At 33.5% G+C, this 72,089-nt stretch overlaps 3 protein-coding genes across 3 annotated transcripts; all 3 read left to right on the top strand.

Annotated features, from left to right (window-relative positions):
- Positions 1-15,189: 15,189 nt before the first annotated feature.
- LOC102809242 (protein SpAN-like) lies at positions 15,190-20,049 on the top strand. Its single transcript, XM_085490482.1, has 9 exons — positions 15,190-15,284; positions 16,479-16,575; positions 16,674-16,872; positions 16,952-17,078; positions 17,211-17,280; positions 18,096-18,299; positions 18,639-18,765; positions 19,171-19,426; positions 19,679-20,049. Exons 2-9 carry the CDS (start codon positions 16,510-16,512, stop codon positions 19,908-19,910), a joined length of 1,281 nt encoding a protein of 426 aa, XP_085346608.1. The 5' UTR covers positions 15,190-15,284; positions 16,479-16,509; the 3' UTR covers positions 19,911-20,049.
- Positions 20,050-36,518: 16,469 nt separating this feature from the next.
- Positions 36,519-42,738, top strand: LOC146733981 (uncharacterized). The gene is made up of 11 exons (XM_085508452.1): positions 36,519-36,562; positions 37,674-37,770; positions 37,851-38,049; positions 38,129-38,255; positions 38,400-38,469; positions 39,424-39,640; positions 40,310-40,565; positions 40,794-40,861; positions 41,058-41,319; positions 41,800-41,875; positions 42,545-42,738. The coding sequence occupies exons 2-10, from the start codon at positions 37,705-37,707 to the stop codon at positions 41,870-41,872; spliced, it is 1,338 nt and encodes a 445-aa protein (XP_085364578.1). The 5' UTR covers positions 36,519-36,562; positions 37,674-37,704; the 3' UTR covers positions 41,873-41,875; positions 42,545-42,738.
- Positions 42,739-60,700: 17,962 nt separating this feature from the next.
- On the top strand, positions 60,701-61,221 carry LOC146733980 (protein SpAN-like). Its single transcript, XM_085508451.1, has 3 exons — positions 60,701-60,731; positions 60,813-61,011; positions 61,091-61,221. The coding sequence occupies exons 1-3, from the start codon at positions 60,702-60,704 to the stop codon at positions 61,219-61,221; spliced, it is 360 nt and encodes a 119-aa protein (XP_085364577.1). The 5' UTR covers position 60,701.
- The last annotated feature ends 10,868 nt before the right edge of the window (positions 61,222-72,089 follow it).

Below are 72,089 nucleotides of genomic sequence, written 5' to 3'. Positions count from 1 at the left end.
TGAAGACTGCGTAATTTGTAAATTTACTTACTATTTCAGAAAATTTGTAGCGGAAACAAAGGATCTCTAAATTTAGTATACTTGGTGGACGATATTTCCTGAGCGACAAGTAGAACCCGTACACTGTCAAGTAGAACCCGTACACCCGTGCATGTGTGCAAACTTTCACTTCATGCAAGTGTGCGCAACAACTCGTTGTCACTGATCGTTGTTCACAGACGACAAATGAAAACACTCAAGACAAAAAAAAAAACGTCAGAGCTGCATCTTTATTAACTACTTAATATAATTGTGGCCGATCCTGGCTTTTATCTTGCGTAAATCAAAACGGTACTCTCAAAAACTTCATGTATACACTGGCGACTTATGGTTACTTGAAATCAGACACGTGCACTTTTCATTCCTTTGTTGGCCCCACGCCTACTCTTACATGTAAAAGTGTACGTATTCTCTAATTACCAGATGCGTCCATCTTACAAGGTCATAGGGTTAATTTATCGGCTATTTACGAAATGTATATTCACATTTTCGAACTTTTAACTATGGGACTTGTTAATATGATATCACAGGTAACAATCCCGAATGAATCTACTAACTTTGCAATCGCTTTTCACAACTTTGTAAGCAGTTTATCGTCAATTCTGTGGTTCGCTGTTGTGGTAATATGCTTTTATATGAGGCATTTGCGAGACATTAACTTAATATTTTCGAAATCTAACTAAATATACAAGCAATTGAGCCAACATTTCAATCATTTCCCAACTTTGCACGCTATTTTCAAACATTTCACAGTCAGCTTATGTGAACATCTATAGGCTGATTTCAACTGGCTTTTATTAAAGTTGTCGACTTTACAACTGCGCGTTTTCATATGCCAACAACTTAGGTCCTATATATAAATATATCTACCAATTTTGCAATCACTTTGCACAATTTTACAATCGCTTTGAACAACTTTGTACGGTGTGTTAACAGCTTGAGTCTCCCATGCAAGTACTAACCACGCCCAATTGTGCTTTACTTTAGACATTGATCGGTCACCTAACCATACAGCTGCATGGATTATTTGAAATTGAGGCGAATTGGCGGCTATTTCATGTTTTGGAATGTTTTAAATCGACATCGCTTGCACAAGTATCTTCTAGAATTGTCCTATGACCTCCACATATTTCGAGTAACACTACGCTAATTTAACGGCATTTTACGAAATATATATTCACATTTTCGAACTTTTAACTATGGGACTTGTTAATATGATATCACAGGTAACAATCCCGAATGAATCTACAAACTTTGCAATCGCTTTTCACAACTTTGTAAGCAGTCGATTTTTCCGTTTGCTGTTGTGATAATCTGCTCATATAGAAGGCATTTTCGAGACATTTACTTAATTTTTTTCAAAATTTAAATGTGGGGTTGTCATCATTTTTTCCAACTTTGCACGCTGTTTTCTAACATTTTACTCTCAGCTCATGTGAACATCTATAGGCTGCTTTCAGCTGGCTTTTATTAAATTTGTCGACTTTACTACTGGGCGTTTCTATATGTCAACCACTTTGATCATATATACAAGTACATCTACCAACTTTACAATCACTTTGCACAACTTTATCCGGTGTGTTAACAGCTTAAATCCTACTACGTGCCGACAGCATCAACAACTTGTTCTTGAAAATTATTAAGACTTCCGAAAGCTCAATACGATCGAAATATTTGATGCTGAGCCAATGTCTAACCCAGTTGAATTATTTGAACAATTCGCCGATGGTAATTACCTGACCAAACCTTTGGCTCATGAGGCAAAAGCCAAAACTGCCATTTGGGTACTGAAGGAGAGGTTGTTAGTTCGTCCAGAAGGCGGGCTCAACGGGTAAACCATCAAAATGCTATATTGATTTCACTCAGCTTGAATTTCTTGGCCATGTGGTGGGAGAGGCCAATTAGGTCTAGTCCCAGGAAAAGTTCGTGCATTGCAGAATGCCCTGCGACCCCCGACAGTAACTAATGTTAGATCGTTTGTAGGACTGGCAGGTTATTATTGCAAATTTGTTGCAAACTTTGCTGCCATTGCTGCGCCTCTACACGAACTTACAAAGAAAGGTACACCCAAGAAAGTCGATTGGGAGCCTTGCCATCAGCTGGCATTTGAAGAGCTAAACAATATTTTGAGTAATGCCCCTGTATTGCGACTTCCTAATTTTGAGCGAACTTTCGTTCTACGGACAGACGCCTCGGAAACGGGCCTAGAGCGGTATTTTTGCAATATTATGATGATGTTGCATTTCCAGTGGCGTATGCTAGCCGGAAGGTAATCCACACAGAGTCGCATTATGCAGTGATAGTTTGGGGAATAAAAAAGTTTCAACCATATTTATACCTCTGTGAATTTTGGATTGAGACCGACCACAAGCCTCTAGTCTATATGAAAACTGCCAACCTTTCTAATAGTCGAATTATGCGATGGACCATATATTTTCAATCATTTCTATCGAATAATTAGTATAATGGGTAATCATAATAAGGCAGATTATTTAATTAGAAATCCTGAGGTTTTAGTACACTAGCCAATATGGTGTTGAATGTAATATAGTAAATGGTGGTTGTTTTATGTTGTAGTCTCCCTGATCCGTGACATCAATGATTGTATTGTTGACGTAACCATAATACCATCTTTAATGCCACGGTTACATCTTAGCATGGGGGTAAGTCACGAAGTGTTTGAATCATATCAGAAACTGTATTATTAAAAGGACACAGTTGTTATTATGCGTTATACACGCAAGATGTAATTTTGTATCTATTAATTCATTGTTATAGTATAAATTGATAACAGCCCAAAGGTAGGTTTTATAGCCCAGTAGTCACACTTGGACAATACTTGACTGTGTGATGAATGAATAGGTGTCGCGGACCAATTAGCGATTGACACAATTAGCTGTGTGATGGCATGGTATTTAAAGACTGAGATGGATGGTTGCTGCTAGAGATCTACGCTTTGTACGACTCTGGAAGTGGCGAGCAGTACCATCACATACCACCACAGTCTGAAGTTGCACTGGGAAGGAAGCCATGGCGCTGTGGATGAGAAGGTAGAGTTCGACGCTTCAAGTCACTAACTACTGTCGCTGGCTTACAATTCACCGGGCGAAACGTCGGGTACCGAACATTCCTACACACATACAGTCCTGGGCTTTGAGTTATTACATTATATGTCACTAATATACGTGACGAGTAGGGTATGCCGTTTCTCCCCGGGTCATAGGATCGTTAGGGACCTTGCTGTGGTGACCACAGCGCAAATTTAAGATTGGCCGGTGTGGATTATTGCTTCTTATTATATGTGCATATGGTTATATTGAACTATACTGGAGCCCATCAGTCTGAATTATCCTTGTGTTACACGAATTGTGTAATTTTATATTGGTTAAGAACCCGCACACGAGGTGGTAAAAGTATTACATACTATTTGGTATTTGTGGTTAATATTTGACCCCATGACCTCGTGTTGATGGGTGGTTGCTGCTGGAGATCTACGCTTTGTACGACTCTGGAAGCGGCGAGCAGTACCACCACAAACTACCATAGTCGTACCCGGCGTTGAACATCAGTCTGAAGTCCCACTGGGAAGGAAGCCATGGCGCTGTGGATGAGAAGGTAGAGTTCGACGCTTCAAGTCACTAACTACTGTCGCTGGCTTCTTACAATTCACCGGGCGACGCCCCCGACTGACACTGTTCGACGCACGTCGGGAAACGTCAGGTACCGAACATTCCTACACACACACACTCCTGGGCTTTGAGTTATTATATTATCTTGTTAATTTCGTGTTATTTTTTCTGGCCAGTTTATTTATGTAACATTTTATGAATGCATGTCACTGATATACGTGACGAGTAGGGTATGCCGTTTCTCCCCAGGTCATAGGATCGTTACCGACCTTGCTGTGGTGTCCACATCCCAAAATTTAAGATTGGCCGGTGTGGATTATTGCTTCTTATTATATGTGCATATGGTTATATTGAACTATACTGGAGTCCATCAGTCTGAATTATCCTTGTGTTACACGAATTGTGTAATTTTATATTGGTTAAGAACCCGCACACGTCTTGCATACTATTTGATATTTTTGGTTAATATTTGACCCCATGACCTCGTGACTTAGTTATTTATGTTTGAGTGTAGTCTCATATCGGCCTACTGCCATTTTACTACCGTGTTAAAATATTATAAATAATTTGAGCAAAATGACTTTTAAGCAAATTAGTTGATTACGGCGTGTTTTGAATGTTTGAAACCTCATGTCATCACACTGGAAAAAAATCAAAACTAACTAAAATTAATGTAAATACATGTATTTCGCAGCTATAGTGTTTTGTTTTACTATGGATATAGTGGTTATAACCTTAACATAAAAATAATAATTAACATGTTATTTTTAGTATAGTTTATAGAAATTGTGGCATCATTTTTATAGCAAAATTTCACATTCATTATTTAGCCTTTCAAATTATGTAACGTTTCTTGCACTTTGATGGTAAATGGCGTGTTTATTATTTGCCATTTGTGTCAACTCTCTGTAATGGTAACAATGTGAAATAAAGACCACCTGAATACTCACACACAAAAAACACTTTTTAATAGCTGCGAGTGTCCACGAACCTGCACCTTTAAACACAGTGTTTGTAATCGAGCGGAAACAACTTTTGCGGCTGGTTAATTTATTTTATTTATACAGAGCAGAATTAGAGGAGAATCTAATGATAACGAATTTAGAGTATACGTTATCAGAATCCTTAAATCCACACTCAGATGCAATATTACAACTGTACCCATCATCAATCATATATTTACTGACTATTATTCCAATTTATATGTGTCAAAAAAATATGTTTAAATTATGTTTTTGGTTTATACAGTTATGGGTAGAGAACATGTTCTAGTCAGCAATTTTTGAATAGCAGCAATGTCAATATTATATATAGTAAGCAGTGCAGGCATCTTGAACTTTACGATGTTGTGAATACTCTAAGCACCATCTGATTCTTGCTTTCTGGGAGCAGAGGTATTCCTGTGAAATCATTGTTATGATTCATATATACTGTACATTTAGTGTACATAATTCACACGCCAGCAATTTGGAAATGAAACAAGCAAAACTCAAAGACGTAAAATGACGCTCATGCAATTTTACACACATGTTACAATTGTATGAATAATTTGCGCAAAATAACAGATTTTTAGGAGATTAGTAAAATAGAAAAAAATACATAAATAATTGTGCCATGCAATGGTGATAAATAAACAATATTTTATAATGTAGACCTTTCAGGCACTGTAGATCTGAAATTTGTAAATGAAACAAGCAAAACCCAAAGAAGTAAAATTACGCTCATGCAATTTTAAACACGTGTTAAAATTTTATGAATAATTTGCGCAAAATAACAGATATTAATATGATTCGAAAAAAAGGAAACATTTACATAAATAATTGTGCCCAGCAATGATGATAAATAAACAATATTTTATAATGTAGACCTTTCAGGCACTGTAGATCTGAAATTATATTTCATGTGTCTCAGATTGAACATTATGTTTCAATTATGTTATTCTATTATTCAAATGTTGGTAACAGCGACAATAACAAAAATCTAATAATTTTAATCACGATGCCGGAAAACGTTTTGTGCAAACCATGGAAACGATTGCCGGTTTCAAACCAAAACACATTTCCTTTTTTCTAGTTATTTATATTTAAGTGTGGTACTATATTCAACTAGAATTAGATTCTTAAGAAACAATTTGTGAAACGAAATTGACATAAGCGAGAAAGTTAAAACTACTGTCATATCGGCCTAATGCCATTTTACTGCCGTGTTAGGTACATGTATTATAAATAATTTGTGCAAAATGACCGATTTTTAAGCAGATTAGAACATTAACACTGAAACGTAAACCCGCACAAAATATGGAAGAAATAAAAATGAATACATCTCAGCAAAATAATGTTGCCCTACTAGATTCATAGAAAAACAATATTTTCTAATATACAAATTAAGACAATCATATTTTCTTACACGGTTTAATGTTATGTTTGTATCGTATTAAGGCATATTTGATGATCAATTTTACAAAATGTAAATATTCTCTGTTGATTATGACATGTTTTCAATGTTAAAAACCACATATCATCACACTGGGAAAAAATCAAAACTAACGTAAATTAATGTAAATAAATGTATTTCGCAGCTATAGTGTTTTGTTTTACTATGGGCACGGTAGTGGTTATAACCTTAACATAAAAATAATAATTATTGTTTGTAAAATGTTATTATTAGTATAGTTTATAGAAATTGGGGCATCATTTTTAAAGCAAAATTTTACATTCATTATTCGGCCTTTCAAATTATGTAACGTTTCTTGCACTTTGATGGTAAATGGCGTGTTTAGTATTTCCCATTTGTGTTAACGCATGAAATGGTAAAAATGTGAAATAAAGACCACCTGAACACACACACACACACACACAAACTTTTTAATAGCTGCAAGAGTCCACAAACCTGCACCTTTGAACACAATGTTCGTAATCGAGCGGAAACAACTTTTGCGGCTTGTTAATTTGTTTTATTCACACAGAGCAGAATTCGAGGATAATCTAATGATAACGAATTTAGAGTCTACGTTTCAAGAATCCTTCAATCCACACTCAGATGCAATATTACAACTGTACCCATCACCAATCATATATTTACTGACTATTATTCCAATTTATATGTGTCAAAAAATGATTTTTAAATTATGTTTTTGGTTTATACAGTTATGGGTAGAGAACATGTTCTAGTCATCAATTTTCGAATACCAGCAATATCAATATTATATATAGTAAGCATTGCAGCCATCTTGAACTTTAAGATGTTGTGGATACTCTAAACACCATCTGATTCTTGCTTTCTGGGAGCAGAGGTATTCCTGTGCAATAATTGTTATGATTCATATATACTGTACATGTAGTGTACATAATTCACACACCACCAATTTGGAAATGAAACAAGCAAAACCCAAAGAAGTAAAATTACGCTCATGCAATTTTAAACACGTGTTAAAATTTTATGAATAATTTGCGCAAAATAACAGATATTAATATGATTCGAAAAACGGAAACATTTACATAATTAATTTTGCCATGTAATGGTGATAAATACATAATATTTTATAATGTAGACCTTTCAGGCACTGCAGATATGAAATTATATTACATGTGTCTCAGATTGAACATTATGTTTCAATTATGTTATTCTGTTATTCAATTGTTGGTAACAGCGACAAAAACAAAAATCTAATAATTTAAATCACGATGTTGGCATACGTTTTGTGCAAACTATGGAAACGATCGGAGGTTTCAAACCAGAACGGATTTTCTTTTTTTCTAGTTATTTATATTTAAGTGTAGTACTATATTCAACTAGAATTAGATTCTCAAAGAAACAATTAGTGAAACGAAATCGACATAAGCGAGAAAGTTAAAACTACTGTCACATCGGCCTAATGCCATTTTACTGCCGTGTTAGATATTATAAATAATTTGTGCAAAATGACCGATTTTTAAGCAGATTAGTACTTTAACACTGAAACGTAAATCCGCGCAAAACATCGAAGAAGTAAAAATGAGTACATCTCAGCAAAACAACTTTTACACACGTGTTAAAATATTATGAATAATTTGCGCAAAATAACAAACTACTGTCATATCGGCCTAATGCCATTTTACTGCCGTGTTAGATATTATAAATAATTTGTGCAAAATGACCGATTTTTAAGCAGATTAGAACTTTAACACTGAAACGTAAACCCGCAAAAAATATGGAAGAAATAAAAATGAATACATCTCAGCAAAATAATGTTGCCCTACTAGATTCATAGAAAAGCAATATTTTCTAATGTACAAATTAAGACAATCATATTTTCTGACACGGTTTAATGTTATGTTTCTATAGTATTAAGGCATATTTGATGCTCAATTCTAACAAAATGTAAATATTCTCTGTTGATTATGACGTGTTTTCAGTGTTTGAAACCACATATCATCACACTCAAAAAAGGCAAAACTAACATAAAGTAACGTAAATTAATGTAAATAAATGTATTTCGCAGTTATAGTGTTTTGTTTTACTATGGATACGATAGTGGTTATATAAGCTTGACATAGAAATAATAATTATTGTTTGTAATAGGTTATTATTAGTATAGTTTACAGAAATTGGCGCATCATTTTCATTGCAAAATTTCACATTCGTTATTCAGCCTTTCAAATTATGTAACATTTCTTGCACTTTGATGGTAAATGGCGTGTTTAGTATTTCCCATTTGTGTTAACTCTCCGAAATGGTAATAATGTGAAATAAATACCACCTGAATACTCACACAAAAAAAAACACTTTTTAATAGCTGCGAGTGTCCACGAACCTGCACCTATGAACACAGTGTTTGTAATCGAGCGAAAACAACTTTTGCGGCTTGTTAATTTACATTATTCACATAGAGCAGAATTCGAGGAGAATCTAATGATAACGAATTTAGAGTCTACGTTTTCAGAATCCTTAAATCCACATTCAGATGCAATATTACAAATGTACCCATCACCAATCATATATTTACTGACTATTATTCCAATTTATATGTGTCAAAAAATGATGTTTAAATTATGTTTTTGGTTTATACAGTTATGGGTAGAGAACATGTTCTAGTCATCATTTTTCGAATACCAGCAATATCAATATTATATATAGTAAGCATTGCAGCCATCTTGAACTTTAAGATGTTGTGGATACTCTAAACACCATCTGATTATTGCTTTCTGGGAGCAGAGGTATTCCTGTGCAATCATTGTTATGATTCATATATAATGTACATGTAGTGTACATAATTCACACACCACCAATTTGTAAATGAAACAAGCAAAACCCAAAGAAGTAAAATTACGCTCATGCAATTTTAAACACGTGTTAAAATTTTATGAATAATTTGCGCAAAATAACAGATATTAATATGATTCGAAAAAAAGGAAACATTTACATAAATAATTGTGCCCAGCAATGGTGATCAATAAACAATATTTTATAATGTAGACCTTTCAGGCACTGTAGATCTGAAATTATATTTCATGTGTCTCAGATTGAACATTATGTTTCAATTATGTTATTCTATTATTCAAATGTTGGTAACAGCGACAATAACAAAAATCTAATAATTTTAATCACGATGCCGGAAAACGTTTTGTGCAAACCATGGACACGATTGCCGGTTTCAAACCAAAACACATTTCCTTTTTTCTAGTTATTTATATTTAAGTGTAGTACTATATTCAACTAGAATTAGATTCTTAAGAAACAATTTGTAAAACAAAATCGACATAAGCGAGAAAGTTAAAACTACTGTCATATCGGCCTAATGCCATTTTACTGCCGTGTTAGATATTATAAATAATTTGTGCAAAATGACCGATTTTTAAGCAGATTAGAACTTTAACACTGAAACGTAAACCCGCACAAAATATGGAAGAAATAAAAATGAATACATCTCAGCAAAATAATGTTGCCCTACTAGATTCATAGAAAAACAATATTTTCTAATATACAAATTAAGACAATCATATTTTCTTACACGGTTTAATGTTATGTTTGTATCGTATTAAGGCATATTTGATGATCAATTTTACAAAATGTAAATATTCTCTGTTGATTATGACATGTTTTCAATGTTAAAAACCACATATCATCACACTGGGAAAAAATCAAAACTAACGTAAATTAATGTAAATAAATGTATTTCGCAGCTATAGTGTTTTGTTTTACTATGGGCACGGTAGTGGTTATAACCTTAACATAAAAATAATAATTATTGTTTGTAAAATGTTATTATTAGTATAGTTTATAGAAATTGGGGCATCATTTTTAAAGCAAAATTTTACATTCATTATTCGGCCTTTCAAATTATGTAACGTTTCTTGCACTTTGATGGTAAATGGCGTGTTTAGTATTTCCCATTTGTGTTAACGCATGAAATGGTAAAAATGTGAAATAAAGACCACCTGAACACACACACAAACACACACAAACTTTTTAATAGCTGCGAGAGTCCACAAACCTGCACCTATGAACACAATGTTCGTAATCGAGCGGAAACAACTTTTGCGGCTTGTTAATTTGTTTTATTCACACAGAGCAGAATTCGAGGATAATCTAATGATAACGAATTTAGAGTCTACGTTTCAAGAATCCTTCAATCCACACTCAGATGCAATATTACAACTGTACCCATCACCAATCATATATTTACTGACTATTATTCCAATTTATATGTGTCAAAAAATGATGTTTAAATTATGTTTTTGGTTTATACAGTTATGGGTAGAGAACATGTTCTAGTCATCAATTTTCGAATACCAGCAATATCAATATTATATATAGTAAGCATTGCAGCCATCTTGAACTTTAAGATGTTGTGGATACTCTAAACACCATCTGATTCTTGCTTTCTGGGAGCAGAGGTATTACTGTGCAATCATTGTTATGATGCATATATACTGTACATGTAGTGTACATAATTCACACACCACCAATTTGGAAATGAAACAAGCAAAACCCAAAGAAGTAAAATTACGCTCATGCAATTTTAAACACGTGTTAAAATTTTATGAATAATTTGCGCAAAATAACAGATATTAATATGATTCGAAAAACGGAAACATTTACATAATTAATTTTGCCATGTAATGGTGATAAATACATAATATTTTATAATGCAGACCTTTCAGGCACTGCAGATATGAAATTATATTACATGTGTCTCAGATTGAACATTATGTTTCAATTATGTTATTCTGTTATTCAATTGTTGGTAACAGCGACAAAAACAAAAATCTAATAATTTAAATCACGATGTTGGCAAACGTTTTGTGCAAACTATGGAAACGATCGGAGGTTTCAAACCAGAACGGATTTTCTTTTTTTCTAGTTATTTATATTTAAGTGTAGTACTATATTCAACTAGAATTAGATTCTCAAAGAAACAATTAGTGAAACGAAATCGACATAAGCGAGAAAGTTAAAACTACTGTCATATCGGCCTAATGCCATTTTACTGCCGTGTTAGATATTATAAATAATTTGTGCAAAATGACCGATTTTTAAGCAGATTAGAACTTTAACACTGAAACGTAAACCCGCACAAAATATGGAAGAAATAAAAATGAATACATCTCAGCAAAATAATGTTGCCCTACTAGATTCATAGAAAAACAATATTTTCTAATATACAAATTAAGACAATCATATTTTCTTACACGGTTTAATGTTATGTTTGTATCGTATTAAGGCATATTTGATGATCAATTTTACAAAATGTAAATATTCTCTGTTGATTATGACATGTTTTCAATGTTAAAAACCACATATCATCACACTGGAACAAAATCAAAACTAACGTAAATTAATGTAAATAAATGTATTTCGCAGCTATAGTGTTTTGTTTTACTATGGGCACGGTAGTGGTTATAACCTTAACATAAAAATAATAATTATTGTTTGTAAAATGTTATTATTAGTATAGTTTATATAAATTGGGGCATCATTTGTAAAGCAAAATTTTACATTCATTATTCGGCCTTTCAAATTATGTAACGTTTCTTGCACTTTGATGGTAAATGGCGTGTTTAGTATTTCCCGTTTGTGTTAACGCATGAAATGGTAAAAATGTGAAATAAAGACCACCTGAACACACACACACACACACACACACACACAAACTTTTTAATAGCTGCGAGAGTCCACAAACCTGCACCTATGAACACAATGTTCGTAATCGAGCGGAAACAACTTTTGCGGCTTGTTAATTTGTTTTATTCACACAGAGCAGAATTCGAGGATAATCTAATGATAACGAATTTAGAGTCTACGTTTCAAGAATCCTTCAATCCACACTCAGATGCAATATTACAACTGTACCCATCACCAATCATATATTTACTGACTATTATTCCAATTTATATGTGTCAAAAAATGATGTTTAAATTATGTTTTTGGTTTATACAGTTATGGGTAGAGAACATGTTCTAGTCATCAATTTTCGAATACCAGCAATATCAATATTATATATAGTAAGCATTGCAGCCATCTTGAACTTTAAGATGTTGTGGATACTCTAAACACCATCTGATTCTTGCTTTCTGGGAGCAGAGGAATTCCTGTGCAATCATTGTTATGATTCATATATAATGTACATGTAGTGTACATAATTCACACACCACCAATTTGTAAATGAAACAAGCAAAACCCAAAGAAGTAAAATTACGCTCATGCAATTTTAAACACGTGTTAAAATTTTATGAATAATTCGCGCAAAATAACAAATTACTGTCATATCGGCCTAATGCCATTTTACTGCCGTGTTAGATATTATAAATAATTTGTGCAAAATGACCGATTTTTAATCAGATTAGAACTTTAACACTGAAACCTAAACCCGCAAAAAATATGGAAGAAATAAAAAAGAATACATCTCAGCAAAATAATGTTGCCCTACTAGATTCATAGAAAAGCAATATTTTCTAATATACAAATTAAGACAATCATATTTTCTGACACGGTTTAATGTTATGTTTGTATAGTATTAAGGCATATTTGATGTTCAATTCTAACAAAATGTAAATATTCTCTGTTGATTATGACGTGTTTTCAGTGTTTGAAACCACATATCATCACACTCAAAAAAGGCAAAACTAACATAAAGTAACGTAAATTAATGTAAATAAATGTATTTCGCAGCTATAGTGTTTTGTTTTACTATGGATACGATAGTGGTTATATAACCTTGACATAAAAATAATAATTATTGTTTGTAATAGGTTATTATTAGTATAGTTTACAGAAATTGGCGCATCATTTTCATTGCAAAATTTCACATTCGTTATTCAGCCTTTCAAATTATGTAACGTTTCTTGCACTTTGATGGTAAATGGCGTGTTTAGTATTTCCCATTTGTGTTAACTCTCCGAAATGGTAATAATGTGAAATAAATACCACCTGAATACTCACACACAAAAAAACACTTTTTAATAGCTGCGAGTGTCCACGAAACTGCACCTATGAACACAGTGTTTGTAATCGAGCGAAAACTACTTTTGCGGCTTGTTAATTTACTTTATTCACACAGAGCAGAATTCGAGGAGAATCTAATGATAACGAATTTAGAGTCTACGTTTTCAGAATCCTTAAATCCACATTCAGATGCAATATTACAACTGTACCCATCATCAATCATATATTTACTGACCAATTTATATGTGTCAAAAAATTATGTTTAAATTATGTTTTTGGTTTATACAGTTATGGGTAGAGAACATGTTCTAGTCAGCAATTTTCGAATACCAACAATATCAATATTATATATAGTAAGCATTGCAGGCATCTTGAACTTCAAGATTTTGTGAATACTCTAAACACCATCTGATTCTAGCTTTCTGGGAGCAGAGGTATTCCTGTGAAATCATTGTTATGATTCATATATACTGTACATTTAGTGTACATAATTCACACGCCAGCAATTTGGAAATGAAACAAGCAAAACTCAAAGACGTAAAATGACGCTCATACAATTTTACACACATGTTACAATTGTATGAATAATTTGCGCAAAATAACAGATTTTTAGGAGATTAGTAAAATAGAAAAAAATACATAAATAATTGTGCCATGCAATGGTGATAAATAAACAATATTTTATAATGTAGACCTTTCAGGCACTGTAGATCTGATATTATATTACATGTGTCTCAGATTGAACATTATGTTTCAATTATGTTATTCTATTATTCAAATGTTGGTAACAGCGACAATAACAAAAATCTAATAATTTTAATCACGATGCCGGAAAACGTTTTGTGCAAACCATGGAAACGATTGCCGGTTTCAAACCAAAACACATTTCCTTTTTTCTAGTTATTTATATTTAAGTGTAGTACTATATTCAACTAGAATTAGATTCTTAAGAAACAATTTTTGAAACGAAATTTACATACGCGAGAAAGTTAAAACTACTGTCATATCGGCCTAATGCCATTTTACTGCCGTGTTAGGTATTATAAATAATTTTTGCAAAATGACCGATTTTTAAGCAGATTAGAACTTTAACACTGAAACGTAAACCCGCACAAAATATGGAAGAAATAAAAATGAATACATCTCAGCAAAATAATGTTGCCCTACTAGATTCATAGAAAAACAATATTTTCTGATATACAAATTAAGACAATCATATTTTCTAACACTTTTCATTGTTACGTCTGTATAGTAATTGGATATATTTCCAACTTAATTAATGTAAATCAATATAATTCGTAGTTTGAACGTTTTGTTTCACAATGGATACGATATGACTAATTTTGATTTTGAAAAAAAATAACTATTATAAATAGAGTCAATTTGTGGAAACATAACTTAATGGTGTGGGTAAGAACACAAATCGAAGCGTAGTCAAATAAAACACTTCCATATATCCGATGGCGTCGTTAGACACGTTTCTGCCTGGCAAGGCGCGACAATATAACCCTGTACACCTGTATGAAGTCGTGGTGTTCTACCAAGTTTGTATCAATGTATTAATTTTTTTTTATTTCATCTGAAAATAATGTATTGTTTTCTTGTCCTGACCTTGTTAGTTTAAAAAAAAACATGTGAAGATGTGGTTCAACTCCAAAAACTGAGCTTAATATTTCCTGAATAGAGAGAATTGATTGTGTACTGTACATTATATTCGATCAAATAACTTGACGTAACTTGAATAGTTGACGTTTCAAGTCAGTCTTTCATGTCAGATCTTTAAATATCCGTCCCTTCAAATCACATGTTGATTTGTTGATTTATTTATTATCTCATCTTGTTTTGAGAAAGCTAATATTTTTAAGGCATTTTTAAGGTATGACTCAAAAGAAAACACTGTAAATGGAATGAACATATAAGTTACAAGTGAAAACAAATCAATAACCTATTCCTTAATAGTGTTACCTCTGACATGAAGCTAAATAGTTCAAAAAATATATCAATATCTTGCATACATTTTTAACATAGAATTTTCTGGAAACAGTATGTGGGTGCGATATATAGGATTTAAAAACTACGTCAGAAATATGTAAATTATTCTTGGCCAATTCAACCGCATATAAACATAGCGTGCTCTCAGGTTCAATTCATTCTGACACTACTGATTGTGTTTGCATTGTCTGCAGTATCTACGTGAGTATGATAACATTTATGCTATGAATTATTTGCAGCATATCTATCTATCTATAGCATCTCTCATGCATGAAAGTATTGATCATTCAAAATTCTTTCTTTGCATATACGCTTTTCATTTTTTTGGTTTATTGGGACTGCTAATATTGGCCACATAGAATCCGTTCTTGTGTATCTAAATTTTGTATTTTGCTTTCTTATTTCGGCTGAGATTCAAAGAATAAAATGTGTACATGTTTTATCCTTATTCTGACTATACAATGTACTTAGATTAAATGCGATCATAACGTCACTATTTAACGTGCAGTCTTGAGTACCTATATGTTAGCTAATTGAAAACATGTTTTGCAATTTAAAACTACGAATAGCACTAATCACATGGTAATTGTTTGTTGACACTCGCGTATATGTCCGACTTTCTTTGATATCCTATTTATGTTCGGTTGTGAGTAAAATGTAGTCTATACATAATAGCAACGTAACTCGGATGGTAAACACATCGTAGTGTAGTATATGCTAATATACAAGGTTTTGTATTTGTACGGCGATTTCCAAATGCATCTAAAATACGATAACAATGTTATAGATTGTTTTTAGTGTTATATATGTACCTTCCTCTCATTTGGATTGAAATCATTGTGTAATAACTATTCAAATAATATGACACATCGCGAATACTATTCACATTTAGCTGTCTTTATTTGCTGTGACGACACGTGATGTAATGTAGTTCAGATATAAAAATGACTATGAACGTTTGTTGGGTAGAAATATTAAAGATCAATACAGGCTAGTACTGTTTTAGTGTTTGTCCCAGTTGTTTTTAGTAATTAAGATGTTGACCAACATGATTTATGTACACGCATACTAATGTTGATGTCCCACTCAACTGTACTATGTACTGTGTAATTACTTAGTGAATATTGTAGCTGCATATTAGAAAAATGAATGAAATTTGTGTTTTGTACTATATAAATATTATCTTTTTATAATAATTATTTTTTAACCTGGCTGACTGAAATCAGAAAGCTAAGAATGATGGAAAACACAATAACTTATGACTGATAATGAGACAATCAATTTATATACAAATTATTATTTTCAGAAATCAAGGTATATTCAGAACTAAATAATGTTTATCATTTAGTGGTTTTACTGTGTCATTAGTAACGGTTTTAATATTTGATTCAACAGACTTGGTTACCGTTCAGAAGAATTGGTTACTATGCTTCATATTCAATCAATATGTATATTTGTTATGATGGCGATGTTTGTACATTGCATCAACACAGTAAGTGATAATTAACATACTGATATCAATCAAACTCATTAGTCTCAGCATTTTAAGTTATCGGATCAAGAATTTTAATTTTTTTAATACTTCAACAGGCAGCTTCTTCGGAACCACCCGAAGAAACGGAAAGTCCTAATACTATAGAGTCTGATATAAAGTTAACCGATGAGCAACTAGCTGAAATTAAAGCAATAGTAGCCGCTGAAGCAAGTGGGGTCGGTGCGAGAAAAGCTATAACTAGCCTTTCAAAGCGTTGGAATAATGCTATTGTGCCATATGTGATATCATCAACAAGTAAGTATATGTCTGTTTGATAGTTTGTGCTTTCATGTATCAAGTTTTCAGTACATAACATGTATCTATATTATTACAGGTCAATCTGATGCTGCCGTAATAAGAAAAGCGATGACCTACTGGGAGAGTAACACTTGTATTAGATTCCCACCGTATAACTCGGGCGCAGGGCATTCTGATAGAATTAGCTTTAAAAAAGATAATGGGTAAGGTTACTACCAATTTTAGTAACAGACTTTGAGCATATTAGTTAATGTCTGTGCCGTTGCCGTATTTGGCGTTGTTGTGTGAAGGTTTATATTATTAGTGATACATTTCTGTATATGTTACCTTTATAGATGCTGGTCTTACGTTGGTCGCACTGGTAATGGTGCTCAAGATATTTCTATCGGATATGGTTGTGCATATGTGAGTTACGTTTGTATTTAAGTGTCTTTTTTCTGGTATACTTTTGGGGTATTTGTTGTTTATGAAATAAATATGTGCGTGATATCAATTAAATAATAATTAAATTATAATTATGATGAATAGTCATTGTTACGTCAATACTGACATAAAAAAATGCGACTGTTGAATTGACCATAGCGTCGTTAGAAAGATATTTACCTAGAAATATAGTACAAAATACTACACATTGATTTATCTTGATAATATGATTATATTATAAAACTCGATTAGTAAGCATAGAATTTTTGATCATTCACATCGGGTAGTATGAGATTTCACATTCTGCGTAATCCAATCTCTGATAGCTTATAGCCTCTACAACACAGAGGCATGGAGACCAAATTTTGCAGCATTGAGCATTTGAGCATCTCAACACAGATACACGTGCCAATTGTGACAATTTCTTTCCTGACAATTCAGATATCAAGACAGAATATTCAATGGCCCAAATTATAATGAACATGACATATAATCCTCAATTTTGCTAAAGCATTTTGAATCAGTGGCGATCTAAAATGTTGTGCCATGATGTATTTTGACGATCTTGATTAATACATATTAGTTTGTCTGAATTTAGGACCAATTTTTCAAACAAAACCACAACAAAGCAATGCATACATAATACAAGGGTGTCAGAAAAATACATATAATGCAATATATTTTCAAGTCACACCACATTCATCAATTATCTTTTACATACTAGTAATTGATTATACAGATACTGACATTTTCTTATGTGCCCACTCACTTCTTTTGTATGTTGCTGCATTAAACAGAAAGGAACTATTGCTCACGAAATTGGTCATGCAATAGGATTCTGGCATGAACAAAGTCGCACAGACCGAGATGATTACGTTACAGTTCACTGGAACAACATCCAGTCGGGTAAAAGTCACAATTTCAACAAATATACCTCTGCGGATGTTAATATGTACAACGTGCCATACGACATTGGATCGATTATGCATTATGGTGCTAAGGTAGGACTATATTGTAAATATTAAAACATTAACTGTATTCACCATATGTGATCACTCATAATACGACCGGTCCTATGCAATATATCTTTACATTGGAAGCTTGTATATTAATTAACCCACCGAGTTCTAAAGTCAACTTTTGTCACCATTCTCAAATGTCAAACCTACATACTCTTTAAGTTTCCAAACTTATGCCCATTCTGCCCGCAATTGTCAATTAAATATAACCTATTTTGCCGAGAGAATAATTATGACTTTCAAAGGGGTATCGTGCAGTTACAAACTAAATGTCCCCTCATACATGCAATGTGTGATATTTACAAGTCAAAATAAATTCAGTATTTCAGCACGAATGGACAGGATACAATAACAGCGAATAACCCAGCTGACCAAGACAAAATGGGCGAGCGTGATTATTTGAGTAACGCTGATATTTTTTTAGCCAATATAATTTATGATTGCCCAGGTATGTATGTATGTATTTTTTTATTTTTTTTTATTCTATTTATTAATAATGTTACCCAGTTTATTCATTTTTGTGATGATGCAGATATACATCGCCAACAAAAATAATTAGCATCAGAGCAAATTTTTCATTGTTTTACATGTGATTGGACACACTTCGCCATACTACTTTATGGACAAACTTTTATGAACGTGCAAATATCAGCACCGAATAGCATGAACACACTTGAACGGTTACTGGCAAAGCTCATTTAAATAACACCTAATTTTATACAGTTGTGTTTTTTTTAGTTTCTGGTGATATCCAGTTATAATTTAGTTATTTCACTGTTTTTTTTAGCTATTCGAGCTCATTTTGTATCAATGTATTACGTTATAAAATTGTTGTTGATGACACATTTTTCAGCTCTGCCAAAAGCAAGCACAGAATCAGTGTATCCGGCGGTTGATCAATGTAAATCTCCATATAAAGTTAATAATCAAGCTAGTCTGAATCGGGCAAGACATGCGCTACAACAGAATGGAGAAAATAGAAGCTTCTGGGTTGATGGCACGATTTCAGGCAGTACAATTACATTCAGTGATGGTTCAACAATGTCAGTAGATTCGTCTTTGTTTCACAGTAATGAACCAAATGGAAGTGGGCAATGTCTCCATTTGTGGTGAGTTCAAAATACAAGGCCTGTTTTCATTATTACATTTTATTCCGTATTTGCTTTGTATGTTAAAACAGTTTGATGTTTATTTAAATACTGTCAGAATGACGATATACATTGCAGAGTAATTTAATTCATCATAAAATAGCTATCTGAACAACTTGTCATGCAGTACGAAGGTCGTGAGTTTATAGGTGAGTAAATAATTTTGAGCCCATATTGCCGTTATAAAGCGATCAAATACAATCATACTTACAGGTGGTACAACAATGACTGGAAATTGGATGATACGACGTGCGACTACAATCAGAAGTATCTATGTGCAGGTACAGTGATCGTTATGTGTATATATATGTATTATAGTTTTCCGCAAAAAGTTTACCCAAGGTCAATGAATACTCACGTTTTACATTTACATTTATACGGCAACACATTCACGTGTTCTGAAAATATTCCATGTATAAGTGATGTCTTATTAATAATGTTGTAATGGTCGTATATTCAACAGATTTACCGCGTCCTAGTTCTAGTACAGCGCTTCCGGCTAATGCTCAGTGTGATTCTGGATCTCTATTCCAAGTTGTTGACCAGGACGATTTAGAACGTGCACAGCTCGTAATTAAAACAAATGGAGAGAATAGAAATTTCTGGGTGGATGGGCGCTTATCAGGCAATACCATTACCTTCACTGGTGGTTCAACAATATCGGTTAATTCAGAATTGTTTCAACCAAATGAGCCCAATGGAAGTGGTCCCTGTCTCCATTTGTGGTGAGTACATATAATATATACTGTGTGTTATGTTGTTTTTCTTATTATTGACAGTGTACTATGGGAAATACAGAAAGGCTAATTACATGTTTTAGCACAATTTTAAAGTAAGACGTTTCTCAAAAATAAAAATAAAATATTGTCATTATATTTACATTTCCGACATTTTAGGATAAAATAAAATTTGATTGACAAAATGGTGTTAAAATAGAATTTTTAGTGTAACTTACAATTGTATCCTACGTCAAAAATATTTCGCAATATTTTAAAATTAAGCCAGGTGACATATCGTGAAAAATGATATTTGTTATCTCACAACGTATCTATTATATCAATAATTTCATTGGATTTGAAAAAAAAATCTCCTTATAAATATAAACACATTTTGACACAATTGCGTTTTACCTTCAGTTGCAAATTTATTAGCTTGGTGCTTACAAATGCAAACAATTTCATCGGATTAAAAAATCACTTCTGTCCTTATATACAGGTATTATAACAATACATGGAAATTAGACGACACTACATGCGGATATGCTCAAAAGTATTTATGTTCTGCTTAAGCTGTAAGTATCATACAAACTAAATAATTATAAATAGTTATAAATAATTATATGTGAGGTCTTAATAAATCTTCTCTTTTCTCGCGCCCACATTTGTTGTAAAATTAACTAAAATTCTTGATTGTATAATGTATTTCTGCTAGGCATCATGTTAAATGAATATTTTTAACTGTAGAGCTACCAGCCATCATTGGGGCGCCACTATCTGGCATCTGAATAGTTTCCACGGACATATAGCATGTATAGTGGAAAATAAAAAAATAGTACATGAAACAATTGAGCATAATGATAATGACATCTTCGAGATAGACACTGTTTTACTTTTGATTAATTGTAGTCCAATATTGTATTGCTGTAATTTTTTTAATGCAATTTGAAAAAAAAAATAATATTCTTGTTTGATACTGAAAGTAGATAATTATATATTATATAACTAAAATATAACTATATTGGATGCATAATGGCCTGATATTGAAGCAAACATCCGATTTGTTGTTTTATGAACCAATACAATAATTTATTAAGTTAGGCAAGTTAGGTAAACTGAAAATCCCTTTTTATTTCATTTTCTATCTAACGAGTATTGCTGCATGTCTTCAACGCAACCTTTTTGTGTATGGTAAACACGGTATGATTTATTGTCCAAATTACATCTTCAAATCAAAGTCTTAAATATTAATTCTTTTATTGCAGGAAATCGCAATTCAAACAAGAAGTGTACCTCATTCATGAAATCACTCCGCAAATTATATTACTGCAATCGCATGCCTCGTAAATAAATCTTACGTGTAGTTTAGTTTCATTCCTAATGTTATTTTAGTTTATTATTATTGTTATTGCATGCTATAAAACTTGTTGAATTGCAGAACAATAAATAATCTGAAGCATAAATATTGAGTCTTTTATCGTGAAAGTGTGATGGCATGCATTTTCGGTGTATGATAATTCTAATTGTTTGAAACTTCACAAAGGAGCAATTGTAGTGCAGTATTGTACCACAGTATTAAAGACCTACAGTCTATTATGCGTTCGAATTACACATAATTGATACTTCTCATGCGACACACAACGACACTTAAAATAAACTTGCTAAAAGTCTTAGTATTCTGAATATCAAGACCGAGCTGTGGGATTAAGCAAATTTGTTGTCTTTATTGTTCTTTATGAAAAAATAGGATGCCAATAATTAAACGTCGACAAGTAAACTCCGACAACATCAGAATCCACAGGCAACTTTACGATTGCGAAAGAAAACGGTACAACATAGCCAATTCAGGGAGAGATTCGTCAATCAAGAGGTGACAAGCGCATCCTGCTCTGTTGTGGCAGGCACCACACACCGACACTGCAATATGCATCACAAAACCGATCGGTGACAATTGTGTTACAAGTAGGACGTAGTGTGTACAAAACACAAACTACACTTACACTGGGAAGGTATCATGTAAACCACTTGATTACTTGTCAGAGAACACTTCCAGCTTTAAAATTCCTCGCTCTCCTTATAAAATTGCTTACAGTTCTACTAATTACTTAGGCGTACGTTATATATTATCCACCAATAACTATAAGCCATTGATTGATCACACAGTTTCTACGCCGTGTCTCTCAAAGGCAAGTCTTGCAGATACTTACTGCAGTATATTTATGAAAACAAGCCATACATGACACAATTATAATAATATAGTTGGAACACAAACATGTCAGATATAGATCCAGAAGCTGATGCTTAATTTTGTGTCTGATCGTCAAACGAGTACTTGCCCATATTGAGAGATATTGACTGGAAAAGCTTTTTAAATACATCTCTATATCGATGACAGGATGTATAATGAATATTAAATTTGAACATGATCAGTCAAAGCATGTCAAAAATATGGCACTAGAACAAAATGGCCGCCAGTTGGCTATTTTAAATCAGTTGGTCATTTTAAATGACGTGCATCAGGGTTCAATAATGTTTAATGTATGTACAAGGTTGAACAAAATCCAACTGTAGACAGCAGAGATCCTGTTGCGGAATGCCAGAAATGCTTGATTTTGATTATTTTGTATCACAAAAATGGCCTGCCGTCGGCCATCTTGAATCAGATCATGAAACAAATCGGTGTGCACATAATATATACATATATAATATGTACATGTGAAGTTTGAATGTAATCGGTCCAGGCACGGCTAAGACACACACAAGGGTCGGCCCCACACACAAGGGTCGTTCTATAAGTTCATAAAATTGTTTGACTACGTCCAAACTGGAACTGATATGCATTTACCATTAGGTAGACTATACGCCAATAACACGATTGCTGTTGACGATTCATTGCTCGACAACAATTCTGCGAAAGCAACATGTACGTGATTCTCTATCAATATGATTACAATTAAATTAACGAAACCATTTACATATATAAACTTGTTTCGAAATAAATAAACCAACAACAGTTTATGGTATCACTTCCTACCCAGACACTTTTTTCGAACATCAGCAATCATTTGTGGCAAAGGTATTTTCCCACAATATCGTTGTATCTGCCATACAACTTTTTGAGTTACAGTACAGAAACGGTATTGTAATAAATTAATGCGACGACATTGCTGAAGGGGTACACATGAGCTGCAGGCTCCACTTAACATGTCAACTGTAGAATGTACACACAATAGGCTGGAGAGATAGGAATATTGCTGTCAAGGTGTGGGAGGTTTATGATTTTAAAATATTTTTTTTTTATCGTGAAGTATGATAGAATGATGACCAGTAGAGTAATGTTTATATTCAAAGTAAATAAATCAGTGTCAGTTGTTTCTTTACCTCCAGACTTTCTATTTTCAAATTTCTCAGTTTTGTAAAAGTTAAAAGTTAACCAAATCCATAGATCACCGGTACTTGTCCGTAAACAAAAATTCATACAGTAGTACTCTAATAAACGTACGCCCTCACACACGGCGTTAGAGAGAATATGCGGATAAACAAGCCCATTAGCTAAAATCAAACACATGATGGCGGTATGAGACGATACAACTTTAAAGGAGAGCATCAAATGATGTAGGTGGATAGAATGATTTTTAGTGAATAAATTGATCTGAAACAGTTATACAACACCAACACACATACCCTACGTAAAGTATCAGAAAGAAATGAAAGAATGGCCGTCCCATCCTCGAAATCAAAGTGACACGAATTTGCCTGATTAGCAACTGTAATTTCCAAAAGCTGAATATAGCCGTCAACAAATAATGCTGTGAACAATAATGGTCGAGGTAGGTGGATATCCATCTGCGAAAGCCAGATATCATGAATATTGATGATCTCGAAGCGCATTTTTTGATACACTAATAAAAAATGGAAACTAAGAAAATGTGATGTACGCGGAACTAGATGCATAGAATTGAAAGGGGAGCGATCATATCACCCCATCGTGGGGTAAAAACTGAGTGGAAGAACCAAAAGGTTGCAAAGTTCTACTGAATCCAAGTAATCTAATTGTCATTTACACACGCATAAAAATGTTAGGGGAATATGCTTTACATATAGGAACATAGAACAGTAATACTTAATAAATGGAAACTGAAAACACAAAAAACCAAGAGGAGAAGGTTTAAAATGAGTGAACAAAGAGTGATAGAGAAGAAATGCCAACTATAAAATAAATGTGCACGTACTAAATTGTCTTGAAAAACTAAATGTACTGGGTGAAAGTCAAGGCTAACATCGAAAACATTAATACTAAAATATTGAAGATATAGTACAAACCCCTCCATCAAATACTATATCAGTCACTGACAAGTCTGGTCATGTGCTGCATGTACATGTTGAAATTAACTCTTTAATGTGTATTGTGCCATCGGCAGACACGAGTGTGCCCAATGTTTACAGCAACTAAAACGCCATCTCAACAAAATTAATGATGATCCTGTTATTGGTGGTGATTTTAATTGGACACTTGCACCTGGCATTGATCGTAATGGCGATAGAGAGCCAGACATGCACACGTCCCATGCTCTAAGCTTTGTAATTGAAATGTTTAAATTGATTGATCCATGGCGACATCAACATGGCAAAAAACACAAACTTCACATGGGTGCGGATTATCGTAATGACACCACGTACGCACATTTGGTTCACACGCCGTTCAGTATTGTTTGAAATCAACAACTTGCATGTTTAGGGTAGGCATTTTAAACACATACTACAGGAATGTTATAGTTTGTTTACAAATTGTATTTAATATTGGCAACTTCGCAAGGCTTTAACCGTGAGACACATCCCTGGTAATCACGTGATCGTGTCACTGACTACTGCGATTGGCTGGTGGAATGTTTACTCTGTCACGCCTTAGAGTTTTATGGCAGATTTTTTAAGATTTTGTTAGACAAGATGAGAGAATAAATAGAGAGAGAATAAGAAGAGAAGGGGCAACAGGGCGTTACCTCAACTGACGGTTTAGATGAATAAAGCTGGACTATCTGTAGTGAACTAATGTATCGCAACGTGTCCCCTCACCACGACGACCCTTTCACAACAGGGGCGTGATAGCACTCTCATATGCCTTAAGGGATTTTACATCTATAAACACATGCACAATCGTTTGAACGCTATTCAAATAAGCTATCAATTCAAGACAACTTTCTAGCGCGCATCAAACTGACCAGTATGGTGTTTGAATATTAATGTTCTTCAAGACGCGGAATATGTAAATGTCATTACTGAATTATGGTCCCAGTGGCAAACCCAACGTGATGCTCTCAAAAATTTGCAAACATGATGGAACATTTGTAAACATGATATCAAAGTGTTGTCCAAGGAATAGTGTAATTTAATGCCATTTTAAACAAGTGAATAAAGACAACAAGCGAGCCTTAATCAATAAAATGTAGCCTTGTACTTATCAGGAAAAACGCTACTCTTTCACGCCTCAAACAGCACGAAAACGGAGGAACTGCTATTCAAGCCCGTCACAAATATTTAAATGAGTGGAATGTTCCCAATTCATTTTTTTGTCAAACTTGAGAAACGGAACAAAAAATAAAACACATATATAGCTCACATTAGGCGGAAAAGTGGCAGTCACATTGACTATCCTTGAGAGATACGTGATATCACGCAAAACTGTTATACACCGCTTTACAAAACGAAATAAAAATGGGGAAATCACTTGTCTTAAAAACTTGTGGTTAGCTTCCTGTGTAATGATTATTTAGATCTTCACGAACACACTTATTTTGCGTTCAGTTATTGGTTCAATCATTAATCCTGAATAAGACTGCAGTATCCCAGTATATTGACGAAACAATCAATCTATTGCGTGAGGCTGTCAATTACTGTAACATCACAAATACTCTCTTGGATATTTTAGCTTTTGACCAGGAAAAAGCCTTTGACAGAATCAATCACACTTTCTTGTTTAAGACATTACGTGCATTTGTTTTTTGGGCACAATTATATTCTTTATACATAACAAATGCCAATTATATTCAGAGTCAGAGCGAATTGCGCCCTCACATCATCTATTATCAAGGCATTCGTCAGGAATTCTTGTTAATGCAATAGGGCCGTTACTCAATAAAATCAGACGGGAAACTGGGGAAACTGAGCAAACTGGCAGCGAATGTTGAGGATATAGATATATTCATTAAACAGTTCTTTAATAATCTGCCAGAACGGTTGAACATTTATGAGAGCACATCCAATTCCAAAATTTACTTTCAAGAAATCAAAGGGACTGTGGGTTGACAGCTGGGAAAACATTAAAAGCTCACTTATGGGTATTACGTGGAACTGAACTGGCCTGAAATATTTGAGTGTGTATTTAGAGAACAGGACTGGAAGGAAACATTTCATTTGTCACAATTCTACGATCTGCTAAAACGTGGTTTGACAGTTTCCAGGTGGTGGTTCGTTATTATGTCACCCCACCACACAAATGAATTGTCATCCTGTCAGTGTCAGTATTATAGTACTTTTTGTCATCATCACTGCAAAAGTTGCTAAGCATATCTGCTGACGGGGTTCTCAGGTTGTTTTTCTTATATACAGTCATTTGTAAGTATTTGTATTGTTTAACTGGGTTATTTGGGCTTTTTGGGAGCTGTTTGGTTTTCTAGATGTGGCACGGTGAACGGCAACCAAGGTTGAGACACGAATAGGGCGTTGGGTATTTTCTTGCTAACGTGTCATGAATAGAATATGTGTATGCGACGCCCACTGACAAGAACTTTAATTGTTTAGTAACTTCTTCAAAAGAAATGATTTCAAGATTTGGTTACCCTCAGTAATAGTATTTTGTGCACTTTCGTCAGTGTATAAAGAGATGCATACAATTTACGAGTGATACTACTTATCTCGTGAAAAGTCATCAGTTAGACTGCCATTTTCCAATTGAATATGAGCTATAGCTTTTTTGTGTCCATTTACTTTCTCAAGTTTGAAAAATATGAATGGCATTACCTCTGTTTCCGTGCTGTGCAAGGCATAAGAGCGTCGACTTTTTTTTTTGACTTTGTTTGAAAGTGCCACATTGAATTTGCCACTAGGCTCTGAATTCTGTAATGAAATTCACATATTTTGCGTCTTGCCTTTAGACAGTTTGATGCACATGAGAGGGTGGTTTGAAATAGATTGTGCGTCATCGTGTATTTCATTAGCATTCAACTATGCATGTGATTGAAGATGTAATTCTTGTCAAGGCGTATGGAAGTGTTGCTACGCCCTCATGTGAAGTCTGTGTGTTTGCCATGGTGATGACGCCATGCATCAACTCAAACCTTTCAAGCACAGAGCCTAGATTTCAAATGTCATAAATACCGAAATAAGGAAATAAAACAACATTTGTATGTTATCAGAACACACAAATGATTTGTTTATCAGTACGCTGATGATGTAAGAATATTCATCACCCGAAAACAGGGCTTTAATAAACTAGCAGAAAGACGAACTTGGGCATTAAGTGTATTGGATAACATCATAACATTTATGAACACAAACTGGACTGAAGTAAAGCAAAAAGTTAAAAATAAAATAAGTGTTGGGCACATTTGCTCCTACACACAGTGTGCTCTTGTAATAAACAATGTGCTTTCACCACAGTTAGTTTATCGCTTTTATAGTGTATCCCCTTACTTTAATATTGTTTTCTCACTCCATTCTTTGTAGACCTGTTTTGCAAGACCGACATAGGGTGTAGGCGTATTCGCCCATAGAAAATGGTGGGCGAATTGTCACCCACTTGGCATCCTTGTTTTAAATTATAGATTGTAATTTATCATATGGAAAACACTTGCTATGTACTAAACTCGAAACTGAATTTCTTTATCTTCCTGCATTTTATTTAGACTTGAAATTTTGTTAGAAGTCACTTGACAAGACGCGTATTTTTAATAAGTCAAATCTTACCGACATTCTTGCTGAATCCAGTGCGAAATGAACCGTTACTTTTAAAACACCTCACCGCTGCAGGAGTTTTGAGGGTACGTGATCTTTTTTTACTTAGAAAAAGAAACCTGGCTCCTAGCGTATTTTTTTTAATAAAGTCAACACACACTATAGCCGCATAATTGACTGTCGTTTGAATGTTGTACATACAATATGCTTTTTTTTCTAGTAAATAGAAAGCAACAATAAATACAATATTAAAAGACAACTTAGTAAATCAAGTCACCTCAGTTTCCAGTTACATTTCTCAAATTTTCCACTATACAAACTCAAAAAGGACGCTATTTACAAATACATCATAGCGGTTATGAACAGAACTTGTCATCTTGGCAAACTTGACACTGTGTGGCGTGAGCTACTGGCCTTATCTTCAGATATTAAACCCAACTTCAAAGGGTGTTATATTGTCACCATCATAACACGTGAGGGAGACTTGCAATATCGTTCAATGCATGGAGAATACACTACTGTTGTTTTTTTTGTTTCCAGTTACATTTCTCAGATGAGCCGAACTTTCCACTATACAAACTCAAAGAGGACGATATTTACAAATACATCATAGCGGTTATGAATAAAACAAGTCATCTTGGCAAACTTGACACTGTGTGGCGTGAGCTACTGGCCTTGTCTTCAGATATTAAACCCACCTTCAAAGGGTGTTATATTGTCACCATCACAACACGTGAGGGAGACTTGCAATAGCGTTCAATGCATGGAGAATACACTACTGTTGGGTTTTTTTGTTGGGGAAAATCGTGCTTGAAAACTTTCCACTTATTTCATTCACATTTTTATTGAATGTCCGGCGGTTGATGTCATCTGTCGCTTTATTTCCCGCATTTCCAGTGATCTTTTACAACCTGGTTTGACTGTTTCCTTGGTGATTCCTTATTTTGCCACCTCACCATGAATTCACGTCAGTGTCAGAGTATTTTTGTTGTCCTCGCAAAAGTTGATATGAATTTCTCCCGACGGAATAAACTGGATGGATGTTCTTTTATGAGTCCATTGAAAATCACTAGCAGAATTAAATCTTAATACCAGTGCTTCAAACTTGTTAAAGAGAGGAGAGTTTTGAATATATTGGGACTTCAAATGACACTCTCTGTTCTTTGGAAAATGAAAAATTACAAATCCATTAGTTAACTTGAATCACGCTGCTATTGTTCAGTAGTATCTTTTACGTTTCTGTGATTCGTCTTGTTGTTAATATTAACAGACAATATCCAGACCAACTTATCTTTTGTCTAATTATTTGGCTTAAATTACTAAATGAAATATTCCACTCTTTTTACATTTAGCTATCTTTTCTTAAGAATGCAGATGTGTAATTAAAACACTTTACTCAAATATTGTTTAATTACCAAGAAATTCAAAACATAAATTTTCAGATTTACTACTATTTTAGCAAAATTTAGGCAATTGATTTGGCGGAAAATGATTTCAACCTCGATCATTTTTGGCACAGATTTCAATTGGTGTGGGGCACTTCCATTCAAAATTCAGGTGAATACTACGTGGATCACACTGTATGTAACCGTAACATGTGATTCATAACTCCATAATTTGATCATTATGCAATAAGAATATTGAGTTGAGATAATGATGATTGTATTTTATCGAATAACGGCCATTTTGTCCGTATTATACCGGTTTTATCATACGTTCCTGTGATATTACACAATAAAACACTAAACATTGTTATGTGATCTATAACCAACTTTTTTAAAAGTTATGATTAAGCATCTACCTTAAAAAGTTGGTGGTTCTTTTATTTGTATACTAGCCCATCATCATAAATCACACATCGTAGTTACTATTCAATGACGCTCTCTTCTACTTTGTGTAAACAATCAACGAAGTATAGCACGTAACGAACTCTCCACGCTCACAGACAGAATATTTCAACAATTACCTAATCAATTATTAAGAAGTGATAAACGGTGAGGATATTGGATAGCGGAAACAAGACCTCTCTTTGGGGGAACTTTAGTGTATTTGGCCGACGAAATTGCCTGAGCGTAAGAGTGAAAAGACAGTATAGTGTAAAATTAAAAGACAGGAGACGATTATTCAAATTATTTTGCGCAATTAAGTTGATATTATCTTAAGACGAATGTAATACTGAAAAGCAGAACTGGCACACAGGCACAGAAACAAAAACAAATTACGAAGACTGCGTAATTTGTAATTCAGCGGAAACAAGGAATCTCTTAATTTAGAATACTTGGTAGACGATATTTTCTGAGCGACAGATAAAACCTATACAATGTCAAGTAGAACCCATACAAATGCACTGAAATAAAAATAAATTACGAAGACAGTGTTATCTGTAATTTTGCATACTATTTCAGAAATTTGGTAGCGGAAACAAGACATCTCTAGAGAAAATGTTGTGTATGTGGCAGAAGATATTTCCTGACGGTACGTGTGAAAACATTGTATATTGTCAAATTACATGATAGGTGACGACTATGTAAATTAATTTGTGCAATTGATAATATCTTAAGTAGATTGCAAATGTAACACTGACAAGTAGAACCCGTACGTAGGCACAGAAAAAAAAATAATTACGAACACAGTATTATCTGTAAATTTGCATAACATTTCAGAAATTTGGTAGCGGACAAAAGGCATCTATATAGGAAATGTAGTATATTTGGCAGAAGATATTTCCTGACCGTAAGTGTGAAAACACTGCTTATTGTCAAATTACATGATAGGTGACGACTATGTAAATTAATTTGTGCAATTGATAATATCTTAAGTAGATTGCAAATGTAACACTTGAAGTATAACCCGTACACATGTACAGAAATAAAATAAATTACGAAGACACTGTTATCTGTAAATTTGCATAATATTTTAGAAATTTTGTAGCGGAAACAAGACATCTCTGGAGAAAATTTAACGTATTTGGCAGAATATATTTCCGGACCGCAAAGTGTGAAAAGACACTTTATTGTAAAATTATATGAGGGGTGACGATTATGCAAATTAATTTGCGCAATTGATAATATCTTAAGTAGATTGCAAATGTAACACTGACAAGTAGAACCCGTACGTAGGCACAGAAACAAAAAATAATTACGAACACAGTGTTATCTGTAAATTTGCATAACATTTCAGAAATTTGGTAGCGGACAAAAGGCATCTCTATAGGAAATGTAGCGTCTTTGGCAGAAGATATTTCCTGACCGTAAGTGTGAAAACACTGCTTATGGTCAAATTACATGATAGGTGAAGATTATGCAAATTATTTTGTGCAATTGATAATATCTTAAGAAGATTGCAACTGTAACACTTAAAATATAACCCGTACACAGGCTCAGAAACAAAAATAAATTACGAAGACAGTGTAATCTGTAAATTTGCATAATATTTCAGAAATTTAGTATCAGACAGAAGGCATGTCTATACAAAATTTAGCGGATTTGGCAGAAGATATTTCCTGAGCGTAAGTGTGAAAACACTGCTTATGGTCAAATTACATGATAGGTGACGATTATGCAAATTAATTTGCGCAATTGATAATATCTTAAGTAGATTGCAAATGTACACTTGAAGTATAATCCGTACACATGTACAGAAATAAAATAAATTACGAAGACACTGTTATCTGTAAATTTGCATAATATTTTAGAAATTTTGTAGCGGAAACAAGACATCTCTGGAGAAAATTTAACGTATTTGGCAGAATATATTTCCGGACCGCAAAGTGTGAAAAGACACTTTGTTGTAAAATTATATGATAGGTGACGATTATGCAAATTAATTAGAGCAATTGATAATATCTTGAGAAGATTGCAAATATAACACTTACAAGTAGAACCCGTAAACATGCACATGCGCAGAAACAAAAAATAATTACGAACACAGTATTATCTGTAAATTTGCATAATATTTCAGAAATTTGGTAACGGAAAGAAGGCATCTTCAAAAGTCACGTGGACTAGGTAAGCTCATGTGATTTAGACACCTTAGCAGGTTTCATTGCTGAGTAATAGATCAGTTTGAATCTGTATCTAGCACAACGCACAATTGGTAGCAGAAAAAAGACTTCCTAGAGTAAATTTAGCGTATTTGACGGGAAGTAATTCTATTATGAGTAACGACTATGCAAATTATGGTGCACAACAAAGCAGTTAGTTTATGAATGTCACACACAGGCACGGAATACAAAAATAAATTGAGAAATTGCAGTGAGAGAACAGTATTATCTGTAAATTTGCATAATGTTCCAGAAATTAATATATAATGAAAACATTTATTGTGTTACTCTTGTGAATAACATTACAGGTTTTACCAAAAATACTTGTACTTTGTATTAAGAACATTATTCGTCAGAAAGTTGGTAATAAATCGCAAAACATTTTTCATTGGTCTATTATGTAAAATCATGAAGTTATTGCCCCATGGAAAAAATAAATATTATTTTGTGTGTTACAGTGACGTCTTTTAAGAAACTTGTCCAATATTTTTTCAAAAATCGCAATTTTATTAAAGAAAATATGCAATTTTTGATACTATTTAAAATTCACATTTTAAAATAATTTTGGACAACAATAAGTACCCCATCATTAGAGATATATGATTATTTCAGGCTACAGTTTGAGATAAGGCAAAATATCTCTGCCATAGGAACCTATGGTAGAAGCGTTATAATACTGTCAAAACGGCATATATCCACTAAAATACAACCATCATTTTCTCGAATTTTTAATTTCCTTATAATATCCGGAAGTACATTTTTGGGGAAAAAAAATAAATCCTGGGTATTTGCATTCATGAGTAGGCTTCTGATTTAAAAAAACCTATATGAATTGTTTTTAATTGTTATATAGTAAACAATTGGTATTACCTTGGAACCATACCTATTTTTATCTATTCGTCACATCAAGATAATGCAAGTCAGCATGTTAGATGTTTAAAAGCGTACTCAAAATAATAATGCGTTTTTTGTTGTGGTCAATCAAACCCTGTATACATACATGAATGGAGTTATAATAAGTGGAAAGGGGTTGTTGGTGTAATGAACAAACTAAAAACCAATTCTGTAATATCATGGCCTTTAGATACAATATTTACGTGGAAAAAATACAAAGTACCAAATACTGTATTATTTTAAACGAGCTGTTTGATATAATATTCACGTGGAAAAAAAACTTCTTACTAACAAATACTGTATTATTATGAAAAGGCTGATTTATGTAATATCCATGTGGAAAAACTACTGAATACGAAATACTGTATTTTCATGAAATGTCTTATTGGTCTATTATTCCAGTAGAATAACTACTCACTAACAAATACAGTATTATTATAAAATGGCTGGATGAAGTAATATCCATGTAGAAGAACTACCCACTAACCAATACTGTTTTATTAGGTAAGGTCTTGTTGATGTAGTATCTATGTGGAAGTAATACTCACTGTATTTACTGCTTAATCAAACTGACTCGCCCATGAATAATTACTTTACAAAGGTATATACTTCGACAACTCAGAAGTGAATCGCATATAAATGTTGAAGTATTAATTTATTCACGCAGTAAAGTACAAGAACACAAACATGTTGAAACAAAAACCACTTGGACATTGTTAACATTTTTAGCTCTACCATAAATATAACATGCAAAAATATCGAAGTTCTGTGACATCAATAATTGTTTTTGTTATGAAATGGCCATTATCTACACCTTGATTTTCTGTTCGTGAGACTTAATAAGCTCATTGAATTTGTGTTCATTGAAAGTGGACACATTGGTATAATAAAACAAAACACGTTATCACAATCTTTTGTTGTTGAACAATACACCAACAAAATAATACTTTACAAAATAAAGTTTTTTAGGGTTTCATCTTCCGTCTACAACTGTGAAACCTAAGTTAAGTGTATATCTAATTTGTATAAGCATTCATTAAAGTGATTATAACTCCACAAAAAACACTGATTCTTGTTTCTAACATGTTATTAATATATGGAACATTCTGGCATCTAGTTTATTGCACAATTATGCAATCATTATTCATGTACAGGCTTGTAAAATATGTAAATCGTGTATAAACAATCTTTTAGGATGTTCTACTTGTGACAGCTCACGAAATGTTAACAGTGTGAAGCAAAGACCGTTTAACTATAAAACAATACAGACACAATGTTTGTAAACAAGCAAATAGAAATGTTACAACTGGGTTAATTTGTTTTGTTCACACATAGCAGAATGTTAGGAGAATCTTGACTTAGAATTTAGAGTCGACGTTTTCTGTATCCTTCAATCAATGTTCAGATGCATTATTGACGTTTTATCCATCATCAATCCAATATTTTAATGACTCTCTATCAGTAACCCGATTTACATGTGTCTTAAAATTATGGGTAAATTACATGTTCCTGTCAGCGATTTTCGAATACTAATAATTTCAATATTATAGTTGACAATAAAGGCATCCTGAACTTGTATGGATACTTCATACAATCTGTGATATTCCAGTGAGAGAAATTGTTTATGATTCGTATATGCCGTACATAACTCATTCTTGTTCTCAATTATTATTCTACGAGTGTTTTATATCAATTCACATCAGATTGCCATACAGCAATTTGTAAAACAGACGACATGACCAGAGAGGTAAAAATACGGTCATGCCATTTTTCGCTCATGTTAAAATTTCATGAATAATTTGTGCAAAATAACCGATTTTAAGCAGATTAGAATTTTAACACTGAAATGTAGGACCCGCACGTCCAATTCCCACAACATGCAAATAATTACATCTGCCCATGGCGTGTTTTCAATGTTTGAAATACCATGTCATAACACTAGAAAAATTGCGAAGCTAACGTAAATTGTGTAGTAATGTAATGTAATGTATTTCCGTGGTTAGAGTGTTTTGTTTTACTATCTGCAAACAAAATGTTGACAATAGAGTCACGGGTGGAAACATGGGATTATTTTAATTGGGCTGAAAATAATGTATTGTTTTCTTTTTTCTGAATACTCCGGAATTTGATTGCAAAGAAGTGGTTAAATTCGAAAATAATAAACTGTTAGAAATATCCGAGTAATACCAGAACTAAAGTAATTAATCGAAAAAATAGGATCATTTGATATGTATCATGTATTCACTTCATGACGCACAGTTAACGGCAAAATTACGACTTTTAAGTCAAAGCACTACTTATCTGCCATTTTGTTACATGTGCCTCAGATTGAACATTATGTTTCAATTATGTTGTTGTGTTATTTAATAATTTGTAGGTGCTATTCGTTCTCTATGTCGTTGTGGGAACGGTCAGAGGTTTCAAACGAAAACAAATTTGTTCTCGTGATTTTTTCTAGTGATTTATATGTGTTTTATTCATTGTCAAACGAAATCGACATAAGCGGGAAAGGTAAAACAAATGTCAAATCGGCCTAATAACATTTACACCCGAGTTAACATATTATAAATAATTTATGCAAAATAACATATTTTAAGCAGTTTAGAATTTTAACACTGAAACGTAAAAACCACACACAACAAGGATGAAAAAATAATGAATATATCTCAACTAAAAAATTTTGCTATACCAGAATCATAGAAAAATATTATTTTCTAAAGTACAGAACAAAGACAATCATATCTGACTATTTCCAAATAAAACAAGCAATTCTCTTGATACCATACATAATTCCATTCATCGAATATTGTTTCTCTTTCCCGACGTTAAAATTGGATACACGAAATTGGATTGTAATAAATACAGAAAAAATACAGACGATATGGTTAAATTCGAAAAAAAATAAAATTAGTAAAATAGCTTAAAATTTCCAGAAAAGGAATCTGCATTGTAGATTACTTGATCAAATAACTTCACTTCACGACCCAGACAAAGTAGTCGGCATTCTGAAGTCAAACGCTTTGTTAATTTATTGTCAGTGGATGAACTACTTGTTTTGAGAAAGCTAATATGTTTGAAGTGAAACAAAATACATCTGAACATGCTTACAAAAGGTTCATAGAAGGTGTATCACGCAGGTTACAACATGTACTTCCAATTTAACTAGTATAACTCAAGAAAAACACTGTAAGCAGAATGAACATGAAAGTTGAAGGTACAATAGAAAAAATCAATAATTTTTTACTAAATAGTGTTACCTCTGTAACGAAAATCAACCTAAAAAATTTAAAAAATAGTTTCGATATTTTAATTACATTTTCTAACACAGAATGTTCTGGAAACAGTATGTGGGTGTGTTATACAGGATTTAAAAACTACGTCAGAAATATGTAAATTCTTGGCCAATTCAACCGCATATAAACACACCGTACTCTCAGTTTCAATTCATTCTGACACTACCGATTGCGTGTGTATCTTCTGCAGTATCTACAGTACGTGAGTATGATAATTGTTATCGTAATTTCTGTGATAACGATGAATTGTTTTCAGCATATCTATTTTATAACCCATAATAACGTATCTTCAGACATGCACCAAATTATTGATAATTAAAAAAATGTCCTTTTCGCATCCTTTTTTTAATTTTTTTTAGCGAAATCATATACTCCAACTTCTTCCATAACGTAAAACAAACTGCTTTGATATTTTACCGATTACCATTTGTGCGGCTTCTTGGTCAAATTATGCATCTATGCCCAGTTTATCTTGAATACACTGCTATGGCGCTCTACTATTTGTATAGATGCTTGGCACCTATGTTCGCACGCGTGTATTCATTTCGGCATTTGTAGTTGTCTCTTCTTTCGTGGTGTTTCATCAGAACTGCTAGTGTTGACGACTTGGAAACCACCTTATTTTAATTATCTACTTTTTGGAGTTTGTTATCTATTTTTTGTCAAACACGAGGTTAAAAAAATGAATACATGTTTTTTATCATCATTCTGACTATACAATGTATTGAATTAAATGCGATCATACCATCACTATTCAGCGTGTAGTCAATATCCCCTGAAAAAACACCCAACGATATGTGCATTTCAGTGATTGTAACCCTACCTGTATGTAGAATTAAAACTACGAATAGCACTGATCCCATGGGAACTGTACATTTCATGTCATTTATTAGCCTATTGCGATTCAGCTTCAAAGGAAATGTTTTTTAATGGGCATTCACAGGACTACCTAACAAATGTAGGATATACGAAATTCCCGTTTGTCTACAGTAGTTCATATTTAATTAGTGATTATTGTCGCTGCATATTAAATAACAAAAATGAAGAAATTTGTGTTTTGTATCTCATAAATGTTATTGCAAAATTTTTGGTCTTCAGTTCTTTGAAGTATTTTTTTTTTATAATAATTATAATTTAACATGGCTGACTGAAAGCAGAAAACTAGGAGTGATAAAAACACAACCACTTAAGTAATGTATACACGCACATAATTATTTCAGAAATCATGGCATATTCAGAAAACAACAACAACATAAGTGTGCCTAGTGGTTTCATTGTGTCATTAGTAACGATTTTAATATTTGGTTTTACAGACTTGGTTACCGTTCTGAAGAATTGGTTACTATGCTTCATATTCAATCAATATGTATATTTGTTATGGTGGCGATGTTTGTACATTGCATCAACGCAGTAAGTGATAATTAACATATTGGGGTAAATCAAAACTTAGTATTTTAAGTTGTCAGATTTCTGATTTTATTTTTTAACAGGCACCTCCTCCCGAACCACCGGAAGAAACGGAAAGTCCTGATACATTTGAGTCTGATATAAAGTTAACTTCTGAGCAAGAAACCGACATTGAAGCAATAATAGCCGCTGAAGCAAGTGGGGTCGGTGCAAGAAAAGCTATAACTAGCCTTTCAAAGCGTTGGAATAATGCTATTGTGCCATATGTGATATCATCAACAAGTAAGTATATGTCTGTTTGATAGTTTGTGCTTTCATGTATCAAGTTTGCAGTACACAACATGTATCTATATTATTGCAGGTCAATCTGATGCTGTCGTAATAAAACAAGCGATGACCTACTGGGAGAGCAACACTTGTATTAGATTCCCACCGTATAACTCGGGCGCGGGGCATTCTGATAGAATTAACTTTAAAAAAGATGATGGGTAAGGTTACTAACAATTTTAAACACTCAATTAGTAACAGTCTTTGAGCATATTAGTTAACGTCTGTACCGTTACCATAGCTGGCGTTGTTGTGTGAAGGTTTATATTATTAGTGATACATTTCTGTATATGTTACCTTCATAGATGCTGGTCTTACGTTGGTCTCACTGGTTGGGGTGTTCAAGATATTTCTATCGGATATGGTTGTGAATATGTGAGTGACGTTTGTATTTAAGTATTCTTGTTTTTTGTACACTTGTGATAAGTGTTGTATTATATCAGTTCAATAATATTAATATTTCAAGGAATAGTCAATATTCACATAGAAATGGGAAATGCTGAATCGGGCATAACAGACAACACATTTCTATGTACAAAGTTTCACATTGGTTAAATCAAGTTAAATAATCCTATTATTATAGTTAATTATTAAAAACAGCATTTTTAAATTACAAGAGGTATTTATATTTGTATAATACAATACGTTCCCGATAGCACGTAATCTCTACCTTATAAGGTATTCCCAATGAAATTCAAATTTTCCCACCGATCACGTTTCTAATCGGTAGTGTATTGTGATTAAAGGACCGATATGCTATGAGTTTTAAGTTTTTTTTCTGAAACTACATAATGCAATTGCTTAGTAAATTTTTTTTCCTATTTAAAATGGGATTGTTTTGAGCAGTAACACCCGTGATTCAAAAGATTTTAAGACCAACGAGTAGTGAAAATGCATAATCTCTCTACTAAATGAGCTAAGCATTGTGGTTTACTATTATATATTGTTGTCATTGCTGCCATCGTTTGCCAATATTCCTTCTATATAAGAATTTACGTTACACAAGTTCACTATGACAAAAAACATCCCGTATTTTTTTTATTTATTTCATATTTCATTAAGTTATTTAACGCTGTTGTCCATGATTTAGGACTAATTCCCACGAAACAAAAACAAAGCAATACATACATAATAAGAGTCGCACAATTATATTTGAAAAATATATATAATGCAATATATTCTCAAGTCACACCACATTCACCAATTATCGTTCACATATCAGTAATTGATTATGCAGATACTAACAAGTGTCCATACAAAGTAATTTTAATCTAATTATGTTATTGTTCACGTATCTTAACTAGTTTTTTATGTTGCTTCATGAAACAGAGGGGAACTATTGCTCACGAAATTGGTCATGCAATAGGATTCTGGCATGAACAAAGTCGCACGGACCGAGATGATTACGTTACAATTCACTGGGAAAACATCGAGTCGGGTATGGGTCACAATTTCAACAAATATACCTCTGCGGATGTTAATATGTACAACGTGCCATACGACATTGGATCGCTTATGCATTATGGTGCTAAGGTAGGACTATATTGTAAATATTGAAACATTAACTGTATTCGCCATATGTGATCACTCAAAATACGTTAGGTCTTATGCAATAGATCTTTACGTTTGAAGCTTGTATATCAACACATCAGCACACCGAGTGCTAAAGTCAACTTCAGTCACCATTCACAAATTTCAAACCTACATACGTTTTTTTATAATATTTCCAAACATATGATGAAGACTTGTAGCTCATATAAAATTATGTCCATTTTGTTTAAAATTGTCAATTAAATATAACATATTTTTCTGACAATAATTATGGCGTTCAAAGGGCTACCGCGCAGTTACACACTAAATATCCCCTGATACATGCACTGTGTGATATTTACAAGTCAAAATAAATTCAGTATTTCAGCACGAATGGCCAGGATACAATAACAGCGAATAACCCAGCTGACCAAGACAAAATGGGCGAGCGTGATTATTTGAGTAACGCTGATATTTTTTTAGCCAATATAATTTATGACTGCCCAGGTATGTATGTATGTATTTTGTATTTTTTTTATTCCATTAATTAATACAGTTGTGGGTTTTTAATTTCTGGTGATACCCAGTTATAATTTAGTTTTTTCACTGTTTTTTTTAGCTATTCGAGCTCGTTTTGTATCAATGTATTACGTTATAAAATTGTTGTTGATAACAAATTTTTCAGCTCTGCCAAAAGCAAGCACAGAAGCAGTGTATCCGGCGGCTAATCAATGTAAATCTCCATATAAAGTTAATAGTCAAGCTAGTTTGAATAGGGCAAGACATGCACTACAACAGAATGGAGAAAATAGAAGCTTCTGGGTTGATGGCACGATTTCAGGCAGTACAATTACATTCAGTGATGGTTCAACAATGTCAGTAGATTCGTCTTTGTTTCACAGTAATGAACCAAATGGAAGTGGGCAATGTCTCCATTTGTGGTGAGTACAAAATACAAGGCCTGTTTTCATTATTACATTTTATTCCGTATTTGCTTTGTATGTTAAAACAGTTTGATGTTTATTTAAACACTGTCAGAATGACGATATACATTGCAGAGTAATTTAATTATCATAAAATAGCTATCTGAACAACTTGTCATGTAGTACGAAGGTCATTTTGAGTACATATTGCCGTTATAAAGCGATCAAATACAATCATATTTACAGGTGGTACAACAATGACTGGAAATTGGATGATACGACGTGCGACTACAATCAGAAGTATCTATGTGCAGGTACAGTGATCGTTATGTATATATATATATATATATATATATATATTATAGTTTTCCGCAAAATGTTTACACAAGGTCAATGAATACTCAAGTTCTACATTTACATTTATACGGCAACACATTCACGTGTTCTGAAAATATTCCATGTATGAGTGATGTCTTATTAATAATGTTGTAATGGTCGTATATTCAACAGATTTACCGCGTCCTAGTTCTAGTACAGCGCTTCCGGCTAATGCTCAGTGTGATTCTGGATCTCTATTCCAAATTGTTGACCAGAACGATTTAGAACGTGCACAGCTCGTAATTAAAACAAATGGAGAGAATAGAAGTTTCTGGGTGGATGGGAGCATATCAGGCAATACCATTACCTTCACTGGTGGTTCAACAATATCGGTTAATTCAGAATTGTTTCAACCAAATGAGCCCAATGGAAGTGGCTCCTGTCTCCATTTGTGGTGAGTGCATATAATATATACTATGTATTATGTTGTTTTTGTTATTGTTGATAGTGTACTATGGGAAATACAGAAAGTCTAATTACATGTTTTAGCACAGTTTTAAAGTAAGACGTTCCTCAAAAATAAAAAATAAACTATTGTCATTATGTTTACATTTGTGACATTTTAGGATAAAAAGAAAATTTGCTTGACAAAATGGTATTAAAATAGCATTTTTAGTATAACTTACAAATGTATTCTACGACAAAAATATTTTAAAACTAAGCCTGGTGACATATCGTGAAAAAATGATATTTGTTATATCAATATGATTGTTATATCAATAATTTCATTGGATTTGAACAAAAATCTCCTCATAATTATAAACACATTTTGACACAATTGCATTTTACCTTCAGTTGCAAATTTATTAGCATCGTGCTTACAAATGCAAACAATTTCATCAAATTAAAAAATCTCTTCTGTCCTTATATACAGGTATTATAACAATACATGGAAATTAGACGACACTACATGCGACTATGCTCAAAAGTATTTGTGTTCTGCTTAAGCGGTACGTATCATGCAAACTAAATAATTCATTTTGATGTGAGGTCTAAATACATCTTCTCTTTTCTCGCGCCCACATTTGTTATAAAATTAACTAAAATTCTTGATATTGACTGTATAATGTATTTCTGCTGGGCATCTTGTTAAATGAATATTTTTAACTGTAGAGCTACCAGCCATCATTGGGGCGCCACTATCTGGCAGCTAAATAGTTTCCTCGGACATATAGCATGTATAGTGGGAAAAAAATATGCACATGAAACAATTGAGCATAATGATAATGATAATGACATCTTCGAGATAGACACTATTTTACTTTTGATTAATTGTAGTCTAATATTGTATTGCTGTAATTTGTTTAATGCAATTTGAAAAAAAAAAATATTCTTGTTTGATACTGAAAGTAGATAATTATATATTATATAACTAAAATATAACTCTATTGGATGCATAATGGCCTGATATTGTAGCAAACATCCGATTTGTCGTTTTATGAACCAATGCAATTATTCATTAAGTTTTAAACCATTTGTTTTTGTACGTAAACTGAAAATCACTTTTTTTTTTCATTTTCTATCTAACGAGTATTGTTGCATGTCTTCAACGCAACTTTTTCGAGGATGGTAAACACATCTTTAAATCAAAGTCTTAATTATTAATTCTCTTATTGCAGGAAATCGACGGAAATGAAGGGTACCTCATTCATGAAATCACTCCGCGAATTATATTACTGCAATCGCATGGCTCGTAAATAAATCGTACGTGTAGTTTAGTTGCATGTCTAATGGAAATTTAGTTTATTATTATTGTTATTGCATGCTATAAAACTTGTTGAATTGCAGGACAATAAATAATCTAAAGCATAAATATTGAGTCTTTTATCGTGATAGTGTGATGGCATGCATTTCCGGTGTATGATAATTCTAATTGTTTGAAACTTCACAAAGGAGCAATTGTAGTGCAGTATTGTACCACAGTATTAAAGACCTACAGTCTATTATGCGTTCGAATTATGTTGACACATAATTGATACTTCTTATGTGACCCACAACGATGCGGTGCGACAAATGCGACACTTAAAATAAACTTGCTAAAAGTCATAGTATTCTGAATATCAAGACCGAGCTGTGGGATTAAGCAAATTTGTTGTCTTTATTGTTCTGTATGAAAAAATGGGATGCCAATAATTAAATGTCGATAAGCAAACTCCGACAACATCAGAATCCACAGGCAACTTTACGATTGCGAAAGAAAACGGTACAACATAGCCAATTCAGGGAGAGATTCGTCAATCAAGAGGTGACAAGCGCATCCTGCTCTGTTGTGGCAGGCACCACATACCGACACTGCAATATGCATCACAAAACCGATCGGTGACAATTGTGTTACAAGTAGGACGTAGTGTGTACAAAACACAAACTACACTTACACTGGGAAGGTATCATGTAAACCACTTGATTACTTGTCAGAGAACACTTCCAGCTTTAAAATTCCACGCTCTCCTTATAAAATTGCTTACAGTTCTACTAATTACTTAGGCGTACGTTATATATTATCCACCAATAACTATAAGCCATTGATTTATCACACAGTTTCTACGCCGTGTCTCTCAAAGGCAAGTCTTGCAGATACTTACTGCAGTATATTTATGAAAACAAGCCATACATGACACAATTATAATAATATAGTTGGAACACAAACATGTCAGATATAGATCCAGAAGCTGATGATTAATTTTGTGTCTGATCGTCAAACGAGTACTTGCCCATATTGAGAGATATTGACTGGAAAAGCTTTTTAAATACATCTCTATATCGATGACAGGATGTATAATGAATATTAAATTTGAACATGATCAGTCAAAGCATGTCAGAAATATGGCACTAGAACAAAATGGCCGCCAGTTGGCTATTTGAAATCAGTTGGTCATTTTAAATGACGTGCATCAGGGTTCAATACTGTTTAATGTATGTACAAGGTTGAACAAAATCCAACTGTAGACAGCAGAGATCCGGTTGCGGAATGCCAGAAATGCTTGATTTTGATTATTTTGTATCACAAAAATGGCCGGCCGTCGGCCATCTTGAATCAGATCATGAAACAAATCGGTGTGCACATGTATAATATGTACATGTGAAGTTTGAATGTAATCGGTCCAGGCACGGCTAAGACACACACAAAGGTCGTTCTATAAGTTCATAAAATTGTTTGACTACGTCCAAACGGGAACTGATATGCATTTACCATTAGGTAGACTATACGCCAATAACACGATTGCTGTTGACGATTCATTGCTCGACAACAATTCTGCGAAAGCAACATGTACGTGATTCTCTATCAATATGATTACAATTAAATTAACGAAACCATTTACATATATAAACTTGTTTCGAAATAAATAAACCAACAACAGTTTATGGTATCACTTCCTACCCAGACACTTTTTTCGAACATCAGCAATCATTTGTGGCAAAGGTATTTTCCCACAATATCGTTGTATCTGCCATACAACTTTTTGAGTTACAGTACAGAAACGGTATTGTAATAAATTAATGCGACGACATTGCTGAAGGGGTACACATGAGCTGCAGGCTCCACTTAACATGTCAACTGTAGAATGTACACACAATAGGCTGGAGAGATAGGAATATTGCTGTCAAGGTGTGGGAGGTTTATGATTTTAAAATATTTTTTTTTTATCGTGAAGTATGATAGAATGATGACCAGTAGAGTAATGTTTATATTCAAAGTAAATAAATCAGTGTCAGTTGTTTCTTTACCTCCAGACTTTCTATTTTCAAATTTCTCAGTTTTGTAAAAGTTAAAAGTTAACCAAATCCATAGATCACCGGTACTTGGCAGTAAACAAAAATTCATACAGTAGTACTCTAATAAACGTACGCCCTCAAACACGGCGTTAGAGAGAATATGCGGATAAACAGGCCCATTAGCTAAAATCAAACACATGATGGCGGTATGAGACGATACAACTTTAAAGGAGATCATCAAATGATGTAGGTGGATAGAATGATTTTTAGTGAATAAATTGATCTGAAACAGTTATATAACACCAACACACATACCCTACGTAAAGTATCAGAAAGAAATGAAAGAATGGCCGTCCCATCCTCGAAATCAGAGTGAAACGAATTTGCCTGTAATTTCCAAAAGCTGAATATAGCCGCCAACAAATAATGCTGTGAACAATAGTGGTCGAGGTAGGTGGATATCCATCTGCGAAAGCCAGATATCATGAATATTGATGATCTCGAAGCGCATTTTTTGATACACTAATAAAAAATGGCAACTATGAAAATGTGATGTACGCGGAACTTAGATGCATACAATTGAAAGGGGAGCGATCATATCACCCCATCGTGGGGTAAAAACTGAGTGGAAGAACCAAAAGGTTGCAAAGTTCTACTGAATCCAAGTAATCTAATTGTCATTTACACACGCATAAAAATGTTAGGGGAATATGCTTTACATATAGGAACATAGAACAGTAATATTTAATAAATGGAAACTGAAAACACAAAAAACCAAGAGGAGAAGGTTTAAAATGAGTGAAGAAAGAGTGATAGAGAAGAAATGCCAACTATAAAATAAATGTGCACGTACTAAATTGTCGGGAAAAACTAAATGTACTGGGTGAAAGTCAAGGCTAACATCGAAAACATTAATACTAAAATATTGAAGATATGGTACATACCCCTCCATCAAATACTATATCAGTCACTGACAAGTCTGGTCATGTGCTGCATGTACATGTTGAAATTAACTCTTTAATGTGTATTGTGCCATCGGCAGACACGAGTGTGCCCAATGTTTACAGCAACTAAAACGCCATCTCAACAAAATTAATGATGATCCTGTTATTGGTGGTGATTTTAATTGGACACTTGCACCTGGCATTGATCGTAATGGCGATAGAGAGCCAGACATGCACACGTCCCATGCTCTAAGCTTTGTAATTGAAATGTTTAAATTGATTGATCCATGGCGACATCAACATGGCAAAAAACACAAACTTCACATGGGTGCGGATTATCGTAATGACACCACGTACGCACATTTGGTTCACACGCCGTTCAGTATTGTTTGAAATCAACAACTTGCATGTTTAGGGTAGGCATTTTAAACACATACTACAGGAATGTTATAGTTTGTTTACAAATTGTATTTAATATTGGCAACTTCGCAAGGCTTTAACCGTGAGACACATCCCTGGTAATCACGTGATCGTGCCACTGACTACTGCGATTGGCTGATGGAATGTTTACTTTGTCACGCCTTAGAGTTTTATGGCAGATTTTTTAAGATTTTGTTAGACAAGATGAGAGAATAAATAGAGAGAGAATAAGAAGAGAAGGGGCAACATGGCGTTACCTCAACTGAAGGTTTAGATGAATAAAGCTGCACTATCTGTAGTGAATTAATGTATCGCAACGTGTATGAGTCGTCTACACGCTAGCCAGAGTCCCCTCACCACGACGACCCTTTCACAACAGGGGCGTGATAGCACTCTCATATGCCTTAAGGGATTTTTACATCTATAAACACATGCACAATCGTTTGAACGCTATTCAAATAAGCTATCAATTCAAGACAACTTTCTAGCGCGCATCAAACTGACCAGTATGGTGTTTGAATATTAATGTTCTTCAAGACGCGGAATATGTAAATATCATTACTGAATTATGGTCCCAGTGGCAAACCCAACGTGATGCTCTCAAAAATTTGCAAACATGATGGAACATTTGTAAACATGATATCAAAGTGTTGTCCAAGGAATAGTGTAATTTAATGCCATTTTAAACAAGTGAATAAAGACAACAAGCGAGCCTTAATCAATAAAATGTAGCCTTGTACTTATCAGGAAAAACGCTACTCTTTCACGCCTCAAACAGCACGAAAACGGAGGAACTGCTATTCAAGCCCGTCACAAATATTTAAATGAGTGGAATGTTCCCAATTCATTTTTTTGTCAAACTTGAGAAACGGAACAAAAAATAAAACACATATATAGCTCACATTAGGCGGAAAAGTGGCAGTCACATTGACTACCCTTGAGAGATACGTGATATCACGCAAAACTGTTATACACCGCTTTACAAAACGAAATAAAAATGGGGAAATCACTTGTCTTAAAAACTTGTGGTTAGCTTCCTGTGTAATGATTATTTAGATCTTCACGAACACACTTATTTTGCGTTCAGTTATTGGTTCAATCATTAATCTTGAATAAGACTGCAGTATCCCAGTATATTGACGAAACAATCAATCTATTGCGCGAGGCTGTCAATTACTGTAACATCACAAATACTCTCTTTGATATTTTAGCTTTTGACCAGGAAAAAGCCTTTGACAGAATCAATCACACTTTCTTGTTTAAGACATTACGTGCATTTGTTTTTTTGGGCACAATTATATTCTTTATACATAACAAATGCCAATTCTATTCAGAGTCAGAGCGAATTGCGCCCTCACATCATCTATTATCAAGGCATTCGTCAGGAATTCTTGTTAATGCAATAGGGCCGTTAATCAATAAAATCAGACGGGAAACTGGGGAAACTGAGCAAACTGGCAGCGAATGTTGAGGATATAGATATATTCATTAAACAGTTCTTTAATAATCTGCCAGAACGGTTGAACATTTATGAGAGCACATCCAATTCCAAAATTTACTTTCAAGAAATCAAAGGGACTGTGGGTTGACAGCTGGGAAAACATTAAAAGCTCACTTATGGGTATTAAGTGGTACTGAACTGGCCTGAAATATTTGAGTGTGTATTTAGAGAACAGGACTGGAAGGAAACATTTCATTTGTCACAATTCTACGATCTGCTAAAACGTGGTTTGACAGTTTCCAGGTGTTGGTTCGTTATTATGTCACCCCACCACACAAATGAATTGTCATCCTGTCAGTGTCAGTATTATAGTACTTCATCATCACTGCAAAAGTTGCTAAGCATATCTGCTGACGGGGTTCTCAGGTTGTTTTTCTTATATACAGTCATTGGTAAGTATTTGTATTGTTTAACTGGGTTATTTGGGCTTTTTGGGAGCTGTTTGGTTTTCTAGATGTGGCAAGGTGACCGGCAACCAAGGTTGAGACACGAATAGGGCGTTGGGTATTTTTCTTGCTAACGTGTCATGGATAGAATATGTGTATGCGGCGCCCACTGACAAGAACTTTAATTGTTTAGTAACTTCTTCAAAAGAAATGGTTTCAAGATTTGGTTACCCTCAGTAATAGTATTTTGTGCACTTTCGTCAGTGTATAAAGAGATGCATACAATTTACGAGTGATACTACTTATCTCGTGAAAAGTCATCAGTTAGACTGCCATTTTCCCATTGAATATGAGCTATAGCTTTTTTGTGTCCATTTACTTTCTCAAGTTTGAAAAATATGAATGGCATTACCTCTGTTTCCGTGCTGTGCAAGGCATAACAGCGTCGACTTTTTTTCCTGATACACCCGATAAGGTGAAACGATGATTATATCATCATTGTCTATACACCCATTGTTTGAAAGTGCCACATTGAATTTGCCACTAGGCTCTGAATTCTGTAATGAAATTCACATATTTTGCGTCTTGCCTTTAGACAGTTTGATGCACATGAGAGGGTGGTTTGAAATAGATTGTGCGTCATCGTGTATTTCATTAGCATTCAACTATGCATGTGATTGAAGATGTAATTCTTGTCAAGGCGTATGGAAGTGTTGCTACGCCCTCATGTGAAGTCTGTGTGTTTGCCATGGTGATGACGCCATGCATCAACTCAAACCTTTCAAGCACAGAGCCTAGATTTCAAATGTCATAAATACCGAAATAAAGAAATAAAACAACATTTGTATGTTATCAGAACACACAAATGATTTGTTTATCAGTACGCTAATGATGTAAGAATATTCATCACCCGAAAATAGGGCTTTAATAAACTAGCAGAAAGACGAACTTGGGCATTAAGTGTATTGGATAACATCATAACATTTATGAACACAAACTGGACTGAAGTAAAGCAAAAAGTTAAAAATAAAATAAGTGTTGGGCACATTTGCTCCTACACACAGTGTGCTCTTTTAATAAACAATGTGCTTTCACCACAGTTAGTTTATCGCTTTTATAGTGTATCCCCTTACTTTAATATTGTTTTCTCACTCCATTCTTTGTAGACCTGTTTTGCAAGACCGACATAGGGTGTAGGCGTATTCGCCATAGAAAATGGTGGGCGAATTGTCACCCACTTGGCATCCTTGTTTTAAATTGTAGATTGTAATTTATCATATGGAAAACACTTGCTATGTACTAAACTCGAAACTGAATTTCTTTATCATCCTGCATTTTATTTAGACTTGAAATTTTGTTAGAAGTCACTTGACAAGACGCGTATTTTTAATAAGTCAAATCTTACCGACATTCTTGCTGAATCCAGTGCGAAATGAACCGTTACTTTTAAAACACCTCACCGCTGCAGGAGTTTTGAGGGTACGTGATCTTTTTTTTACTTAGAAAAAGAAACCTGGCTCCTAGCGTATTTTTTTTTAATAAAGTCAACACACACTATAGCCGCATAATTGACTGTCGTTTGAATGTTGTACATACAATATGCTTTTTTTTCTAGTAAATAGAAAGCAACAATAAATACAATATTAAAAGACAACTTAGTAAATCAAGTCACCTCAGTTTCCAGTTACATTTCTCAAATTTTCCACTATACAAACTCAAAAAGGACGCTATTTACAAATACATCATAGCGGTTATGAACAAAACTCGTCATCTTGGCAAACTTGACACTGTGTGGCGTGAGCTACTGGCCTTATCTTCAGATATTAAACCCAACTTCAAAGGGTGTTATATTGTCACCATCATAACACGTGAGGGAGACTTGCAATAGCGTTCAATGCATGGAGAATACACTACTGTTGTTTTTTTTTGTTTCCAGTTACATTTCTCAGATGAGCCGAACTTTCCACTATACAAACTCAAAGAGGACGATATTTACAAATACATCATAGCGGTTATGAATAAAACTCGTCATCTTGGCAAACTTGACACTGTGTGACGTGAGCTACTGGCCTTGTCTTCAGATATTAAACCCACCTTCAAAGGGTGTTATATTGTCACCATCACAACACGTGAGGGAGACTTGCAATAGCGTTCAATGCATGGAGAATACACTACTGTTGGTTTTTTTTGTTGGGGAAAATCGTGCTTGAAAACTTTCCACTTATTTCATTCACATTTTTATTGAATGTCCGGCGGTTGACGTCATCTGTCGCTTTATTTCCCGCATTTCCAGTGATCTTTTACAACCTGGTTTGACTGTTTCCTTGGTGGTTCCTTATTTTGCCACCTCACCATGAATTCACGTCAGTGTCAGAGTATTTTTGTTGTCCTCGCAAAAGTTTATATGAATTTCTCCCGACGGAATAAACTGGATGGATGTTCTTTTATGAGTCCATTGAAAATCACTAGCAGAATTAAATCTTAATACCAGTGCTTCAAACTTGTTAAAGAGAGGAGAGTTTTGAATATATTTGGACTTCAAATGACACTCTCTGTTCTTTGGAAAATGACAAATTACAAATCCATTAGTTGACTTGAATCACGCTGCTATTGTTCAGTAGTATCTTTTACGTTTCTGTGATTCGTCTTGTTGTTAATATTAACAGACAATATCCAGACCAACTTATCTTTTGTCTAATTATTTGGCTTAAATTACTAAATGAAATATTCCACTCTTTTTACATTTAGCTATCTTTTCTTAAGAATGCAGATGTGTAATTAAAACACTTTACTCAAATATTGTTTAATTACCAAGAAATTCAAAACATAAATTTTCAGATTTACTACTATTTTAGCAAAATTTAGGCAATTGATTTGGCGGAAAATGATTTCAACCTCGATCATTTTTGGCACAGATTTCAATTGGTGTGGGGCACTTCCATTCAAAATTCAGGTGAATACTACGTGGATCACACTGTATGTAACCGTAACATGTGATTCATAACTCCATAATTTGATCATTATGCAATAAGAATATTGAGTTGAGATAATGATGATTGTATTTTATCGAATAACGGCCATTTTGTCCGTATTATACCGGTTTTATCATACGTTCCTGTGATATTACACAATAAAACACTAAACATTGTTATGTGATCTATAACCAACTTTTTTAAAAGTTATGATTAAGCATCTACCTTAACAAGTTGGTGGTTCTTTTATTTGTATACTAGCCCATCATCATAAATCACACATCGTAGTTACTATTCAATGATGCTCTCTTTTACTTTGTGTAAACAATCAACGAAGTGTAGCACGTAACGAACTTTCCACGCTCACAAACAGAATATTTCAAAAATTACCTAATCAATTATTAAGAAGTGATAAACGGTGAGGATATTGGATAGCGGAAACAAGACCTCTCTTTGGGGGAACTTTAGTGTATTTGGCCGACGAAATTGCCTGAGCGTAAGAGTGAAAAGACAGTATAGTGTAAAATTAAAAGACAGGAGACGATTATTCAAATTATTTTGCGCAATTAAGTTGATATTATCTTAAGACGAATGTAATACTGAAAAGCAGAACTGGCACACAGGCACAGAAACAAAAACAAATTACGAAGACTGCGTAATTTGTAATTCAGCGGAAACAAGGAATCTCTTAATTTAGAATACTTGGTAGACGATATTTTCTGAGCGACAGATAAAACCTATACAATGTCAAGTAGAACCCATACACATGCACTGAAATAGAAATAAATTACGAAGACAGTGTTATCTGTAATTTTACATACTATTTCAGAAATTTGGTAGCGGAAACAAGACATCTCTAGAGAAAATTTTGTGTATGTGGCAGAAGATATTTCCTGACGGTAAGTGTGAAAACATTGTATATTGTCAAATTACATGATAGGTGACGACTATGTAAATTAATTTGTGCAATTGATAATATCTTAAGTAGATTGCAAATGTAACACTGACAAGTAGAACCCGTACGTAGGCACAGAAATAAAAAATAATTACGAACACAGTATTATCTGTAAATTTGCATAACATTTCAGAAATTTGGTAGCGGACAAAAGGCATCTATATAGGAAATGTAGTATATTTGGCAGAAGATATTTCCTGACCGTAAGTGTGAAAACACTGCTTATTGTCAAATTACATGATAGGTGACGAGTATGCAAATCAATTTGTGCAATTGATAATATCTTAAGTAGATTGCAAATGTAACACTGACAAGTAGAACCCGTACGTAGGCACAGAAATAAAAAATAATTACGAACACAGTATTATCTGTAAATTTGCATAATATTTTAGAAATGTGGTAGCGGAAACAAGACATCTCTGGAGAAACTTTAGCGTACTTGGCAGAATATATTTCCTGATCGTAAAGTGTAAATAGACTGTGTATTGTAAAATTATATGTAGGTGACGATTATGCAAATTAATTGACGCAATTGATAATATCTTAAGTAGATTGCAAATGTAACACTGACAAGTAGAACCCGTACGTAGGCACAGAAACAAAAAATAATTACGAACACAGTGTTATCTGTAAATTTGCATAATATTTCAGAAATTTGGTAGCGGACAAAAGGCATCTCTATAGGAAATGTAGCGTCTTTGGCAGAAGATATTTCCTGACCGTAAGTGTGAAAACACTGCTTATTGTCAAATTACATGATAGGTGAAGATTATGCAAATTATTTTGTGCAATTGATAATATCTTAAGAAGATTGCAACTGTAACACTTAAAATATAACCCGTACATAGGCACAGAAACAAAAATAAATTACGAAGACAGTGTAATCTGTAAATTTGCATAATATTTCAGAAATTTAGTAGCAGACAGAAGGCATGTCTATACAAAATTTAGCGGATTTGGCAGAAGATATTTCCTGAGCGTAAGTGTGAAAACACTGCTTATGGTCAAATTACATGATAGGTGAAGATTATGCAAATCAATTTGTGCAATTGATAATATCTTAAGTAGATTGCAAATGTAACACTGACAAGTAGAACCCGTACGTAGGCACAGAAATAAAAATAAATTACGAAGACACTGTAATCTGTAAATTTGCATAATATTTTAGTAATGTGGTAGCGGAAACAAGACATCTCTGGAGAAACTTTAGCGTACTTGGCAGAATATATTTCCTGATCGTAAAGTGTAAAAAGACTGTATATTGTAAAATTATATGATAGGTGACGATTATGCAAATTATTTTGTGCAATTGATAATATCTTAAGTAGATTGCAAATGTAACACTTGAAGTATAACCCGTACACATGTACAGAAATAAAATAAATTACGAAGACACTGTTATCTGTAAATTTGCATAATATTTTAGAAATTTTGTAGCGGAAACAAGACATCTCTGGAGAAAATTTAACGTATTTGGCAGAATAGATTTCCGGACCGCAAAGTGTGAAAAGACACTTTGTTGTAAAATTATATGATAGGTGACGATTATGCAAATTAATTAGAGCAATTGATAATATCTTGAGAAGATTGCAAATATAACACTTACAAGTAGAACCCGTAAACATGCACATGCGCAGAAACAAAAAATATTTACGAACACAGTATTATCTGTAAATTTGCATAATATTTCAGAAATTTGGTAACGGAAAGAAGGCATCTTCAAAAGTCACGTGGACTAGGTAAGCTCATGTGATTTAGACACCTTAGCAGGTTTCATTGCTGAGTAATAGATCAGTTTGAATCTGTATCTAGCACAACGCACAATTGGTAGCAGAAAAAAGACTTCCTAGAGTAAATTTAGCGTATTTGACGGGAAGTAATTCTATTATGAGTAACGACTATGCAAATTATGGTGCACAACAAAGCAGTTAGTTTATGAATGTCACACACAGGCACGGAATACAAAAATAAATTGAGAAATTGCAGTGAGAGAACAGTATTATCTGTAAATTTGCATAATGTTCCAGAAATTAATATATAATGAAAACATTTATTGTGTTACTCTTGTGAATAACATTACAGGTTTTACCAAAAATACTTGTACTTTGTATTAAGAACATTATTCGTCAGAAAGTTGGTAATAAATCGCAAAACATTTTTCATTGGTCTATTATGTAAAATCATGAAGTTATTGCCCCATGGAAAAAATAAATATTATTTTGTGTGTTACAGTGACGTCTTTTAAGAAACTTGTCCAATATTTTTTCAAAAATCGCAATTTTATTAAAGAAAATATGCAATTTTTGATACTATTTAAAATCCACATTTTAAAATAATTTTGGACAACAATAAGTACCCCATCATTAGAGATATATGATTATTTCAGGCTACAGTTTGAGATAAGGCAAAATATCTCTGCCATAGGAACCTATGGTAGAAGCGTTATAATACTGTCAAAACGGCATATATCCACTAAAATACAACCATCATTTTCTCGAATTTTTAATTTCCTTATAATATCCGGAAGTACATTTTTGGGGAAAAAGAATAAATCCTGGGTATTTGCATTCATGAGTAGGCTTCTGATTTAAAAAACCCTATATGAATTGTTTTTAATTGTTATATAGTAAACAATTGGTATTACCTTGGAACCATACCTATTTTTATCTATTCGTCACATCAAGATAATGCAAGTCAGCATGTTAGATGTTTAAAAGCGTACTCAAAATAATAATGCGTTTTTTGTTGTGGTCAATCAAACCCTGTATACATACATGAATGGAGTTATAATAAGTGGAAAGGGGTTGTTGGTGTAATGAACAAACTAAAAACCAATTCTGTAATATCATGGGCTTTAGATATAATATTTACGTGGAAAAAAATACAAAATACCAAATACTGTATTATTTTAAACGAGCTGTTTGATATAATATTCACGTGGAAAAAAAACTTCTTACTAACAAATACTGTATTATTATGAAAAGGCTGATTTATGTAATATCCATGTGGAAAAACTACTAACTAACCAAATCTGTATTAACGGGCTTATTAGTATAATATGCATATGGTGAAATACTCTCTAACAATACTATGTTATTATGAAAAGATTGTTTATGTATTATTCATGTGAAAAAAAACTACTGAATACGAAATACTGTATTTTTATGAAATGTCTTATTGGTCTATTATTCCAGTAGGATAACTACTCACTAACAAATACAGTATTATTATAAAATGACTGGATGAAGTAATATCCATGTAGAAGAACTGCTCACTAACCAATACTGATTTATTATGAAAGGTCTTGTCGATGTAGTATCTATGTAGAAGTAATCCTCACTGTTATTTACTGCTTAATCAAACTGACTCGCCCATGAATAATTACTTCACAAAGGTATATACTTCAACAACTCAGAAGTGAATCGCATATAAATGTTGAAGTATTAATTTATTCACGCAGTAAAGTATTTACAAGAACACAAACATGTTGAAACAAAAACCACTTGGACATTGTTAACATTTTTAGCTCTACCATAAATATAACATGCAAAAAATATCGAAGTTCTGTGACATCAATAATTGTTTTTGTTATGAAATGGCCATTATCTACACCTTGATTGTCTGTTCGTGAGACTTAATAAGCTAATTGAATTTGTGTTCATTAAACAAAACACGTTATCACAATCTTTTGTTGTTCAACAATACCCCAACAAAATAATACTTTACAAAATAAAGTTTTTTAGGGTTTCATTTTCCGTCTACAACTGTGATTATAACTCCACAAAAAACACTGATTCTTGTTTCTAACATGTTATTAATATATGGAACATTCTGGCATCTACTTTCATTGCACAATTATGCAATCATTATTCATGTACAGGCTTGTAAAATATGTAAATCGTGTATAAACAATCTTTTAGGATGTTCTACTTGTGACAGCTCACGAAATGTTAGCAGTGTGAAACAAAGACCGTTTAACTATAATCAAAGAAAGGTTAGAAAGAACTCCCATGTGCTGAGAGTATTGGAGACACATTAAAAATAATTCGAAATTACTTGTACTTGAGATATTGATGGAAAAGCTGAAAACTAATTATGCAAATCAGAAAATTAATATGAACAGATTTGAGGTCTGCGCAAAGTAACAGACCATCTATGTACCAAGTTTTATTGAAATATGATTAGAACAAAAAAAAATATGAATTATTATGCTAAATTAGGAATTAATATGAACAGATTTTAACCCCAAACTAATCAGGTTTGTACATTGTCCTATAGCATCTTTGTACTAAGTTTCATTGAAATGGAATAACTAGTACTTTAGATATCAGTGTGAAAGCTTAGAATTGGTTAATTATGCAAATTAGGTAATTAATATGTACAGATTTTAACCCACAATTAATCAGGTCTGTCTATTGTCCTACAGCATCCATGTACAAAGTTTCATTGAAATGTGATAATTAGTACTTGAGATATGTGTGAAAGTTGAAAATTGATTAATTATGCAAATTAGGTGATTAATATGCATAAATATTGACTGAAAACTAATTTGGTCCCTGCATAGTTCTAGATTCATTGAAATGTGATGATTAATACTTGAGATATCAGTGAAAAAGCTGGAAATTAATTGATTAATTAATTAATTAATTAATTATGCAAATTAGGTAATTAATATGCACAATTATTAACCCTGAAACTAATCAGGTCTCTGCATAGTCCTTGAGTATCTATGTACCAAGTTTCATTGAAATGTAATGCTTAACTTGAAATATCAAAAGATGAAAATTAATTAATTGTGCAATTAGGTAATTAATATGTACTGATATTACCCTAAAAACTATCAGGTCTGTGCAGTGTCCTATGACATCTATGTACGAAATTTCATTGAAATGTGATGATTAGTACTTGAGGTATCAGTGGAAAAAAACTAATCATTATGCATATTACTAATATGCACGGATTTTTACCAAAAACTCATCAAATCTGCGCTTAAGTTCAGAGCATCTATGTACCAAGTTTCATCAAAATCCAATGAGTGGTTGTTTAGATATCATTGGAACAGTCATGGAACAGCTAAAAATCAGCTAATTATCATGCGATTTAGGTAATTAATATCCATGGATGTTTACCAAAACCCAATCAAATCTGCGCATTGGCCCAGAGCATATATGCACCAAGTTTCATCAAAAACCGATGTATGGTTCTTGAGATAGCAGTCGAACAGTCGGACACACATACACACATACACACGTACACACACACATACAGACAAACTAACTGCAAAGACTCCCATTGTGTGCTTCGCACACGGGAGTCAAAAACAATACAAACACAATGTTTGTAAACAAGCAAATAGAAATGTTGCAACTGGGTTAATTTGTTTTGTTCACACATAGCAGAATGTTAGGAGAATCTTGGCTTAGAATTTAGAGTCGACGTTTTCTGCAACCTTCAATCAATGTTCAGATGCATTATTGACGTTTTATCCATCATCAATCCAATATTTTCATGACTCTCTATCAGTAACCCGATTTACATGTGTCTTAAAATTATGGGTAAATTACATGTTCTTGTCAGCGATTTTCGAATACTAATAATTTCAATATTATAGTTGACAATAAAGGCATCTTGAACTTGTATGGATACTTCATACAATCTGTGATATTCCAGTGAGAGAAATTGTTTATGATTCGTATATGCCGTACATAACTCATTCTTGTTCTTGAGTGTTTTATATCAATTCACATCAGATTGCCATACAGCAATTTGTAAAACAGACGACATGACCAGAGAGGTAAAAATACGGTCATGCCATTTTTCGCTCATGTTAAAATTTCATGAATAATTTGTGCAAAATAACCGATTTTAAGCAGATTAGAATTTTAACACTGAAATGTAGAACCCGCACAAAATATGGAGAAAATATTAATGACCACATCGCAACTAAATAGTTTTGCCGGGCAAGAGTCAAATAAAAACGACAATTTTTAATGTGCACATCAAGACAATCGTAGTTTTTGATACTTTCTATTTACGTTTTTATTGTAATCGCACATATTTGACGTCCAATTCCCACAACATGCAAATAATTACATCTGCCCATGGCGTGTTTTCAATGTTTGAAATACCATGTCATCACACTAGAAAAATTGCGAAGCTAACGTAAATTAATGCAAATCAATGTATTTCCGTGGTTAGAGTGTTTTGTTTTACTATGGATATGATACGAATTCAGAAATCTGCAAACAAAATGTTGACAATAGAGTCACGGGTGGAAACATGGGATTATTTTAATTGGGCTGAACATAATGTATTGTTTTCTTTTTTCTGAATACTCCGGAATTTGATTGTAAAGAAGTGGTTAAATTCGAAAATAATAAACTGTTAGAAATATCCGAGTAATACCAGAACTAAAGTAATTAATCGAAAAAATAGGTTCATTTGATATGTATCATGTATTCACTTCATGACGCACAGTTAACGGCAAAATTACGACTTTTAAGTCAGAGCACTACTTATCTGCCATTTTGTTACATGTGCCTCAGATTGAACATTATGTTTCAATTATGTTGTTGTGTTATTTAATAATTTGTAGGTGCTATTCGTTCTCTAAGTCGTTGTGGGAACGGTCGGAGGTTTCAAACAAAAACAAATTTGTTCTCGTGATTTTTTCTAGTGATTTATATGTGTTTTATTCATTGTCAAACGAAATCGACATAAGCGGGAAAGGTAAAACAAATGTCAAATCGGCCTAATAACATTTACACCCGAGTTAACATATTATAAATAATTTATGCAAAATAACATATTTTAAGCAGTTTAGAATTTTAACACTGAAACGTAAAAACCACACACAACAAGGATGAAAAAATAATGAATATATCTCAACTAAAAAATTTTGCTATACCAGAATCATAGAAAAATATTATTTTCTAAAGTACAGAACAAAGACAATCATATCTGACTATTTCCAAATAAAACAAGCAATTCTCTTGATACCATACATAATTCCATTCATCGAATATTGTTTCTCTTTCCCGACGTTAAAATTGGATACACGAAATTGGATTGTAATAAATACAGAAAAAATACAGACGATATGGTTAAATTCGAAAAAAAATAAAATTAGTAAAATAGCTTAAAATTTCCAGAAAAGGAATCTGCATTGTAGATTACTTGATCAAATAACTTCACTTCACGACCCAGACAAAGTAGTCGGCATTCTGAAGACAAACGCTTTGTTAATTTATTGTCAGTGGATGAACTACTTGTTTTGAGAAAGCTAATATGTTTGAAATGAAACAAAATACATCTGAACATGCTTACAAAAGGTTCATAGAAGGTGTATCACGCAGGTTACAACATGTACTTCCAATTTAACTAGTATAACTCAAGAAAAACACTGTAAGCAGAATGAACATGAAAGTTGAAGGTACAATAGAAAAAATCAATATTTTTTTACTAAATAGTGTTACCTCTGTAACGAAAATCAACCTAAAAAATTTAAAAAATAGTTTCGATATTTTAATTACATTTTCTAACACAGAATGTTCTGGAAACAGTATGTGGGTGTGTTATACAAGATTTAAAAACTACGTCAGAAATATGTAAATTCTTGGCCAATTCAACCGCATATAAACACACCGTACTCTCAGTTTCAATTCATTCTGACACTAACGATTGCGTGTGTATCTTCTGCAGTATCTACAGTACGTGAGTATGATAATTGTTATCGTAATTTCTGTGATAACGATGAATTGTTTTCAGCATATCTATTTTATAACCCATAATAACGTGTCTTCAGACATGCACCAAATTATTGATAATTAAAAAAATGTCCTTTTCGCATCCCTTTTTTTAATTTTTTTTAGCGAAATCATATACTCCTACTTCTTCCATAACGTAAAACAAACTGCTTTGATATTTTACCGATTACCATTTGTGCGGCTTCTTGGTCAAATTATGCATCTATGCCCAGTTTATCTTGAATACACTGCTATGGCGCTCTACTATTTGTATAGATGCTTGGCACCTATGTTCGCACGCGTGTATTCATTTCGGCATTTGTAGTTGTCTCTTCTTTCGTGGTGTTTCATCAGAACTGCTAGTGTTGACGACTTGGAAACCACCTTATTTTAATTATCTACTTTTTGGAGTTTGTTATCTATTTTTTGTCAAACACGAGGTTAAAAAAATGAATACATGTTTTTTATCATCATTCTGACTATACAATGTATTGAATTAAATGCGATCATACCATCACTATTCAGCGTGTAGTCAATATCCCCTGAAAAAAACACCCAACGATATGTGCATTTCAGTGATTGTAACCCTACCTGTATGTAGAATTAAAACTACGAATAGCACTGATCCCATGGGAACTGTACATTTCATGTCATTTATTAGCCTATTGCGATTCAGCTTCAAAGGAAATGTTTTTTAATGGGCATTCACCTAACAAATGTAGGATATACGAAATTTCCGTGTGTCTACAGTAGTTCATATTTAATTAGTGATTATTGTCGCTGCATATTAAATAACAAAAATGAAGAAATTTGTGTTTTGTATCTCATAAATGTTATTGCAAAATTTTTGGTCTTCAGTTCTTTGAAGTATTTTTTTTTATAATAATTATAATTTAACATGGCTGACTGAAAGCAGAAAACTAGGAGTGGTAAAAACACAACCACTTAAGTAATGTATACACGCACATAATTATTTCAGAAATCATGGCATATTCAGAAAACAACAACAACATAAGTGTGCCTAGTGGTTTCATTGTGTCATTAGTAACGATTTTAATATTTGGTTTTACAGACTTGGTTACCGTTCTGAAGAATTGGTTACTATGCTTCATATTCATTCAATATGTATATTTGTTATGATGGCGATGTTTGTACATTGCATCAACGCAGTAAGTGATAATTAACATATTGGGGTAAATCAAAACATAGTATTTTAAGTTGTCAGATTTCTGATTTTATTTTGTTAACAGGCACCTCCTCCCGAACCACCGGAAGAAACGGAAAGTCCTGATACATTTGAGTCTGATATAAAGTTAACTTCTGAGCAAGAAACAGACATTGAAGCAATAATAGCCGCTGAAGCAAGTGGGGTCGGTGCAAGAAAAGCTATAACTAGCCTTTCAAAGCGTTGGAATAATGCTATTGTGCCATATGTGATATCATCAACAAGTAAGTATATGTCTGTTTGATAGTTTGTGCTTTCATGTATCAAGTTTTCAGTACACAACATGTATCTATATTATTGCAGGTCAGTCTGATGCTGTCGTAATAAAACAAGCGATGACCTACTGGGAGAGCAACACTTGTATTAGATTCCCACCGTATAACTCGGGCGCGGGGCATTCTGATAGAATTAACTTTAAAAAAGAAAAAGGGTAAGGTTACTAACAATTTTAAACACTCAATTAGTAACAGTCTTTGAGCATATTAGTTAACGTCTGTACCGTTACCGTAGCTGGCGTTGTTGTGTGAAGGTTTATATTATTAGTGATACATTTCTGTATATGTTACCTTCATAGATGCTGGTCTTACGTTGGTCTCACTGGTTGGGGTGTTCAAGATATTTCTATCGGATATGGTTGTGCACATGTGAGTGACGTTTGTATTTAAGTATTCTTGTTTTTGGTACACTTGTGATAAGTGTTGTATTATATCAGTTCAATAATATTAATATTTCAAGGAATAGTCAATATTCACATAGAAATGGGAAATGCTGAATCGGGCATAACAGACAACACATTTCTATGTACAAAGTTTCACATTGGTTAAATCAAGTTAAATAATCCTATTATTATAGTTAATTATTAAAAACAGCATTTTTAAATTACAAGAGGTATTTATATTTGTATAATACAATACGTTCCCGATAGCACGTAACCTCTACCTTATAAGGTATTCCCAATGAAATTCAAATTTTCCCACCGATCATGTTTCTAATCGGTAGTGTATTGTGATTAAAGGACCGATATGCTATGAGTTTTAAGTTTTTTCTGAAACTACATAATGCAATTGCTTAGTAATTTTTTTTCCTATTTAAAATGGGATTGTTTTGAGCAGTAACACCCGTGATTCAAAGGATTTTAAGACCAACGAGTAGTGAAAATGCATAATCTCTCTACTAAATGAGCTAAGCATTGTGGTTTACTATTATTATTGCTGCCATCGTTTGCCAATATTCTTTTTATATAAGAATTTACGTTACACAAGTTCACTATGACAAAAAACATTCCGTATTTTTTTATTTATTTCATATTTCATTAAGTTATTTAACGCTGTTGTCCATGATTTAGGACTAATTCCCACGAAACAAAAACAAAGCAATACATACATAATAAGGGTCGCACAATTATATTTGAAAAATATATATAATGCAATATATTCTCAAGTCACACCACATTCACCAATTATCGTTCACATATCAGTAATTGATTATACAGATACTAACAAGTGTCCATATAAAGTAATTTTAATCTAATTATGTTATTGTTCACGGATCTTAACTAGTGTTTTATGTTGCTTCATGAAACAGAGGGGAACTATTGCTCACGAAATTGGTCATGCAATAGGATTCTGGCATGAACAAAGTCGCACGGACCGAGATAATTACGTTACAATTCACTGGGAAAACATCGAGTCGGATATGGGTTACAATTTCAACAAATATACCTCTGCGGATGTTAATATGTACAACGTGCCATACGACATTGGATCGCTTATGCATTATGGTGCTAAGGTAGGACTATATTGTAAATATTGAAACATTAACTGTATTCGCCATATGTGATCACTCAAAATACGTTAGGTCTTATGCAATATATCTTTACGTTTGAAGCTTTTTTTTTTATAATATTTCCAAACATATGATGAAGACTTGTAGCTCATATAAAATTATGTCCATTTTGTTTAAAATTGTCAATTAAATATAACATATTTTTCTGACAATAAATATGGCGTTCAAAGGGCTACCGTGCAGTTACACACTAAATATCCCCTGATACATGCACTGTGTGATATTTACAAGTCAAAATAAATTCAGTATTTCAGCACGAATGGCCAGGATACAATAACAGCGAATAACCCAGCTGACCAAGACAAAATGGGCGAGCGTGATTATTTGAGTAACGCTGATATTTTTTTAGCCAATATAATTTATGACTGCCCAGGTATGTATGTATTTTTTATTTTTTTATTCCATTAATTAATACAGTTGTGTTTTTTTAGTTTCTGGTGATACCCAGTTATAATTTAGTTTTTTCACTGTTTTTTTTTAGCTATTCGAGCTCGTTTTGTATCAATGTATTACGTTATAAAATTGTTGTTGATAACAAATTTTTCAGCTCTGCCAAAAGCAAGCACAGAAGCAGTGTTTCCGTTTGATAATCAATGTAAATCTCCATATAAAGTTAATAGTCAAGCTAGTTTGAATTGGGCAAGACATGCACTACAACAGAATGGAGAAAATAGAAGCTTCTGGGTTGATGGCACGATTTCAGGCAGTACAATTACATTCAGTGATGGTTCAACAATGTCAGTAGATTCGTCTTTGTTTCACAGTAATGAACCAAATGGAAGTGGGCAATGTCTCCAATTGTGTTGAGTACAAAATACAAGGCCTGTTTTCATTATTACATTTTATTCCGTATTTGCTTTGTATGTTAAAACAGTTTGATGTTTATTTAAACACCGTCAGAATGACGATATACATTGCAGAGTAATTTAATTATCATAAAATAGCTATCTGAACAACTTGTCATGTAGTACGAAGGTCATTTTGAGTACATATTGCCGTTATAAAGCGATCAAATACAATCATATTTACAGGTGGTACAACAATGACTGGAAATTGGATGATACGATGTGCGACTACAATCAGAAGAAGTATCTATGTGCAGGTACAGTGATCGTTATGTATATATATATATATATATGTATTATAGTTTTCCGCAAAATGTTTACACAAGGTCAAGGAATACTCAAGTTCTACATTTACATTTATACGGCAACACATTCACGTGTTCTGAAAATATTCCATGTATGAGTGATGTCTTATTAATAATGTTGTAATGGTCGTATATTCAACAGATTTACCGCGTCCTAGTTCTAGTACAGAGCTTCCGGCTAATGCTCAGTGTGATTCTGGATCTCTATTCCAAGTTGTTGACCAGAACGATTTAGAACGTGGACAGATCATAATTAAAACAAATGGAGAGAATAGAAATTTCTGGGTGGATGGGAGCATATCAGGCAATACCATTACCTTCACTGGTGGTTCAACAATATCGGTTAATTCAGAATTGTTTCAACCAAATGAGCCCAATGGAAGTGGCTCCTGTCTCCATTTGCGGTGAGTGCATATAATATATACTATGTATTATGTTGTTTTTGTTATTGTTGATAGTGTACTATGGGAAATACAGAAAGTCTAATTACATGTTTTAGCACAGTTTTAAAGTAAGACGTTCCTCAAAAATAAAAAATAAACTATTGTCATTATGTTTACATTTGTGACATTTTAGGATAAAAAGAAAATTTGATTGACAAAATGGTATTAAAATAGCATTTTTAGTATAACTTACAAATGTATTCTACGACAAAAATATTTTAAAACTAAGCCTGGTGACATATCGTGAAAAAATGATATTTGTTATATCAATATGATTGTTATATCAATAATTTCATTGGATTTGAACAAAAATCTCCTCATAATTATAAACACATTTTGACACAATTGCATTTTACCTTCAGTTGCAAATTTATTAGCATCGTGCTTACAAATGCAAACAATTTCATCAAATTAAAAAATCTCTTCTGTCCTTATATACAGGTATTATAACAATACATGGAAATTAGACGACACTACATGCAACTTTGCTCAAAAGTATTTGTGTTCTGCTTAAGCGGTACGTATCATGCAAACTAAATAATTAATTTTGATGTGAGGTCTAAATACATCTTCTCTTTTCTCGCGCCCACATTTGTTGTAAAATTAACTAAAATTCTTGATATTGACTGTATAATGTATTTCAGCTGGGCATCTTGTTAAATGAATATTTTTAACTGTAGAGCTACCAGCCATCATTGGGGCGCCACTATCTGGCAGCTAAATAGTTTCCTCGGACATATAGCATGTATAGTGGGAAAAAAAATATGCACATGAAACAATTGAGCATAATGATAATGATAATGACATCTTCGAGATAGACACTATTTTACTTTTGATTAATTGTAGTCTAATATTGTATTGCTGTAATTTGTTTAATGCAATTTGAAAAAAAATATATATTCTTGTTTGATACTGAAAGTAGATAATTATATATTATATAACTAAAATATAACTCTATTGGATGCATAATGGCCTGATATTGTAGCAAACATCCGATTTGTCGTTTTATGAAGCAATACAATTATTCATTAAGTTTTGAACCATTTGTTTTTGTACGTAAACTGAAAATCACTTTTTTTTTCATTTTCTATCTAACGAGTATTGTTGCATGTCTTCATCGCAACTTTTTCGTGGATGGTAAACACATCTTTAAATCAAAGTCTTAATTATTAATTCTCTTATTGCATTCATGAAATCACTCCACGAATTATATTACTGCAATCGCATGCCTCGTAAATAAATCGTACGTGTAGTTTAGTTGCATGTCTAATGGAAATTTAGTTTATTATTATTGTTATTGCATGCTATAAAACTTGTTGAATTGCAGGACAATAAATAATCTAAAGCATAAATATTGAGTCTTTTATCGTGAAAGTGTGATGGCATGCATTTTAGGTGTATGATAATTCTAATTGTTTGAAACTTCACAAAGGAGCAATTGTAGTGCAGTATTGTACCACAGTATTAAAGACCTACAGTCTATTATGCGTTCGAATTATGTTGACACATAATTGATACTTCTTATGTGACCCACAACGATGCGGTGCGACAAATGCGACACTTAAAATAAACTTGCTAAAAGTCATAGTATTCTGAATATCAAGACCGAGCTGTGGGATTAAGCAAATTTGTTGTCTTTATTGTTCTGTATGAAAAAATGGGATGCCAATAATTAAATGTCGATAAGCAAACTCCGACAACATCAGAATCCACAGGCAACTTTACGATTGCGAAAGAAAACGGTACAACATAGCCAATTCAGGGAGAGATTCGTCAATCAAGAGGTGACAAGCGCATCCTGCTCTGTTGTGGCAGGCACCACATACCGACACTGCAATATGCATCACAAAACCGATCGGTGACAATTGTGTTACAAGTAGGACGTAGTGTGTACAAAACACAAACTACACTTACACTGGGAAGGTATCATGTAAACCACTTGATTACTTGTCAGAGAACACTTCCAGCTTTAAAATTCCTCGCTCTCCTTATAAAATTGCTTACAGTTCTACTAATTACTTAGGCGTACGTTATATATTATCCACCAATAACTATAAGCCATTGATTTATCACACAGTTTCTACGCCGTGTCTCTCAAAGGCAAGTCTTGCAGATACTTACTGCAGTATATTTATGAAAACAAGCCATACATGACACAATTATAATAATATAGTTGGAACACAAACATGTCAGATATAGATCCAGAAGCTGATGCTTAATTTTGTGTCTGATCGTCAAACGAGTACTTGCCCATATTGAGAGATATTGACTGGAAAAGCTTTTTAAATACATCTCTATATCGATGACAGGATGTATAATGAATATTAAATTTGAACATGATCAGTCAAAGCATGTCAGAAATATGGCACTAGAACAAAATGGCCGCCAGTTGGCTATTTGAAATCAGTTGGTCATTTTAAATGACGTGCATCAGGGTTCAATACTGTTTAATGTATGTACAAGGTTGAACAAAATCCAACTGTAGACAGCAGAGATCCGGTTGCGGAATGCCAGAAATGCTTGATTTTGATTATTTTGTATCACAAAAATGGCCGGCCGTCGGCCATCTTGAATCAGATCATGAAACAAATCGGTGTGCACATGTATAATATGTACATGTGAAGTTTAAATGTAATCGGTCCAGGCACGGCTAAGACACACACAAAGGTCGTTCTATAAGTTCATAAAATTGTTTGACTACGTCCAAACGGGAACTGATATGCATTTACCATTAGGTAGACTATACGCCAATAACACGATTGCTGTTGACGATTCATTGCTCGACAACAATTCTGCGAAAGCAACATGTACGTGATTCTCTATCAATATGATTACAATTAAATTAACGAAACCATTTACATATATAAACTTGTTTCGAAATAAATAAACCAACAACAGTTTATGGTATCACTTCCTACCCAGACACTTTTTTCGAACATCAGCAATCATTTGTGGCAAAGGTATTTTCCCACAATATCGTTGTATCTGCCATACAACTTTTTGAGTTACAGTACAGAAACGGTATTGTAATAAATTAATGCGACGACATTGCTGAAGGGGTACACATGAGCTGCAGGCTCCACTTAACATGTCAACTGTAGAATGTACACACAATAGGCTGGAGAGATAGGAATATTGCTGTCAAGGTGTGGGAGGTTTATGATTTTAAAATATTTTTTTTTTATCGTGAAGTATGATAGAATGATGACCAGTAGAGTAATGTTTATATTCAAAGTAAATAAATCAGTGTCAGTTGTTTCTTTACCTCCAGACTTTCTATTTTCAAATTTCTCAGTTTTGTAAAAGTTAAAAGTTAACCAAATCCATAGATCACCGGTACTTGGCAGTAAACAAAAATTCATACAGTAGTACTCTAATAAACGTACGCCCTCAAACACGGCGTTAGAGAGAATATGCGGATAAACAGGCCCATTAGCTAAAATCAAACACATGATGGCGGTATGAGACGATACAACTTTAAAGGAGATCATCAAATGATGTAGGTGGATAGAATGATTTTTAGTGAATAAATTGATCTGAAACAGTTATATAACACCAACACACATACCCTACGTAAAGTATCAGAAAGAAATGAAAGAATGGCCGTCCCATCCTCGAAATCAGAGTGAAACGAATTTGCCTGTAATTTCCAAAAGCTGAATATAGCCGCCAACAAATAATGCTGTGAACAATAGTGGTCGAGGTAGGTGGATATCCATCTGCGAAAGCCAGATATCATGAATATTGATGATCTCGAAGCGCATTTTTTGATACACTAATACAAAATGGCAACTATGAAAATGTGATGTACGCGGAACTTAGATGCATACAATTGAAAGGGGAGCGATCATATCACCCCATCGTGGGGTAAAAACTGAGTGGAAGAACCAAAAGGTTGCAAAGTTCTACTGAATCCAAGTAATCTAATTAACATTTACACACGCATAAAAATGTTAGGGGAATATGCTTTACATATAGGAACATAGAACAGTAATATTTAATAAATGGAAACTGAAAACACAAAAAACCAAGAGGAGAAGGTTTAAAATGAGTGAAGAAAGAGTGATAGAGAAGAAATGCCAACTATAAAATAAATGTGCACGTACTAAATTGTCGGGAAAAACTAAATGTACTGGGTGAAAGTCAAGGCTAACATCGAAAACATTAATACTAAAATATTGAAGATATGGTACATACCCCTCCATCAAATACTATATCAGTCACTGACAAGTCTGGTCATGTGCTGCATGTACATGTTTAAATTAACTCTTTAATGTGTATTGTGCCATCGGCAGACACGAGTGTGCCCAATGTTTACAGCAACTAAAACGCCATCTCAACAAAATTAATGATGATCCTGTTATTGGTGGTGATTTTAATTGGACACTTGCACCTGGCATTGATCGTAATGGCGATAGAGAGCCAGACATGCACACGTCCCATGCTCTAAGCTTTGTAATTGAAATGTTTAAATTGATTGATCCATGGCGACATCAACATGGCAAAAAACACAAACTTCACATGGGTGCGGATTATCGTAATGACACCACGTACGCACATTTGGTTCACACGCCGTTCAGTATTGTTTGAAATCAACAACTTGCATGTTTAGGGTAGGCATTTTAAACACATACTACAGGAATGTTATAGTTTGTTTACAAATTGTATTTAATATTGGCAACTTCGCAAGGCTTTAACCGTGAGACACATCCCTGGTAATCACGTGATCGTGCCACTGACTACTGCGATTGGCTGATGGAATGTTTACTTTGTCACGCCTTAGAGTTTTATGGCAGATTTTTTAAGATTTTGTTAGACAAGATGAGAGAATAAATAGAGAGAGAATAAGAAGAGAAGGGGCAACAGGGCGTTACCTCAACTGAAGGTTTAGATGAATAAAGCTGCACTCTCTGTAGTGAATTAATGTATCGCAACGTGTATGAGTCGTCTACACGCTAGCCAGAGTCCCCTCACCACGACGACCCTTTCACAACAGGGGCGTGATAGCACTCTCATATGCCTTAAGGGATTTTACATCTATAAACACATGCACAATCGTTTGAACGCTATTCAAATAAGCTATCAATTCAAGACAACTTTCTAGCGCGCATCAAACTGACCAGTATGGTGTTTGAATATTAATGTTCTTCAAGACGCGGAATATGTAAATATCATTACTGAATTATGGTCCCAGTGGCAAACCCAACGTGATGCTCTCAAAAATTTGCAAACATGATGGAACATTTGTAAACATGATATCAAAGTGTTGTCCAAGGAATAGTGTAATTTAATGCCATTTTAAACAAGTGAATAAAGACAACAAGCGAGCCTTAATCAATAAAATGTAGCCTTGTATTTATCAGGAAAAACGCTACTCTTTCACGCCTCAAACAGCACGAAAACGGAGGAACTGCTATTCAAGCCCGTCACAAATATTTAAATGAGTGGAATGTTCCCAATTCATTTTTTTGTCAAACTTGAGAAACGGAACAAAAAATAAAACACATATATAGCTCACATTAGGCGGAAAAGTGGCAGTCACATTGACTATCCTTGAGAGATACGTGATATCACGCAAAACTGTTATACACCGCTTTACAAAACGAAATAAAAATGGGGAAATCACTTGTCTTAAAAACTTGTGGTTAGCTTCCTGTGTAATGATTATTTAGATCTTCACGAACACACTTATTTTGCGTTCAGTTATTGGTTAAATCATTAATCCTGAATAAGACTGCAGTATCCCAGTATATTGACGAAACAATCAATCTATTGCGCGAGGCTGTCAATTACTGTAACATCACAAATACTCTCTTTGATATTTTAGCTTTTGACCAGGAAAAAGCCTTTGACAGAATCAATCACACTTTCTTGTTTAAGACATTACATGCATTTGTTTTTTGGGCACAATTATATTCTTTATACACAACAAATGCCAATTCTATTCAGAGTCAGAGCGAATTGCGCCCTCACATCATCTATTATCAAGGCATTCGTCAGGAATTCTTGTTAATGCAATAGGGCCGTTAATCAATAAAATCAGACGGGAAACTGGGGAAACTGAGCAAACTGGCAGCGAATGTTGAGGATATAGATATATTCATTAAACAGTTCTTTAATAATCTGCCAGAACGGTTGAACATTTATGAGAGCACATCCAATTCCAAAATTTACTTTCAAGAAATCAAAGGGACTGTGGGTTGACAGCTGGGAAAACATTAAAAGCTCACTTATGGGTATTAAGTGGAACTAAACTGGCCTGAAATATTTGAGTGTGTATTTAGAGAACAGGACTGGAAGGAAACATTTCATTTGTCACAATTCTACGATCTGCTAAAACGTGGTTTGACAGTTTCCAGGTGTTGGTTCGTTATTATGTCACCCCACCACACAAATGAATTGTCATCCTGTCAGTGTCAGTATTATAGTACTTCATCATCACTGCAAAAGTTGCTAAGCATATCTGCTGACGGGGTTCTCAGGTTGTTTTTCTTATATACAGTCATTGGTAAGTATTTGTATTGTTTAACTGGGTTATTTGGGCTTTTTGGGAGCTGTTTGGTTTTCTAGATGTGGCAAGGTGACCGGCAACCAAGGTTGAGACACGAATAGGGCGTTGGGTATTTTTCTTGCTAACGTGTCATGGATAGAATATGTGTATGCGGCGCCCACTGACAAGAACTTTAATTGTTTAGTAACTTCTTCAAAAGAAATGGTTTCAAGATTTGGTTACCCTCAGTAATAGTATTTTGTGCACTTTCGTCAGTGTATAAAGAGATGCATACAATTTACGAGTGATACTACTTATCTCGTGAAAAGTCATCAGTTAGACTGCCATTTTCCCATTGAATATGAGCTATAGCTTTTTTGTGTCCATTTACTTTCTCAAGTTTGAAAAATATGAATGGCATTACCTCTGTTTCCGTGCTGTGCAAGGCATAACAGCGTCGACTTTTTTTCCTGATACGCCCGATAAGGTGAAACGATGATTATATCATCATTGTCTATACACCCATTGTTTGAAAGTGCCACATTGAATTTGCCACTAGGCTCTGAATTCTGTAATGAAATTCACATATTTTGCGTCTTGCCTTTAGACAGTTTGATGCACATGAGAGGGTGGTTTGAAATAGATTGTGCGTCATCGTGTATTTCATTAGCATTCAACTATGCATGTGATTGAAGATGTAATTCTTGTCAAGGCGTATGGAAGTGTTGCTACGCCCTCATGTGAAGTCTGTGTGTTTGCCATGGTGATGACGCCATGCATCAACTCAAACCTTTCAAGCACAGAGCCTAGATTTCAAATGTCATAAATACCGAAATAAGGAAATAAAACAACATTTGTATGTTATCAGAACACACAAATGATTTGTTTATCAGTACGCTAATGATGTAAGAATATTCATCACCCGAAAATAGGGTTTTAATAAACTAGCAGAAAGACGAACTTGGGCATTAAGTGTATTGGATAACATCATAACATTTATGAACACAAACTGGACTGAAGTAAAGCAAAAAGTTAAAAATAAAATAAGTGTTGGGCACATTTGCTCCTACACACAGTGTGCTCTTTTAATAAACAATGTGCTTTCACCACAGTTAGTTTATCGCTTTTATAGTGTATCCCCTTACTTTAATATTGTTTTCTCACTCCATTCTTTGTAGACCTGTTTTGCAAGACCGACATAGGGTGTAGACGTATTCGCCATAGAAAATGGTGGGCGAATTGTCACCCACTTGGCATCCTTGTTTTAAATTGTAGATTGTAATTTATCATATGGAAAACACTTGCTATGTACTAAACTCGAAACTGAATTTCTTTATCATCCTGCATTTTATTTAGACTTGAAATTTTGTTAGA

The sequence above is a fragment of the Saccoglossus kowalevskii genome, chromosome 15 (genome assembly GCF_978046115.1).
Source record: "Saccoglossus kowalevskii chromosome 15, keSacKowa6.1, whole genome shotgun sequence".
In the NCBI taxonomy this organism is placed as follows: domain Eukaryota; kingdom Metazoa; phylum Hemichordata; class Enteropneusta; family Harrimaniidae; genus Saccoglossus; species Saccoglossus kowalevskii.
Note: the sequence above shows the minus strand (reverse complement) of the source record. Positions and strands in the feature narration are given on the sequence as shown.

Coding starts and splice junctions, on each gene's coding strand:
- LOC146733980 (XM_085508451.1), top strand. CDS start 60,702: ATGGCGATGTTTGTACATTGCATCAACGCA. Junction 60,732..60,812: donor TTGTACATTGCATCAACGCA/GTAAGTGATAAT, acceptor TTTTGTTAACAG/GCACCTCCTCCCGAACCACC. Junction 61,012..61,090: donor ATATGTGATATCATCAACAA/GTAAGTATATGT, acceptor ATATTATTGCAG/GTCAGTCTGATGCTGTCGTA.
- LOC146733981 (XM_085508452.1), top strand. CDS start 37,705: ATGCTTCATATTCAATCAATATGTATATTTGTTATGGTGGCGATGTTT. Junction 38,256..38,399: donor AACTTTAAAAAAGATGATGG/GTAAGGTTACTA, acceptor TTACCTTCATAG/ATGCTGGTCTTACGTTGGTC. Junction 41,320..41,799: donor GGCTCCTGTCTCCATTTGTG/GTGAGTGCATAT, acceptor CCTTATATACAG/GTATTATAACAATACATGGA.
- LOC102809242 (XM_085490482.1), top strand. CDS start 16,510: ATGCTTCATATTCAATCAATATGTATATTTGTTATGATGGCGATGTTT. Junction 16,873..16,951: donor ATATGTGATATCATCAACAA/GTAAGTATATGT, acceptor ATATTATTACAG/GTCAATCTGATGCTGCCGTA. Junction 17,079..17,210: donor AGCTTTAAAAAAGATAATGG/GTAAGGTTACTA, acceptor TTACCTTTATAG/ATGCTGGTCTTACGTTGGTC.